Here is a 72,089-nt window from a genome sequence, read left to right as displayed (position 1 = left end):
CCTTTCATGTCACGCTATTTTGACCATTTTTTAATTGAAGACCTTTGAAATACTTCAAATATTTATTGGCGTGCACGGTAAATGTTCATATAATTACGATATATTAATGAGAAAATGTCCTCTTATCACGAATATTTCGAAGCAAAAGAAAAATCGTCATAGTGATTACCGTGCGACATTCCTCGTGGTGCTTTGAAGAGTTGGACTTATAAATCTCATTGTAAAAATATAAACTTGCCATTTACCAGGATTATTAAAGTTGATGTGAAGTACCCCTCACCCGCTTACAAAGTACCTATACAATGACTTTATATACAAACAGTAATCCCCCATATGCAGTAGCTATAGATAAGAAAATCTGCACTCGCAGTTTCAATTCTTGAGAGGGAATGGCTTAATTTTGTAACACAGCCAGCGACTTGGGGAAAACAGAATGATAGATAAAGAGGTACTTGGGCATGATAAAGCGATGAATGTCGTTCGTTCTGTTTACGTTTTGGGTGCATTGGTCGTGCTGAGGGATAGCACGACAGGGTGAGACGAAACATAGTCATTTCGAGCAGTAGTGAAAAAACAAACATGTGACGCATTTTATAAACGAAATAACGTAGCCATTAGAAATTGCAGTGAATAAATTAATAATCTACAGTGACATGCCGCACTTGCACAGATTTACATAGCAACGATTTCTTCATACAGTCTGATGAGAAATGTATTTATCATCTGGATTGATACTTTTAAATGTCTTGGTGAGAAATTATTGACTGATTGAATCCGAAATGTTGAGAGAGGGAGAGAGAGAGAGAGAGACGTGAGCTATTAAAGGACTACATGTATTAACAAACTGATTTTAGTTCTTAACGACTTTATGCATTGTTTATTAGTCCTTTTAAATAATTAGTGACCAACCATTAAATTAGCGTAAACAAGTTTGAAGGAGGTAATGGGTTCGTTTGGGTGTATCCAATTAAGAAACCTTTTATTCTATTACCACTTTTATTGATTTCATATTAGTCTCAGAAAACTACCAGGCCGGGATTTATGAAGCAAACGTAACTACACACGTCAAGAAACACGTGCTCTCACACAATTGTTTATTAATCAATTAGTACTTGTCAATTACCGCTCTTAATACCATATTTTCTTTTAAAGTAATTTAGTGCAGTTTAAATATTGCAAGAGGGATAGACGAGTCATGCGCACTTGAAGACGTCCGTCTCAAAGAAATACGTAATATTTCACTGATAAGAAAATTAAATCTTACTTAGCTAGTCACTTTCTCATATTTTAAATCCTTTTTTTATTTTGTATTGAGAGATATACATGCGTAAGCAATGATACTATAGTTCCCGAGCGACGCGTTTTGAAATCGTTGGTCGTGTATTTAAAATCAGTTCTCGAATCTGATAAAGACTTTAAAAACCTCTGAAGTGTACGGGGTTTTAAATCAACAATTAAGAATATTTGATCGTTTACCCTCTAAATATTAATTTATAATTAGTATTGCAGGGATTATTAAGACTTTTTGTCATTTGTAATTCACAATTTCAGTTCCCTTGTATTTGATCAAATTTTTTTTTTACCTTTCAATTCAATTAATGGAGAAAACATATTCAAGGCTCTGAATATTGCAATCAGATAGATTATACATGAAATCAAGGTTCCCTTTTCATTATATTTTTTCTGCAAAATGTTTTTCGGAAAAAAAAGAGAAACGTATTGTTCTTCTGGGCGTGTCTCATTTAACATTCTAGTTACATTTGTAGCAATTTTATGTTTTTTGAAATGTTTCCTGATAAAAATTACATTGCTGAATTAAAATAAAAATGAAATAAAATATTTCATCCCCATAAAGTAAATAGGTATCAAGAAATGATGATGTACATTTTATTTAAAGAAAAATTGATTAAGATAGCACACGATTTTATACTTATCCAAAATACTTTACAAGGTGTACTTTATACTGACGAAATACATTAATACTTGGTTTGAGTCAGATATTCAATTTACTAAAAAGACAAAGTGGCTTTTTTATGCTGTCCTTAATTTAACATAACATACGTTTATCTAAGTGTTAACAATGCTTGTAAAAATTGTTTTGTAGATTTTATTAAAGACAATTAAAATGAATGTTACAATTTACATAGATTTGCACTAGAATTGCACTATGATATATATACTTGATAGACTTACCATGCCAGTATATCTCTCTAAACAAAAATAGTAAAAAATGCAGAGGTGCAGTAATTAAACATTGCTCTATGACAATGACCCTAGACTATTTCCAGGTGAATACACAGCCACTCTCCTCGCCCAAGGAACCACAATTGTGTATTTATTTTTCTTTTGTTCTTTTACATACACCTTTGAACGCATATAAAGAGATTTAAGGATTTGATTTTCTGTTAAGTCAGGTAAATGTCAAACCAGTGGGGGTTTTCTTCACATCTTAGACGTAATAATTTCCAAGGAAAAGGATACAGCCCCTTATATATCCTTTGAGGTGTAAAACTATACATGTAATTGCATAATGGATAACGCATCTCGTGTTAGTAACATTTGCAAATGCTCCCAAGTGCTGATTTATCATCTAAGACTGGACAGCTATATTAGAGTCAACAATCCGATAGGAATTCTTAAAACAAATGATCCTAAAATCGTATTAGGATATATTTGTACACTTTCTAACATGTGACTTATACGTACATGTATGATACATTGTAGGTACATCACGTTTCATTCATGAGACCACAACTTTGGTAGGTCGTTGAATTTGAAATTTGATTTCGCTGAAGTGTACCAGATATTTAGACAATAAAAATGGTTCAAATGCTACAGTTTACTAAGATCCACGTTTTTACTTTTTATAAAACGGTACACCAAGAAGTTGAGGAATCTCTTTTCAACCAACCAACCTATTTCGGAAATTCTATAAGAACCCTTCATATACAGAGAAGAGATGAAAAAATGGAAAATATACTTTTCAAAAATGTCAGACCTTAAATGGTCAGGAATCTTAATGAACTCTGATTGGTCCAAAAGATTTTTCCTGGAATGCACCTCAGAGTATCATCTTAGGAAAGTTTACTAGTACAGTGCATTTGGGATTTCCCGCTAGACTAACCATAGATTTGCAGACTATATTTATTGATTAATAATAGAATTGGCTACAAGGCCATGATCTGGCCTGATGCATGTTATAATTAACTGGAAAACTAATTTGACTGATGTAAGCCGTGGAGATTTTCCTGCTGAAGTGAAGTTAACTTGTTCCGCGTTAGGCTTGTGGTTAGATAGTTCGAACGAGGTTGTTTCTTATACTGTAATAATTCGGATGGCCAATCTTAATTAATTGTGGACTATTTGATATACATCAAATAATCTTGACTAATCAAATTATGCGTTGCAAAGAATGTATGCAAAGAAAGTCAGACTCAATCCGTTAATGGCTTTACCAAGCATTACTAATTATAGTCAAATAACTATCAACTAAAATGTAAATATCTAGAACATATTTTAGTACTGTTAGAGTTTTTAGGTTTTGTGAAAACTGATGTAACATTCCTGATTAAAATAAAATAGTTATTGACTTTTGATGAAGTCTACTCGTGACTACATGGACCTGGTCAGGTATTGGTTGAGCTCTACGGTCAACCAATACTTCATAGTCAAGAGGAGACAGAACCAAAAGTTAATAACTGTATAGAATTAACACCAATTAAAAGCGATCAGTAAATGTCAAAGTGCAATTACCTTGAAGAAAGAGACCATGTGATCGATGAGGTGGTAGATCTTTTAACAGGTATTTCCATCCATAACTACTAGTTCCATCCATAAGTCTTACGATGATGTCCAGGGGCTGCTCCGATCAACTGGATCCAGTTAGATGTTTACTGTCCTTCCTTCATCTCTAATTGCAATACATGTGTCTTCTGTCCGACACTTCACATTCCTCACCAGGCGCCTTCCTGTAGCCCCTACACATCTAACGGCTCCCATGATTTTTCAACAAAACTCTAGCATCACACCTCAATGGGAAAAAACCAATCCCTTCAACTAGTGTGCCCAATGTTATCTATCTATCGGTGATAGTAGTATTTCTCTCATGAAACTTCTAACTGTCAACTTTCCAAGGGGCGGTCAGATCTATAAAGGACTAAGGTACCTTGCCTTGATTTCTTTGAAAAACAACCACCATGCGCCATTTGGTGACTACTAACTTACTTGTATTTTGGAGTAAATGCTTCCTTTGTTTTGTGGATGATTTTCTGGAATTATACGCTTGTGTTCTCGGGAATTCAAGCACGCTAGACATTCCACCATTTTGCATCGGCGTATCAATATACTGATTTGTGTGTTAGTAAGGCAGTTATTCCCCATAACATTCAACAAATGATCGTGGCATTATTTGGAGTCTCTCTGATTAGGTATCATTAACCTCTCTGTTTGGAACCATGCTTTAATCTATCCTTTCCTCCAAATCCCCAACTTATTTGTCAGGGTGGGATAATTCTCGGATACTTTTTTCTTTCTTATATTTATTTTTTTTAAACATACACACAGTATATATATACATACATTCTACAAAGAAACTTCTACAAAATGTTTATAAGAAGCTATCAAAGGTATATGTATATATTCTTTTCTGAGAGAGAGAGAGAGAGAGAGAGAGAGAGAGATGCATTCAGTCATTATCTAATGTATTAAAGGTACATGTAATTCATTCCAGCGGTTCCAGCAGGTGTCAAACAAATCTTTTTCACCATTTTTATATGCAATATGTCTTTATATGCAATTGTTTTGGATGAGACAACTCCTTTTTTCAGATAGGGGTTTGCATAATTCCATACCAAATTTAGATCTTAATAAAGTTACTACATGTAGAATAGAATACATACAAAAACATAAAGACATCGCTGAAAAACAAATTTTGGGTTGATGTATTTGATACTTGGATTGAGCTACAGCATAAACAAAATCCATTTACAGTAACAGCAGATACTCCAATATTTTACAATTCTAACTTTCTTGTGGGTGGGAAAGCATTTCTTAATAAATCCATGTTTCACAATCAAATACCTTAATGACCTTATTGATGAAGAGGGTTTGTTCTTGACTTATGAATCTTTCTGTAACATTTATCCAAAAGTGAAAATTAATTTTTTAGAATATATGAGTGTCATTAATGCTATTAAAGCATGGATGAAAAAAGTCAAGTTTGATATAAAAAAAAAATTAATTAAATTAACAAACCCTCTGATTATGTCGAGTATATACACTCTTCTACGATACAAAAAATCAAGACAATTTTATACTCTTCTCAATCAAAACTGCACAGAATTCTCGGATACTTTATATTGATTGAATTTGGCCCGTCTGTCGACATTGCTCTTGTTGTCATTATTCCCTAATGTAGTTTTAGTTTTCACTCACCAAATTATACAGTTGGCTCTTTTGGATGTCACCAAACAATGTTGACAATAGTGAAATATGTAATATCTCATGCTCTTCTTATACATGTACTTTTGTGCTCTTTCATCGGAAAATTTTTACCCTCTCTCTCTCTCTAGTCATTCTGAGATATTCGGAATTTTATTTCTCTTCATTCCATGACTTTCGGTGCTGCTTTTATATGCACAGGAATCTCCGCGTTTGGTCAATTTGACAGACTCTACTAACGTCCCTCTAGCTACCACTATTGTCCCTCCTATGTTTCCAAATTTATCATTCTTAAACAGAAGAAAATCCTGTTTACAATCTGCAGTTACCTGTCTACAATTCCTATCAATGCTGCGATCCACACTTTTAGTACTTCAAAGTCACTCGTGTATTTTCCCCCCAGTTGAATCCGTTGATATGCTTGCAACTTGAAATTTGTTATTTTGATGCTTTCTATCTCCGATTGTCTGTCTGCTTAGGTCATCGTCTGTGTCCGCATCTATCAACTTGGTATTTCCATATCCATCCTGCACCAGGTAGGTGTCTGTCTTAAACTACCTCATCATTGACCTTCTTCATCATAAAAGATCTCTCACTTTTGTCAAATTATCCATTCAGAAATCTGAATATTTTATCAAAATCTCGCACTGATTCAACTCTTTAGCTCACCTGATCTGAAAGCTCAAATGAGTTTTTCTGATGACCTTTTGTCCGGCGTCCATCCGTCTGTCTGTCCGTAAACTTTTTACATTTTCAACTTCTTCTCCGGAACCACTGGGCCAATTTCAACCAAACTTAACATGGAATACCGTTGGGTAAAGGGATTTTAAGTTTGTTTAAATGAAGGATCAGGCCCCCTTCAAAAGGCAGATAACCACGGAAATGCAAAAATAGGGTGAGGTCTTTCAAAAATCTTTTTCTCAAAAAACCACTGGACCAGACAAGTGGAAATTTACATGAGAGCTTCCTGACATAGTGTACATGCAAGTTCGTGAAAATCATGGCTCCCAGGAGTAGATGGGGCAACAATAGGGGATCAAAGTTTTACACGCGCCTATTTAGGAAAATCAAGAACCACTGAGCCAGAAAAGTGGAAATTTACAAAACAGCTTCCTGGTATAGACTACATTCAAGTTTCATCAAATCATGGTTCCGGGGGTAGGATGGGACCACAATAAGGGATCAAAGTTTTACATTCAGATTTATTGGGAAATTCTTAAACATTCTTCTTTTTAAGAACCACTGGGTCAAAATAGTTGAAATTTACATGAAAGCTTCCTGACATAGAGTAGATTCAAGAAATTTCAAATCATGATTACCGGGGGTATGATGGGGCCACAATAGGAGATCAAGGTTTTATATGCTGACGTATATAAGAAAAAATTCTAAAACTATCTTTTGAACTATTCAAGCTAGGGACTTCATATTTTGTATATACATTTTTACGGCAAGACCTTTCATGTGATCTAATCGTGTGATTTTGTGACCTGACCCGGACGTTTTGCCTACTTTTAGTAAACATCTGACCTATTCAATATGTCCTGAACTATTTAAGATAGATCTTTTATATTGTATGTATATAAATTTGTTATGACAAGACCGTTCATTTCATGTCATGTCCTTCGACATTGTGACCTTAAACTTTGTGACTTACTTTTAAGAAAATATAACTTGTAAGTATCCGGAACTATTCTAGGCAGGGATTTCATATTTTGCATACAGAAGCTTTATGGCAAGACGTTGTGATACAATGGCGTTTGATCTTTTGACCTTGGAGTTTGACCTGACTTTTAAAAAGGAACCTGACCTATTTATCTCCTGAGCTATTTAAGGTAGGGCTTTCATATTTTGTATATATAGATTCTCATAGCATGACCTTATTATACTTTGGCGTTCGACCTTGTGATCTTGAACAACGGCATGGTCAAGGTGGTTCAGGTGAGCGATGGGCCCATGGGCCTCTTGTTTGGTTTACGCACCAATTATGTTTATCCACACAAATAGTGATTTGATTGGAACATATAACGTCACATTTCGAGGCGGTGAAGACGTGATGTCTGGAAAATAATCTGAGGTCAAAACCAATTACCGGAAACAAAATGACGCCACAGTGTGGGCTTCTTTCTAATAGAGCGGTGTTGGTGTGTTTTCGCGTTTCCTTTAAAAAGGACTTTTTTTTAAAGAGAAAGGAAACTATTTTGACAGATATATGTAAAATACTTTTCTGGATTTGTTTAACATTATCTTATTCACATTGCAATTCAAAATTTTTAGATTTCCCTCCACATGGTTAACTCTACATTCGCAACTTTGACGAGTACATCCATTTCTGTGTATTAATAATGGAATGGATGAATCGAGGTCACAATCTAGTTATTATATACGTTAAGGAAAGAAAAGACTGCTATAACTCAATAAGACTTCTTCCTGCAACTGATTTACTTTGTCGTTACATGACGCCTTCTAGTAATTGGCTTACCTTGACGGTCAACCTTTTTTTTTTTAAATTTCAATTTACATTCAACTTAACATGGGTTTCTTAAATATTACTATACTGAATTAAACAATGTATTACATTTAAATGAATCATGCTTTCCATGCCATACTCAACTCGACAACGATGTTCAAACAGATTAATTTAAATTTACATGAAACAAGTTCTTTTACATAGAATTTCATCGAAATACAAATGTTTGTTTAAATGACTTTTCCTGTGAAATTTATTGCCAGGAAACGTTTTAAACAGACTTCGTGTCCCAGAATATTGTAGCAGTACTCTCAATCAATGATCCAGGAAATTCGATATATTTTAAAGATATCATAGTAAGTGAACTTTTTGTAAGATTTTAAAATTAACAACAACAACCACCTAGTTCTGGTATTATTGAATACGTATTTCTGTTGAAAAATATACCGATTCGTGTTATAATACTTGTGTCTCTAAGTCTTTTATTAACTCATTACGGAGTAGAATTATTTGCAGACTAGAATTATTGAACGTATTACATGTATTTAAACGTGCAACTTTTGAAATAACTAAGCAAAGCAAGGGAGACAACATTAATTAGAATTTTTTTTAAAAATGTCTATGAATTCCCATCTTTGCAAGTCAAGTGTCCAATTCGCTTACCCTCATCTCCCTCTTGGCGGATTTAGTTAAGACTAAACTGCCATCTAACGTATCGAGCGAGTTATCGTTCTTGACGGAAAAAATCCAACCAATTAGGTATCTGTTATATGCATGTGTATGTTTACAAAATGGAGTTGACAGATGAATACAATATTTTTTTCTCTATTTATGAGTACATACTTGCTGTACGCCTATATCACCTTTATGTTTAAGGCATACATCGCGTATTAAAGCATGCCTTTCAGATTTCAACGCTTCTACTTTTGTTTTGACATCGTACTAAATTTTGCGGAGTTTGTTTATTTTATTCCAGCACATACCGTCATTTGGGTGAGGTACATGATCTATTATCTCTAGAAGTTAATCGTAAACACCAAAACTTTCTCCAAAAATCGTCCGTCTTTGGTTTTTAGACAAAATGCCATGGCAAAGGCGACAACACGGGCTAGACATGGGGGCCGCCACTCTTCAAACCAAACTGTACATGTATGAATGGCGCGATTTTATTGTATGCCTTGGAAAGTCAAAGCGCGATATTTTGAAGGCTTATAAATGCGACTAAATCCGCCAAGGGGGAGATGAGAGTAAGCGAATCGGACACTTGGCTTGCGAAGAGGATTGTCATCCCTGACGTTCATCACCCTCACCCCCTGTAACGTAATGCTCATTAATGATTGGATATTGAGTCAACGAGGGAAGGAGAAACTTGTAAGTTGATGGCGAAAACATTATTTCAACTACACAGTGATAGGTCTGAATATAAGAATGGTTCTTCCTTGAAAAAGTTTTTGTGAATCAATTTTTCCCCAGTTGTAATGGTCAATTTTTCACACTAAAATCTCCAATATAAATGACTGTTTTAAACATAAAAGTAGGATTTCCAAGTATTTATTAATTCATGTACGTAAGAGTATTTCTACTGATTAAAATCGATATAACACATCCCAGTCATCATTTGTATTTTATGAAATCAAACGTTCACAGACACAAACGTTATTGATTCAGTGAAATAATGTGGGCATTTAAGTCCTCTGCGAATTTCAAGACAGAAAGAAAACAAATCATAAAACTAAATAAATATTTACATGTAAAGATTTTTTTTCAAAGTTATATACATGTAGCTTACCAACTAGTTTTCCATGTTAATCCTTTGGAATTGCATCAGAAGTAAAATATATTGAAATACCCAGGGTATTTGCTGGTGTGTTGAAAATGAACACCATATAGCAATGTATTTCCGTAATCCAATGTGGATGTAACTAACGCGTTTACTAGAGCTTTACATGCTTCATCATTGGTAAATGGACGGATACGGCCAATTCTGCGAATGTTCACATATAGAAAAACAGTGTTTTTCCATGGTAATGGATTTGTCAAAGAATACTTTGAAAGAAAAATCACTCACAACACAGTCACCAAAATCAAGATCAAAACTGCTCATATCTTTAAGTCTGTGTTTTGATGTGTGATGTGAAACTGTTTGAATGATTCTGGCCATTCAGTCGCAACCAAGGTGTCCCTAAAATGGCAGCAAAACCCTGTGTAGTTGCAGCATCGGTGTGAAGATGGTCAGACGAGGACCAGTTGTCATTGGAGAAAACAGACTTGCCATTGAAATGTGAGATGAACTGAAACCAACATTGAATGTCCGCTCTAGCTTCGCAAGTGAGACGAATATAATGACTGGGGTTGGACATTTTGTAGGTGAGGTCAATCAACCTGAACGCAAAAATGCCCGACCAGGTGAAATAACTGAGCAGGCAAAATTCAGCAGCCCAATGAGGGATTACAGGTCTCGGAAGGTAACCTTTATCCGAAAGGAAAAGTTGGACAGTTGAGATTTGATTTTTAGAACTTTATCCTCAGGTAAAGGACATTCCATAGCAATGGAATCGACTTCAATACCATAAATGATAATATTTGTACTTGGTAGGCAAGTTTTATTGGGGTTCAAAAGAATTCCTACATTGTCACAAAGGTTTATAAAGTTGTTCAAATCTGTAAGGCAGATGCAGGTGGATCAATTAAGAAAAAATCATCGGTCAGTTATTGCATTTGTTTTTTGTAACAATATTGTGGCTAAGAGAACACTGTTGTGTATTACTTTTATATATTGCATTTCTAGTCAAGATACGGGGATGTCTCCCAGCCAATTTCGTTCTGTATTTTAGGACTCGCATTTTTCGTCATTTTAGATAAATGACAACCTTTTAAAACTAACATGTTTTTTCTGGTATGATTTACATGGACACAAACAGAGTTGCAATGTTGCCTTAAAGTACGAGCAAAATTTTAACATAAATGTATTTTTGTTTTCTTGATCATTGAAAAAAATGTCAATTATATCATCTTCGACGATCGATACAAAACATTATCAGATTGTTTTCACTTTTTCAAGACGATAACTAGGCTAGAAAATGGATATGATAGACCTGTTCCCTCGATCTTAACTTCATAAAAAAATTCATCGTTTTCAGCGTATGGAGAATTTACAACACTTTTGCCGCACATTTCCATCATTCTTTACATTTAGAATTCCAAACCGCCGCGGTGGTGTAGAGTCTAGAGGTTAGAGTGTTCGCCCCGCATGCGGAAAACCGGGGTTCGAATCCCGTCCGCGACAGACCTAAGTCGTTAAAACCGGAAGTGACCGTTCCATCGCAAAACGCTCGGCATCAGGTGTGAATGTCACAGGTCCTCGGAGATGACCTTTAAAATGGATGTCCCGTGTCACAGTAGGTGTGACACGCTAAAGAACCCTCACTGTTCAATGGCAAAGGCCTAAATTTGAAGCCCTTCACCGGTATTGGTCACGTCTCCTTAATCATGAGTGAAAAATTCTCGAGAGGGACGTTAAGACAAGATACAAGATATGTAACTGATATTGCAATAATGAGGTTTAAAATTTAAAATTTGATTTTGGACATTGCATGTTTTATGTATTTTTAATCTAACGTCTTTAATTCGAGTGTACACCAGGTAAAGTTTATCATACCGGTATCATACATGTATAAAATAAAATAGACATATCTGGTTCGCTAAATAATTATCTGCGGTTTTTTTCCATGCTGACTTCTCAAAATGGGAACCATGATAAGGACATTATCCTCATTCTTCTTTGGTATTGGACTCGTAAACTACATTGTCTTAACAGTAAAAATCATGGATTACACATTGTTAAATGTTCATCGTTAAATGTACCTTGGATTTATACAGCTTCTGGTTCATAAACTAGGTTTTTCAAATGCAAAACTGATCGCTTTACTTTTTGTGTGAGACAAAATGTTGTGAAATTGCAATGCACAGAATTCAAGTAAAAGAGAAGTAATTCATGTATCGTTATATTGAGAACACACTGGATTCATTGGCTTGTTGTTAATTTAAAATTATTATTACGAATTCTGGTTCATACATTTTAGAATGTATTAGCGTTTATGATTTACAGATCCTATTCATTATGTTGTAGTATTGAAAGTCAATAAATGTTAATAGATAATCATCTATTAACATTTCCTGACCGTTGATTGTAGACAAATGCTTTAGTCAATCTAAAAGACAGATTTTTATGAATTTTGAGCATGAACTATTTAAAATCATTACTTTCAAGCTTTTCTCTAAAAACCTACCTTTTTCTAAAACATTAATACATTTCTTTACCAATCACATTTACCTGGTATGTGCACTATCAATGTGGAATTAATATGACCTAAAGCTCTATTCAACAAACTCAACGTTTTTTATATAGGTGCCCTCAATTCAACAAACCACATATATTGGTCTGTTTCGGTTTAATGATACGTAATGTACATGTAGTGGTTAGTGTCGTATCATTGTTGTGAAGATAAACTGAGGTTCACCTGAATATGATTGTTGGAAATACTGAGCTTAGAATTTTGCGGTTGTATACGATGAGAATACTGAGAAGAAAAATGTAATGAAAGCAAGTTGTATTAACAAATGATAACTAAGATTTTTCAATGTTCTCTGACATTTTTTGTTGTTGTAATTTCTCAGCATCACACTAGAGGCAGAGTAGTGTTAAAGTCTAATGGCCATTTTCACAAAAATCTTACCACAATTTAAGAATTTTGTGCCTTCCTTATACTCAACTGAGTGCAACTATACCGGTTTTTATCACTTATGTATATATTTGATTTTGCTCATTCGGAAATGTATGAGTGAGAATTATAAAAGAATGATAGTGTTTTAAAATTTTCATCTGATTTGTAACGTTTTTTGTGTAAAGGGACACAGTCTTTGAGAGCATATTGTAGTCATGACCAGCAAACGTGGAACAAGGATCGCCCTAGAGTTTTGATATCTTTCCAGAAAGCTATATCTTCCTGTTGTACTGTGTATTCTCTCTTCTACATGATGTTCGGACAGGAGATGAGACTACTCTTTCACATAGTGCTACATCTGCAATCGAAAAATGATTAGGTCATGACTCAGGATGCAAAGGATTTTCTACACAAAGTTGTGTCCAGGCTGAAAATGCCACCTGAGATAGCCACAAAAACGTCATGAATGCACTTCTAAGGTTCCACGATGACTTACTACCTGCCAATTGTCATCATATTTGTCGGCAAACTTGCAACTCAACTTTGATTTCGGCTTCTTCGTCGTTATGTGGCGGTGTTCCATTTCCGTTTGAGTATGGTGTATCTCTAGGCTGGTTTGGTGCATGAGGGCTTGTTGTACGTGTGATAAGTTTTTAAATCGAGCCAGGCTAATGACAAAAGGGTTGATGTTCCAAGTGTTTCAACGGTCTCCTTTGGCAAGTTCTATGGTCATTATAACGATCTAGTTTGCCAGTGCAGCCTATCATTGGGTCAGGTGCTGTCTCACGTGTTTCATACCGATTGTTAGGCCGTTATTTGCACTTTGATTTTGACTATGAATTACTCCGTTTACTTGATCAAGAAAAAGGGCTCACGGCGGTTGTGACCGATTGACAGGGAATGATTACTCCTCCTAGGTACATCATCCCACCTTTGATATATCCAGGTGTCCGTATTTACCAAACTCTCTATTTTGTATTGCTTATAAGAGTTAAGAGATTTATCACTGTTCGTTATCTTCACCTTTCATTTCTAAGGGTCAGTCAGCAAAGCTAACAAACAAGTACTAAGTATGTAGGACCACATCTATTTATCAACCTCGATTCAAATTATACTTACCGTTTGAAGAGACTTTCTTACAATGAAACCCATCCTTTATTGGTACGCGCCTGGTCATCTGAAATATTCTTATCCATATTCACAATTTTGCCCAAAGAATATAAGAAAAACCATTCTGGTATTTTTTAGCTTGTTTTTGCTGTACATTACAAATGAAAAGATAAGAAAGAATACATTGTGTGAATTTGTCATTTATTGAAATAACAAATGACTACAAAGAAAAATTGCATATTACATTTTAATATATAACAATGAATTGACTAATAACTTCAAATTCACTAGATATTGTTTACAATAAGCTGACTAGTCACATGACACTAGTAGCCCAGCCAATAAAACATGTACAGATGCTAAAAAGTACTAACTATAGCAAAAAAGGTAGTGCACAAAAAGGACCGGTGCACAGAAAGGGCCCTCATAAAATTAATCCCATAATGGCTTAATGAAGCATAGTAAAAAGAGGGAAGAAGGGGAAGTGCAGGTTGTTGAAATTTCCATGCTTGAAAATAAAGGAAAAATTGGCCAGAATGAATTGAAATGTTGTGCACAAAAAGGGCCATAAAGCAAGGAAATATGCTGTATACAGTATGTGATGCTGTACATAGCATGTAAGTTGCTGCGCCACCCAAGCATTACCAGAATTGAATATAAAGGAACAACATTTCGCATAACGTTGACTTTTTTTGGGACGTGTTTTTAGAGACAAAAATATGCGCAGCATTCAATTACTGACCAGCGCAATATTAGTGACAAAATGAAACGTACAAAATTGCAAAAGAAAACATGCTAATATGGTGATCTGAGGGATGTGTGATAATCACCTAGTAAGTATTGTACAATTCCTACACAAAACTGTCTGGCAGAGATATATTGACCTACACAGTACCAAAAAGTGAAATAAGAACAGCAGTCAAATACTGTTCTAGCAGGAAATAACATTACATATCTAAATGTTCTTCACATCCTAGACAGATTTAAACCAGATACAAAACTCCCAGAAAATACCAGGGGGGAAAACAGCAGTCAAATACTGGCCCTTTTTCTACAAACAATCAAGTAGACCCAGAGATGAATTGTGAGATGATAGTACAAACAGTTAGGGAAGAAGCATGATATTGCATTTTTACAGCGTAAAATTGATTTGTATGTAACACTGAATTGCATTTGAATGCCACCTCCCTGGTTGTTGGGTATAGTTTTCAGAAAGCATATGCGGGCAGTCCTATATCTTGACCAGGTAAACGGAGTTATCCGTAGTGAAAATGAGTGTGCCACGAAATGTCTAACAATCGGCATGAAACAAATCAGACAGCATTTGACCGTATGATAGGTTGTATTGGCAAACTAGATCGTTATGACGACCAAAGAATTTGCGAAATGCTGATTTTAAACGAGACTGTTGGAACCCCTGCACTATCAACTTACTTGTCAGTAGTTTGCTTCGATTTAAAAACTGATCATACGCAGAACAAGCTCTTGCGTATCGAATCAGTTGAGAGATGTAAACACCATACGAAGGTGATAATGGAACATTGCTACATAAATATGGGAAGTTGACGATGGAGAGGTTGAAATCATCCCGTTTGTCATAAAGTTGAGTTGTTAGTTTGCCATTAAAGGGACTGATTCACGATTTCCCCTCAAATTTTGTTTTTCACTTTAAATGATCAAAATCTATAGTCTAATATGTTTAGAAGGTTTCACAAAAAAATTAAGGTTATTCATCAAGACAGAAGCTCATTATAGAGAGTTTATTATTTGTTTTGAAAACAAAGATTGAAGTGTGTTATTGTTTACGAAGTTTTCAAAATAAAGGGATATTGATCCAAGTTTATTAGATATATCATATTTCAAGTATACTTTAAGTAAAACGTATCATTTAAAAGTTAAAATTTGTGATTGTACAAAATGAAGATGCTTTAAATTACAAAAATTAACGTTTCACTGGTTTGTTTGTTTACATAAAAAGACTCGAGTCTTTGTTTACATAACACAGAATCAAAGCTAAAATACTGCTCTTATCCTTGCATTCAGACGGTCCAAATTTTGGTTGTCAACATTAAATGAGTTATATTTTTAATTTTCAACATCAAAAATGATAAATATTTCTTTCAAAAAACGTGAACCAGTCCCTTTAATATCTACTTTCAATAAAATATCTAAGTATGAAGCAGATATTGACGACTCTGTGGTGTCTTTTATTTCTATTTCACTGGGATATATTGAATCGACATATGAATGAAAATTATCATTGTTGATAGATAATACATCGTCGATATATCTAAATGTCGAATTGAAGGCCACAGCAAGATATTTTTTCTTCTTACGTAGAAGTTTTTTTTTTAATAAATTCTGCTTTACATGTTATACAAACAGGTCAGCTAACAAAGGAGCATAATTCGTGTCCATGGGGATTCCAACAGACTATTGGAAGACCTGATCACCAAAGACCACGATGATATTGTCAATGAGGAACTCCAGCATATTTTTATTTCAACTTCAGAGTACTTGTGTGTGGAATCATAGTGGCGTTTAAACAAATAAATTTTTGGATGACTGATCACTAGACTGAAATATTTGCGTTTTCCATTTTTGTTTAAGAAGCAACTGTGTATGATGTCAAAAAATCTAGTCTTTAATTTATCGTTAAGAATGGTTGTGTGAAGAGTTGAAAAGTCATACGTTTTGATGTTGTTGATTTGAGAAATGTTTTGTGATTTCTAAAAGTTCTTTAGAATTTTTTTAGAATCCACATTTGATTTACACCACTTCTGGCATATGTAGTCGCTCAGTACGTTCAAAGTTTCTCCTTCACAGCTGTTAATATTTTCGTGAGGAGAAAAGATAGGGGCTTGGAAGAACATTTACTGGATCTAGCAATGTATCTTTGTTTGAAAGGGTTTTATGAAGTTTAGGAATCCAATATAGGTACAGTAAGTTATATTCATTCGACCCATTGACTGGGATATTAAATGTGTCTAAAACTGAAACATGGTTTTGAAGAATTTCGTCTTTTGAAAGGGCAGTTGGAGTATTGATAATGAATAATGAATAAAATATACATATATATATGTAATTGTTGAGCTGAAGGTCACATCAATGATTTGATTCATCGTATACCCCACAAGATTTGTAAATTATCACAAATCTCACCATTGTATTTGCATTGAGCATTGCATTTTTGCAAGAAATCTTTTACAAAAACAAATCAACAAACGTAATTTTGCGGTCTCATCCAAACGACCGCCCCATTAATTTTCTAACGACAAGCAAGGAGTACATGTACTGCGGACTAATCCGGATCACCACAGAAAGGTTCACTGCGATATTTCGAATCAACGACATATGGAGAAACATGAACATTGATAATAGATAAAACGTCGTCGATATATCTAAATGTTTAGGTGAAGGTTACAGCAATAATTTCATTCATCGAACCACGCACAAAATTTGTAGGTTCTTACAAATTTTCCATTGTATATGCATTAAACCTTACATTGTTGCAAGAAATTATTTATAAAAACAAAGAAATATCTTTTTTGAACCGATCACACCCACAGCAAGCGTCTATCTTAATCAGGGAAACGGAGTAATCCGTAGCCAAATTCAGTATATAAAGAAAGGCCTAACAGTTGGTAATGCCGTATGAAACACGTTAGACAGCATTTGACCAAATGACAGGTTGTATTTATAAATAAAACTGGCCCAAGTATATTATACGGTAAAGTAGTTCCAAGTATTGCGCACTGATTTTTTTTTATATGTGATTTATACGATTTTTTATATATTTATTTAGTATGTGCAACAATGAATTGATTTTGATGTTTCAATATTGCATTAAATTTAGAACATGATAATGGGAATCATTTTATTTTGATTCTAGATATTGGTAAAAATAATTCAATTTTTCTTGTAACATTCATTATCAAATGGCAAAGTGAATAGATGGACATGGAACAAGTTGACAGGTATGCTGGTCAACAGGTACATGTATACTGGTCAGCAGGTCGACTAGTAAGCATGTCGACGGGTATACTTGTCAGCAGGTCGACAGCTATGCTAGTTAGCAGGTCGACAAATCAGCAGTTTAACAGGTATGCTATTCAGCAGGTAGACAGGTAAGCAAGTTAACAGGTATTCTATTCGGAAGGTCGACGGTGTGCTAGTCAGCAGGTCGACAAGTAAGCAGATCAGCAGGTCGACAGGTATGCTTACCAGCAGGTCGACAGGTATGCTAGTCAGCAGCAGGTCGACAAATCGGCAGTTTAACAGGTATGCTATTCAGCAGGTAGGTAGGTCGACAGGTATGCTTATGAGCAGGTCGACAGATCAGCAGGTCGACAGGTATGCTAGTCAGCAGGTCAACAGGCTAATTCCTTAACGGTATTTGTTATTTGGATTAAAAGTAGACATGATGTATTCCATATATAGATTATATTACATTGTACACACACCTGCCTTCTGGGTTTTCACCATTTTATTTATTGATCTGCCGACCTGTCGACTTGCTGACCTGTCGACCTGCTTATTTGCTTCTATTTGTATATTGAATGACATGTAATTATGACTATGAATGGTTTTGATTTTCTCAATAAATTGAATATTTATGATATTCAGTAAAGATAAATGAGATTGTTTGCTCATTTTTATAACTCAGCAATCCACAGGAATTACAATAGCGACCATAGAATTTGCAAAATCCTGACTTCCAATGAGACCCTCTGTAACATCAACATGTTTGTCAGATGCTTGCATCAGTTAAAAGTTGACTAAACGCAAAAACATGCTCTCGCGTATCGAATCACTTGAGAAACATAAACAGAAATCTCATGGATTCATGCAGTATTCTGTGTTGGTCTCTGTGTTTTATCACTTTCTGTCTTTGGCGCTCGAAACCAAAAAGAATTAGAAATCACATCTGAGAGTGAATGTAATTGTGTCTCGTTTGACCTTGTTGTGTCTATGTTGTTGCAAATGTCACAGTCCTCTTATTCGAAATTTGACATTTTTGGATTTGATCAATTCCAAACTTTCGGCTGATTGGGATAGATTTGAAGCCATTTAAAAACAATTTTCTAAACCCATCGAAATTCCAAAAGCATTAAATTCAAACTAGAAAAACTGCATGACGTTCTACTTTAAAATATACATGTATAGCAAAAAGGTGATGCACAAAAAGACCCATAACTCTTGTTGGAAATTTCTGTGGCTTGAAAACAAATATAAAATTGACCAGAACGAATTGAATACGGCATAAGTAATCAACTAATTTGATGGATCAGTGACATCGTATAGCGTTCAGTTTTAAGAGGCGCCACAGGGGAAAATTAGTGAAAATTGCAAACTATCTTAAGCTACATTACATCAATGCAAAGCTTACAAAATTTGAATATGAAACAATCAATTGTACCAATAAATATTTATTTTTTCACGATTGTAGACCTTATGTTTGGACCAAACTTTTTGTTGTCAGTGGAGTAATTTATCATGTACTCATATTTAACTTTAGATTGAAAATTAGTTAAAGACAGTATTATGAATGGAAATATAGCTGAAATTAAAAGAAAAGTATTCCAAATATGTTCTCCTTTCCTGCTCCAGTATTAATGTCATAGCAGTGTATTGACAGTTAACTCTAGACCATTAAAGTAACTGCAATAACTATATATGGGGTTCCAGGGAATATATACTGTATTGTCAATCCAAGTGTCATTCGTTATTTTAATCAATGCACTGTTCTGAACTATCAGGTGAAAATACCACGTTTTGTTATTCTACATGCATGTTTTTGGCAGACATTGATAAAAACGTCAGTAATGTATTCGCTACGTTTACAGAACTCTATCATTTACACATATTTGATCATGATAACACAGTACATACAGTATAATAGCAATGACTATAAATCAATCATTAACAAAACAGTCTATTTATGAGTCTCGGATCTGAGAGAGCCATTGGGAGTGGGTTGTACATAGTAACTTCGATTAACGCTTGATCTACCACTTCTATTTGCATCTGTCAATATTGAATTCATTTTTCTCTCTAATTCGTCAATTCGCTTACTTTGTTTATCTATTTCTCTATTTTTCTCTTGAATTTTCCTCTCATTTTCTTTTACACTCTCCTTTAGGTTTGTATTTTTTGTTGTTAATTTTTTATTGCGGCTTTTCAACTCATTAGTTTCTCTTTCAAGAATTGCAATATCATCTACATCCTTTTGCGCTTTAGATTTGAGTTGACGCAAGAGTTCCTCTTTTTCCTCTAACAATTTCCTGTTGTTAATCTCGGCTTCTTGCAAGTCCTGATGCATTCTCTCGTTTTCGGAAATAACTTTCATATGATCTATATTTATATTCTTGAAATGCTCTCGTATTTCTTTGATACTGTTCTCTAGTTCTCTTCTGTCTACAGTCTCCATTTTCCCCATGGTATCTAAGATTCCGTTGAAAACATCGATCTCCTTGGATACACCAAGTATTGCTGTTCCTGTTAAGAAGTAAAATTGAATAATCAAATATCTATAGAAAAATTATAAAGGAATATAACAGACAATTTGTGCAAGAAGTCTAATTGAAGTTTTGGCTGATTTGGGGGTACCACAGTTATTTTTAGATATCAATTCTATTTCTTCTATCCGCCATTGAGTCTTTTTATTGTTGTGTACTACTTGCACTCAATAGACACCTGTGACCTAAATTGTTCTAGAGCCTCATGTTTATTTTTTTTGTGTGTGTAATACTTGCTCTTCATTGACAACTGTGACCTAGGTTGTTCTAGAGCTCATGTGTACTTTCTTTAGTAGAAAGATGACGTAGTGGTTGCATTATTGTCTTTCAAGATTGTACTAGAAAAAAAATCATTCTTATTATAAAGACGTTGGAATTCTTATGATAAGAAAGCTCTGGTTGGAAAAAGCTCTGGTTAGACACTTTCAATGCATTTTAGATTTTTATTATACAGGGAATTAGGATTTTGGATTTAGGCCTGCTATTTGTGTGTGTAGATTCTGTTCGGATATATTGTTCAACTACCGTAAGTTAGTATTTTGCTATTGTTACAATTTTCTGTCAATTATTAATTATAAATAGATATTATCAATTTCATGAAGAAGACGACGACCTATATCCAGCCTATGCTGTTACTAGATCAATGACCAGAAGAAACGATTTCGAGGCTGACCATCCTTAACCCCTCAACACGGCTGGTTCATCTCATGAAATTGACCTCAGTGACACTTCCCTGTTTGACCTTGATAGCAGTTCAAATGAAAACAGACAGCAATATAATAGTGAGTCTCCACTGAAAACCAGTGACGACGATGTCCCCAATATACAGTTAATTCAGGGCAAGGACACCGTCAGTAGAGAGCAGCTACTGTCCGAGGAAAATAAGGACCCTTATATTATCCAACTGAGCAAGAGGGCACTCCAACGAGAAGAGGCCGTCAAATTTAGAGAGTTTCTATACCAACGACGAAATGGCGATCAACAGATGAAGTATGGCGGGTCATTCATCAGATAGTGGTCCCAGTGATATATCGTAGGAACATCTTGAGTTTGGCTCACGATACACCCATGACAGGCCTTTTAGGAGTCAATAAGACTTGCAACAGAATTTTGAGTCATCTTTATTGGCCTAAGTTAAGAAAATATGTGTTATGGTTAACCAAATCAGAAAATTTCATCTGCCCCTCTACAACCCATTCCAGCATATAGAATCGAAGACCATAGTCAAGGCCCTTACCAAGTTTTTTTCTCTCAGTTTTGTAGGAGTGCCTAAGGATATTCAGTCAGACCAATGTTCAAATCTTGTGTCAGGGTTGTTTCAACAGGTCATGCATGAGTTAAGTGTTAGACAATATAAGTCTACTGCTTATCATCTCGAGTCTAATGGTGGCACTTGAACGTTTTCATCAAACCCTTAAGGTGGCTCACTACACCCTGAAAGAGTTTCTCAAAACAGTACGATTGATATGATTATCATAATCATAAAAGATATGATGATATATGATAAGTATATATGTTGGCTCCACTTTTTTGGCACGCTGTTTTTGGCTATATTTAGCTCTAAAACTTCATAGTTATTTCGGATTTCAAATATTTCGGTTGAGCATCACCGAAGAGACATTATTTGTCGAAATGCGCATCTGGTGTATCAAAATTGGCACCGTATAAGTTTTACATGTCAAAAAGGCAGAAAATATACAAATTTGAATAAAAACATGATTTTCAAAAATTTATTTCAACACATATGAACAGATACTCTGTCAGATTTGAACTCGAGATCTGTGGTTCGCCAGCCCAATGCTTTAACCAATGAGCTACGATGATAGACAAACAAATCGATCGATACAAGTAATTTCTCAAAACATTTAAATTGCCATCTTGTGACGTAGTATCATAAAAAGTATTAGCTTTAATGTAGTGAGCTACCTTAAAACTATGATGAATACAATTCATATTGTTATCAGTGTGATAAAGACAGGGATGAAGGGGTTCACCTTGTTTTATTTGCTGCACGAGAGGCAGTTCATGAGTATCTAGGATTCAGTCCCTTTGAATTACTTTTTTGGCATACAGTTAGAGGTCCTTTGAAATTGTGGCTAACTGAAACTAGTGCTCTTAATCTTTTAGATTATGTATCTAATTTGAAGGAGAGACTTCATATTGCTTGTAAATTGGCACAAGAAAATCCCAAGCGTTCTCAAGCCAAAATGGAAGTTTGGAATGAGAAAGATGCTAGGAACAGATTTTAAACCAGGTGATAAGGTTCTTGTACTTTTGCCTGTTCCTGGCCATCTTTTGCAGGCCAGGTATTATGGTCCTTATGAAATTGAAAGCAAGCTTGGTGATGTAAACTATGTAGTTAAGACACCTAGCCGGCGTAAAGAAAAACGAGTTTGTCACAATCTCGCATTGGGTCAAATGCTGTCTGACGTGTTTCATACCGATTGTTAAGCCGTTCTTGGCACACTGATTTTGACTGCGGATAACTCCGTTTACCTGATCAGGATATGGGGCTCACGGCGGGTGTGACCGGTCAACAGGGGATGCTTACTCCTCCTAGGCACCTGATCCCACCTCTGGTGTGTCCAGGGGTCCGTGTTTGCCCAACTATCTATTTTGTATTGCTTGTAGGAGTTATGAGATTGATCACTGTTCGTTATCTTCACCTTGCATTTACATGTTGAAAGAGTATTTTGAAAGATGTGACCGAAATTCTGTAAAATTGTGATAATGTATTATTTTGAAGTGTTTTTAAACTTAAAATAATCTAAAATTAAGTATTGATATACCATGCAATTAAATACTTGTAAATAATAATACAAATTTAATACTTAAATAAAAGTATTTTACAGTCTTAGATGCTAAATCAGGGTATCATCAGGTCGAAACTAAGGAAGAACATAAAGAGAGGACTGCTTTTACAGTCGGTGCATTAGGTTTTTACGAATCTAATAAAATGCCTTTCGGATTATCAAATTCACCAGCAACTTACCAAAGGTTAATGGAGGAATACTTGGGTGAGTTACATTTAAACATCTGTTTTATTTTCTTAGATGACCTTATTATTTTCTCAAAAACACCAGAAGAGCATTTAAAAAGATTGCAGTTAGTCTTCAACAAACTTAAACAGGCAGGACTAAAGTTGTCACCAAAGAAGTGCTCATTCTGTAAAGAGAGAGTTAAATATGTAGGCCACAGTGTCAGAGAGAGGAATAGAAACCGACCCTGAGAAAACAGAGAAAGTTCTAAATTGGTCAAAACCTAAGACACCAGAAGAAGTCAGAAAGTTGATAGGTTTCATTGAATATTATAGGAGATTCATCCCAAATTTCAGCAAAATTTCTAGACTACTCACTGCCTTATTTCCAAATCCAAGCAAGAAGAAATCAAACAAAACCCAGCGGAAGTGGAAGTGGGAACAAGAGGAAGATAAAGCCTTTGACGAACTTAAGCAACATTTAGCACAACCCCCAATTTTAGGCTTTCCAAATTATCAAGAACCGTTTGAATTACATGTCGATGCGAGTCACTTAGGATTAGGAGCTGTCCTCTACCAACAACAAGGTAAGTACAAAAGAGTAATTAGCTATGCAAGTAGGAGCCTTAGCAGATCAGAAAAGAATTACCGGGCACACAAGTTAGAATTTTTGGCATTAAAATGGGCTGTGACAGAGAAATATGATGATTATCTTTATGGCCGTAAAACAATAGTTTATACAGACAACAACCCTTTAACGTATGTATTGACATCAGCCAAGTTAGACTCCACAGGGCATAGCTGGCTAGCAGCATTATCAAATTTTGAATTAGAAATTTGTTATAGACCAGGTAGGAACAATTCAGACGCTGACGGACTGTCCCGACTCTCGGACACGAAAGAGGCAAACTCATCAGGTACGAGTATAATAATACCTAATTCTGTCAAAGCCATATGCCAAACTCTGCAACAACAACCATACATAGAAAGTTTAGAACTGGGTGAAAACATTGAAAACCTGGAAGATGCAGGTAATAGTGTACCAGTAGATACTTTCAAAACTCACATCAATTGGGTAAAACAACAAGATAAAGATGAAATCCTACAATTCTGGAAAGAAAAGTCAAAGGTGGAAGGAAACCTAGACCAGAGGAAATTTATCCAAAATTTTTACCACATGTACTGAACAGAAATTTTGATCAGTTTTTCATTGAAAGAGAGATTTTGTTTAAAGAAACCAAAATTGATGATGAAATTAGAAGACAATTAGTAGTACCAACAAATCAAATTAAATTTATTTTGACACAAATCCACAACAAATTTGGACACCCAGGTAGAGATAGGACTTTATCCTTACTGAAAGAAAGGTTCTTTTGACCAGGTATGACACAAGATACCGAAAAATGGATAAAATCATGTTCATAGGAAATCACAGATCAACCAGATAGCACCACTTGTTAACATCACTACCACTTACCCATTAGAGTTGATTTGTATGGATTTTGTCACTTTAGAACAATCAGCAGGAGGATATCAACACATACTGATTATAACGGATCATTTCACTAGAAATGTCCAAGCAGTTCCTACCAGAAACATGACAGCAAAGACAACAGCAGAAGCTCTGTTAAGAAACTTCATTTTCCACTATGGCTATCCAACTCGACTCCATTCTGATCAAGGTGCAAATTTTACAGGTAAGATTATTCAGGAAATTTGTAAAATTAAAGGTATCTTCAAAAGTAGAACAACGCCGTACCATCCTATGGGAAATGGAATGTCTGAACGGTTTAATAGAACTCTATTTGACATGTTAGGAACTTTGAATCCAGACCAGAAAGCGAAATGGAAAGAGTGTGTTTCACCTCTAGTTTCAGCATACAACTACACTAGACATGAAAGTACAGGTCAAACACCTTACTTTCTTATGTTTGGCCGTCATCCTAGAATTCCATTAGACTTAACTTTGAATATCGCAGGAACAGAGTTTAGGTTTAAACAATTATGTTGAGAATCTCAAGAATAGGATGAAGGATGCTTTTAGAATAGCAAAGGATATTGCTGACAGATCTAGGAGAAAACAGAAAGAAGGGTATGATGCTAGAATAGATATAGGAGACATAGTTTTGGTTAAAATGTTAGTTTTTGATGGGAAACATAAAATAACGGACAGGTGGGAGGAACAACCGTACATAGTAAGAGATCAACCAAATACTGACATACCAGTTTATGTAGTTGAAAGGGAGAATGGAGACGGGAAGAAAAGAACTTTGCATAGAAATCTATTATTACCTATTGGCTACCTAGATACAGATGTTTACACGAATAATGCTTCTCAGATTGAAACAAGCAGATCAAAACCTAAACCAAGACCTCGACTCAGAAATCGAGCAGTTATAGAGAAGGAAACAGTAGATACTGACTCAGACGAGTCTGACGACTCAGAATACCAGCTGGTAGAATTATCCAGAAATGTTCCAATGAACATTGGGGAGGATAATGAGAGAGATGGGATATTCAGGCCATTGAAACTGGGGACTCCGGAGCCCAGGAGGAGACAGAAGCTGCCCCACAAGAGGAACCTGAAGAAGATGTTCGTGTTCAAAAACATGAAAGTAATGAGACAAATGAGGAAGAGTCTGATAGGTCGGTGAGGAGAAGTACAAGGGTAAGCAAACCGCCAAGTCACTTATCCGATTATCAGTGTTACAAAGTAACTGATGATTGGAAAGACAAAGTTCTCATTTTACAACAGCTACTGGCATCTACGAATAAGAAATGTGAGAATGTTTTTATTCAGTTGATTGCGAACATTATGAACAGATAATTTCGTGTTTCAGCTCTATAGTCAATTTTTAGACATTGTTTTAAATGCATATTCCCAAATGTCGAGGACGTCATTTTTTCAACAGGGGGGAGTATGTGATAATGTATTATTTTGAAGTGTTTTTAAACTTAAAATAATCTAAAATTAAGTATTGATATACCAATTAAATACTTGTAAATAATAATACAAATTAAATACTTAAATAAAATACATGTACATATTACTAACCAGCACTGCACGTTTCTATTACTGAAGTATAACCAGAGTTATCTTTCTTTAGAATAAGAGTTGTCTTTAGTGTTTTATTCATTCAAGACAAGTATAGGCAGAGGACTAGTTTAGAGGTCAGTAATCTTTGATTGGTCACTGTAAGTATTCCTGGAATTTTATTGGAAGGTCTTGAAGGTCAAAATTCTGGAGAGTTTTATTCTTTGAAGTTAGCAGTCAGAGAGATTGCCAATGCTATATATTTTTGCCATTATCTAAGAATTGAAGGAAATTGGACAAGCTATTGAAGACCTTGAAAGTAAGTTCTTTCTTTGATAATTTCCATTAACAATTCTAGAGTATGAATTTAAGTATGAAAATGATGAGTTATAGTTATACATGCATGTAAGAGAAAGAGAGTAATTAATGATCAAATACAAATGTATCAATAGTTCTAAAAGTAAATTACACTGATATAGAATGAATGCTATGTATCGGTAGATATGATATCAGCCTTGATGTAAGGCATTGTTATATATGTTTACATAAAATGTGAATGTGTGTATTACTATACACAGGTCTGATGTGTTGTAAATACACCATGGACATAGTTCCAATTCTTTCTTTTGCCTGAATCCACAATTCGGTAACTATTGTAATTATTGCTTATGATATTGTATATTAGCATTGTATATATACTCATAATTGAGATTTATTATATTCAATCTATTTTGCTTGAGTAAAATAGAAGTTATGTTCTATTACACAGTACAGATTAATTCAGTGTAATGCAATTATTTTATTACCGATGATAAATGTAAGATATCTAGATTTTATCATAACAATGTGATAATTTATTTATGTTGATACTGTAATTGATATGTTGTTATATGTTTTGTAGGGTGTGTATATATATTATATTCATCTTCAAGAATCACAAATATAGAACCTAACGAAAAAATCAACTGTGTTGTGTCTACATTAATACCACACGGTTACAAAATCAGTTTCCACTTTAGCCAATGTTAAGACATTACAAAATTGTACTGAGAATGAAATTAGTGAAGAAACTTGTTAAAAAGATTTCAATCAGAGTGTCCGTTTAAAGGGAAAGGCAACCCTAACCAAATTTTTGCTTTTATGAATAAAGTATTACTAACTGATATCGTAAATGACAGTCTTTAACAACAAAAATCCTTGCTTAACAATTAAATCAATATTAATCTATCATATATTCTAGATTACCCGCCGCTAAGAGAGCGGCCATTTAAGTTTAATTCATGACGTCACACCGTCGATTCCGGTTTATTTCATCAGTAGCACTGTAAACATGACAAGTCACGAACAGTTAAGTTTGGAGCCGTATATATTTGAGCCCATTCTTTCGCAAGAAGATATTAAGAAAAGAAGACGTTCAGTCGAGTCGCAGACCAGGCAGATAGTACACGTTTCTTCATACAAATGTCTCGAACCTCAACTTGCCATTACGCAAATGATGGATCCACAGTTTACATAGTCTTTTCTTTTCATATGACTTGGTTTGGGTCAGGGATTTCGAAAAAAACTTTTTTCACATCTCCCTTTTGCATTAGTGTTATTAACTGCTTGGCAGGAGGGCATCGTTCTATTTACAATGTATTCGTAAAATATACCACATGCACATCTTTGATGATCTTAGAATGCAAGGTGAAGATAACGAACAGTGATCAATCTCATAACTCCTACAAGCAATACAAAATAGATAGTTGGGCAAACACGGACCCCTGGACACACCAGAGGTGGGATCAGGTGCCTAGGAGGAGTAAGCATCCCCTGTTGACCGGTCACACCCGCCGTGAGCCCCATATCTGATCAGGTAAACGGAGTTATCCTCAGTCAAAATCAGTGTGCCAAGAACGGCTTAACAATCGGTATGAAACACGTCAGACAGCATTTGACCCAATGCGAGGTTGTATTGACGAACTAGATCGTTATAACGACCATAGAATTTGCGAAATGCTGACTTCAATCGAGACTGTTGAAATCCCTGTACCATCAACTTGTTTGTCAGTAGCTTACCTCGATTTAAAAACTGACTATACCCAGAACAAGCTCTTGCATATCGAATCAGTTGAGATATATAAACACCATATGCAGGTGATAATGGAATATTGCTACATAAATGTGGGAAGTTGACGATGGAGAAGCTGAAATCATCCTGTTTGTCATACAGTTGAGTTGTTAGTTTGCCGTTAATGTCTACTTTCAATAAAATATCTAAGTATGAAGCAGAAGTGGACGACTCTGTGGTGTCCTTTATTTCGAGCTCACAGGGATATATCAAATCGACATATGAATGAAAGCTGTCATTGTTAATAGACAAAACGTCATCGATATATCTAAAAGTCGAATTGAAGGTCACAGCGAGAGATTGTTTCTTCTCATGTAGAAGTTTTTGAATAAATTCTGCTTTATATGAATATAAAAACAGGTCAGCTAACAAAGGAGCACAATTCGTGCCCATGGGAATTCCAACAGACTGTTGGAAGACCTGATCACCAAAGACCACGAAGATATTGTCAATGAGGAACTCTAGCATATTTTTTATTTCAACTTCAGAGTATTTGTGCGTGGAATCAGAGTGGTGTTTAACAAAGTAAGTTTTTGAATGACTGATCACTAGATATGAATATTTCCGTTTTTGTTGAAGAAGCAACTGTCTATGATGTCAAAAAGTATAGTCTTTAATTTATCGTGAGGAATGGTCGTGTATAGTATTGAAAAGTCATAGGTTTTAATGCTATTGATTTGGGAAAAATTCTGTGATTTCAAGTTTACTAAAAGTTCTTTAGAATTTTTTAGAATCCACATTTGATTAACACCACTTCTGGCATATGTAGTCGCACAGTAAGTTTGAAGTTTCTCCTTCACAGCTATTAACATTTTCGTGAGGAGCAAAGATAGGGGCTTGGTAGAGCACTTACTGGATCCAGCAATGTATCTTTGTTTGTAAGGGTTTTTATGTAGTTTAGGAATCCAGTATAGGTACGGTAACTCGTATTCATTCGACCCATTGACTGGAATCTCATCAAAACCGGAACAGACAGTGTGACGTTAAAATTATTGATTTTTGTTGTATTTAATACAAAAGAGTTCCACATCATGGCAGCCTCTATAGATAGCGGGAATTTCAATTTTTGACGTTTTCAAATTAGTACTGAAGCTTATCTAAACCGTATATCAACAGAACAGCATGACAAATCATTATCATATAATTAATCCTATCACTTATCATGTAAATATTTTTAGGTTGCCTTTCCCTTTAAAGAACTCCGAGATTCTTGCAAATCTGGATACCAAACTTGAACATTTGAATATTCACCAAAGAGAACACGTTAAACGTCTCATGGCTAATTATCCTTCAATCTTCTCTTATGTTCCACAAAATATAATGCCGTTTGTCATGATGTTATTGTTGGTGACGCTTTGCCCATCAAGCAGCATCCCTATTATTCAAATCCATTAAAATTGCAGTACTTAAGAACAGAAGTGCAGTACATGCTGAACAATGACATTATCGAACCAAGTAAAAGTGTTTGGAGCTCACCTTGCATCCTAGTACCAAAACCTGATGGTACCTACCGATTATGTACTGACTTTAGAAAAGTGAATTATGTCACGAAAACATACTCTTATCTTATTCTTAGAATTTATTACTGTACTGACAAAATCGGAAATGCCAAATTTGTCTGTAAAGATTACCTGTTGAAGGGTTACTGTCAAGTGCCATTGACTGAAAGAGACAAAGAAATCTCCGTATTTGTTACTTCCGATGGACTGTTTCAATACAAAGTGATGTCGTTTTGTATAAAAATGCTCCAGCGACCTTTCAGAGGATGATTGATTCCCTTCTACATGACCTACCAGAAGGTAAAGCCTACATGGATGAAGCTATCATCTACAGCGACACATGGGAGGAACATCGACATTCTGACAAGAGCAAATCTAACGTGGAACCTTGCAAAGAGTGACTTTCGTTATGCTAATGTAGAATATTTAGGTTATAAAGTAGGTCAAAGTAGGTCAGAGTTATCATAACAGTTATGTTACACCTATTATGGTTTAAGTGGAGGCTACTACAAAGTTCCCGATTCCTACAAACAAGAAAGAGCTAATGAGATTTTTTGAGATGACAGATTGTTACAAAAAATTTTGTCCAAATCTTTCTTCAACAGTTAGTTCACTTACCAACTTATTGCAAAAGAGGGTTGAATGTAATTGGACAAAGGACTGTGACGAATCATTTTGTAAAATTAAATCTGTTCTCATGAGTTCTTTCAGTACCGGATTTTTTCTAAGCAATTTAAGCTTACTGTAGATGCAAGTGATGTAGGAATCGGTGCTGCTTTGTTTCAAGAACATAATGACAATGTAGATAGAGTTGCTTCATATTTTTCAAAGAAACTTACAAAATGTCAACAAAATTATTCATCCATTGAAAAAGTGTGTCTTGCTTTGTTGTTAGCTTCACAACATTTTGATGTTCATTTGAATGTTACTGTGCATCCACTTCTTGTTTTTACGGATCACTATCCTTTCACTTTTATTGCATAAAATGTCAAAGACTCTCAAGATGGAGTTTATTATTGCAAGAGTATGATATTGATATCAAAGGCAAAGACAATGTTTTAGCAGATGCCTTATCAAGATTGCCATGAGTATGTTTTGTTATTTTGATCGATGTGTATGAGGGAATTTAAGTTTTCATTGTCATTCAAACTTTTTAAGGGGTAGGTGTTGTGTACAACTTGCACTCAATTGACACATTTGACCTAGATTGTTCTAGAGCCTCATGTTTATTTTTTGTTGTGTAATACATGCACTTCATTGACACCTGTGACCTAGATTGTTCTAGAGCCCATGTGTGTTTTCTTCAATAGAAAGATGACGTAATGGTTGCAGCAATGTCTTTCAAAATTGTACTAGAAAATTCATTCTTATTATAAAAACACTGGAATTCTTAAGATAAAAAAGCTCCGGTCCAAAAGCTCTGGTTTGAAACTTTCTATGCATTTTGGATTTTTGGGAGTTGATTTTATCAACTCCTCTATGCAGTCACTCGGCTCAAAGTGGTGTGGACCTTAGCACTTCTTTACAAACATATGTAATGTTCAGCGCTAGCAGCAAACAGTTCGTAAACCGTTTATGTATTACACGTTTAAATGCATAATTTCTGTAAAATCAACTTTTCTACCGTCGGTCGGCTGAGTATGTCAATTGAAAAACGACCAAACTATCACTAGAAATACAATATATTGTCAACCGATAGTTTACACTATTAAAAAATTCCTACACGCAGTCAGAATATCACCGATCATAAATATACAGTACAGGTCAAAACCACGGGTCCCGCGGACTAAAAGTCCACGCTTTAGCGTGGGTCTAGAAAAAAGTCGGTGTCTTTGAAATTGCGGTTTCTGGGTATTCTATAGCAGTTACATGGACATTTCAAATTCAAAGATACATAAACATGTACAAAAGTGTCCCCAATCGGGAAATCAAACGATCGGCAATGATAGTAGCGTCAAGTTATTTGTGTTTAAGTCAAATTAAAGCGAACCAAATATATTGTGAATCGCCACATTTAATGTTAGAGTGGCTACATTCATTGCCCACTTTAATGATAAAACTTCTGAGCTCGACAGTAAATTCATTTTAGTATGGAAACAAGCATGTAGTTTAAACGTTTTCAAACTTTCAGTTGTAAATTAAATCAAATATCAATGACAAAAAAAGAACCAAATATTTTGTTGTTTTCAAGACAATTTGTCATCAGTTTGAAAATCAAATCACACGCTATAGAATTTCAAGGTTTTTTTTTAAAATATCCATTCTAATACACATTTTCCCGCGGGTCGCGACCAAGGCGCCAGCTGATTGACAGACCACGTGTATACTCCGTGTGAAACAATTGAAAATCGATACATGTAGTGAATAAAATGTAAAAGTTTTCCTTTGCTAAATAGATAGATTAAATGATTTCATTGCTTTTTAGATTCATACTGGTGAAATAATTTTTCATAATATCTGACAAATTAATATTCAATTAGACTTTTATATTACTAATTGTGTAGAATCAATCACACTACTGTCTTACATTCTATATTCACGTAATCTTCATGATCTATACACATTGTTGAACCCATTATTGTTTTTAATTAGTTAAATTGCCCAATATTGTTAAAAAACGGAATTAAAAAATGAATTTCAGGACATTTTGAGACGTCACCATTGTCTGGGAAAGGGCTGCAGAATTTAGACCTATATTCGGCACTTATGCCCATTGAGCAGGAAAGGATCTTTATCGTGCGACATCTGCTACGACACGGGACCTCGATTTCTAACGATCTCATCCGTAAGTGGTGAGGTTAAAACGATGTAATTGAACGGCGTGAAGAAATTATTGCGCACCAATTAGCAATGCATTTAATCCCAAAATCATCAGTATAATTAGAACGACCGTTCTATTAAGTTGATAGTTTCTCTTTCGGTAGGATTTCTCTGCGAAGTGCAGACCCCCCCCCCCCCCCCCCCCCCCCCCCCACACACACACAAATATCGCCGGTTGAATTGCACACCTTATTCATCATTATGATCGGTGATATGACATTTAAAAAAAAAAAACGGTTCATATGCGAGATTTCTTTATTCCATTTAAATAAAAACACTGAAGTTTAATATTTTATCAAAAATACAATGAGGGGAATGTACACAAGCACCTATGCGTTTCATTGATCAAAATATAAGGCTCACGACAGGTATGACTGATCAACAGGGGATGCTTATTCCTCCTAGGCGCCTGATCCAACCTATGATATCTTACAGAACAGGACTCCGTTTTTGCCCAAATCTTAATATTGTATGAAATTGATCAATGTTCGTTATCTTCACCTTTTCTCATGTGCAAAATTAAGACCACATCGCTATTTTTGTAGATTGAATAAATTATAGCTTTTTTTACTGTTATTTGTTGATGCTTACGAAGCGTAAAATGTTCGTCAAGATTTTCCTTGAAGATTTGCATAGAGCTATAGGAATTGAATTTCAAGTAAGATTATACACAATTTTAAAGATAAGGGATAAGTAAATGTCTGAGATTTAAGTACAATTTCTTACACTTTAAGCAATGGGGAATTGTTTAGTTGTGTAATTCATGTCAATCTTTAAAGAGGTTTGCACCTGACATTTGGAGTAATGTCCATTTTTTGGAAGTGTATTTTTTATTTCTACATTGAAGGAGAATTAGGAAATTAAAAAGAAAAAATGGAGTCGCAACGCTTGTTATTGAGCTGTAGTGTTCTAAGCATGACCTTTTTACACTTAAAATTTATTCAATTAAGGACGTACTCTACATCGTCATAATGGCTGACTTCCTTTTAAAACATGGGTGAAAATATACATACCAGCAATATTTGTCTATTCATTTAAAAATTTCTCGCCTAGCTGAGTAGCTCAGTAGGTTTGCACGTCGACCGCTGAATTATAGATCGCGTGTTCGTGTCCAGTAAGGGTTTTAAATTTTTATCAGATTACTTTCAACTAAAACTGCATTTTTTGACTAAATAAAGTAAATTTGAAAGTTTTCAATTTCAAATTATTATTGTACATACAAATGTATCCTCCACTTTTCATCCATATCAAATGTCTCAGGTGTAGCATACCTCCTTAAACTTGATTTTTCTGTTAGTGTCAACACAAGCAACACAACTCAATCATTACATTAAATAGATACATAATCTTGTCCTCTAACACTACAGATGAAAAAAATTAATACTAGTAAATGAAATAAATAATGACCTTTTTGCACTTGATATACGAAAAACTTCATGATATCAAAATTGAGAGTTTAAAAGGACATATTAGGAGTAATGTCAATTTCTAAAATTTTACATAATTTTCAAGGTCTGGTCTTCCAGTTTAAAATGCAACTTAAAAAAGTGGGGTTGGAGATAACATTTTTGAATTATTGGCGAAAATATTGAATTTTTAAACAAAATTTCGAGTAAATTAAAACTTGTTTAAGAATCGGTGTTCTGTTTGGAAAAATATATTAACCAAGTTAATAAATTACAACATTTGAACTAGTTCCAAGTCTCAACTACCTATATTATAAATTATAAAACTGAAATACACGTATAGGGGTAAAAAATAGATGATAAATTGGATGAAACAGAAACTGTAATACCATGCAGAATTAGAACTTTTTAATTAGTGAATCCTTCCGCAACAAAATATAGTCCCTGTCAAACCCTTTCAAAATTTGAATTGACACAAAAAAATTCAACTGGATAGGGTTCAGCACTAGATGTGTAATATATTTGCACCAATGGGATCAGTATTGAACTAGTGAATACTTAGTTGTAGCATCCTGCGCAGTTGTACTCAAAAGCTCATGAGCTAACTTCCTTAAGAGGAGTTGTAGAAAAAACTTAAAAGATTAGCATAAACCCAAGAATTATCAAATTATGTGTGGAGTTGTTCAAACATGTTCTTGTGTTAGAATATCAATGAAGTGACATAATTTGACAGAAATTGGCAATTTTAAGAGTATATATTAATATGTTGGAATAGTAAAATACAACCCGACAAGGTGTTAACTTACCAGTGTCTATATGTATGTCAACATAAACAATTGCGCGTTGATTATTATAAAGACACAACATATATTATACGTGAATTTATGACTTTTGAGTGTACTTTTCTATTGTTCTATATGGAATAATTCTCAATCCCAGAAGCAGCTGGTGCAAAATCAACGCCCATCAGTACTTTCATTATTATACTGGGAACTAGGATTTTGGAATTAGGCTGTGTGTGTGTGTGTGTGTGTGTGTGTGTGTGGATTCTGTTATAGTTCAACTACCGTAAGTTTACTATTGTTACAATTTTCTTTCAAGTATTAATTGTAAATCATCAATTGTTTGATGGCCTTTGTCTTTGTTAGTAAATTCTGCTGCTGTGTTATCAAGGGTAATTCTGACCCATAACATTATCTATATATGTTGACAACTTAACATAATGTTGATCATGTATAGTCCATATAAATCGATCTTTCATACATGAATTTACACAATACAGTAAAACATTCCTTAAAGGACACAACGCATGTTTCTAAACTTTTTAATTTTTTCAGCAAAATTAACTCTTTTTATGCCTAAAACTACTTTAAATGTGTTTTAAATGAAATATTTTGCGTAGTTTTCGAGTTTGAAAGCGATGAAATTCAAATCTTGCGATATGCATATTTTCTTTCGCTAGTTTACGCGCCATTGTGTGACGTCATATGCACCCTCGGGTTTGAAAACATCTATCAGCCATTTTATAAACAGATTTGATTTAAAGTAGACCTATACTCGGCCTACGTCACAATCAAATGTAAATGCGGAACCACGCGTCCGTTTTCCGAAATATGGTATCTTAAAGATATCGGTTTGATTTTTACATGGCAATATGAATGTCCGATTTTAATTCCTTCCAAGGCGTTGTTATAAGCTGCGATCAAAGTTTGTATTTTAAAAAAAAAAAAGGGGGGGGGGTAAAGATGATTCAAGCTTTAGAAAAAAAATCGGTTGGAGAACAGACATTTTGGCGGATGAGGGCGTCCGTGAGGTACTTTGACTATTCATGTATGTAAAAGTTTTACAATGATCCATGTTCAACATATGGAATTACGCGGGCATCAGAAAGTTGGAGAGACGGATGGGAAAAGGGGACCAATTCATATTTCCACCAGCATCATGATAATATTATTTCTTTTGTGAGGATCCGGGTTAAAATAGGTCCTCAGTACCCCATGCTTGTCGTAAGAGGTGACTAAATGGGACTGTCCTTCGGATGAGACCGCAAAAACCGAGACCCCGTGTCACAGCAGGTGTGGCACGCTAAAAAGCCCTACTCGAAGACTGTCGGCGTCGAGCATAGGCCTAAGTTTTGCAGCCCTTCACCGGCAATGGTAACGTCTCCATTATGAGTAAAAAAAATTCTCGAGCGTAATAATTGCTAATTCAAAACTACTAGTCCAGTCATTCTACTGTTTTACCTTAAACTAATTGCAACAGAAATGGTTTTTGCGAAACTTGTAGTGGAATATACTTATAATGATCATATAAAAAATCGAGAAAAATCGAGAGAGGGGAAAGTCGTCGATTTGCTAATTTAAATTAGCACATTTTCATAGCATAAACTTTGTTACGGCATGGCTTCCATAAACGCTGAAGAGTTTACAAGGGAGATAATTGAAGTTATGTAGACGCTCTTTGTAGTACTGCATATATATTGGTAAGACAATTTTATCCTCTAAAATGCTAGTTTGTTTCAGGCATGTGCTAATTTTTGACCACTAATTACATTTTCATACGAAAAAAATTGACTTTGTATAAAAGCTAATTAATGAAGTTCAACGTTATACGATATTCTATGTATAGATCTACTATCCATATTATGTCTGATTCTTACAGACATCAGTTCCAAAACATCTAAAACCAAGTGATCATATAATCAAAAAAACAAAATTTGAAAAATATAAAATATTGGAGTCTAACTTCTCTCCAAAACAAAAATATCATATCAATATGTAAGCCTTCGCTAACAACAAACAAAAAAGTATGGAAAGCAGTTTTTGCACAAGAACAACAAAACCGTATCTCTTATCAATTAATATTTCTTCAAACGTTTATGTAATGTTTGGTTGTTTGTTTGTTTGTAGTTGTAGGTGAAATACCACTTGTAATGATTCTTTAACGTGCCAACGTCTGTCACGACACGGGATATCCGTTTTTAAGGTCATATTCGAAAAACCCGTGATTTTCACTTCGAAATGTCGAGCGTTTGGTGAAAGAGTAATCGCATCTTAGGTTTGATGCGGCCATGACACGAGCGGCCTTGAACTTAGCTTCTAATTGTACATACATGAACATAATTTCCAGCTGATTTAGTAAAATCAAATGTTTTTCAAGCATTGGACATTTGTCCCTCACAAGTGAATTGCATCGACTTTTTAATTTTCAGGTAGTGATAGAACACTTGAATTTGCAATACATCTCTTGGTGATAGTCAATATATTGTGCAACTAAGAGAAAAAGGGAGCATAAGTGTGAACAGGATGAGTGCCGTCAGAAATGACTCCACTGTCTCGAAAATTCGTTTTTACAAAGACCTCGGAATTTCAACTTTCGAAAAACTTTTCTTAATTTGAACTATTGTAGTGTAGTATGGGGTCTCCGAAACTACCACAACATTGAGATGGTTCAGGATCGCGAACTTCGTCATTATCACATATTCGTTCCTTTACCTGCAATACTTGTATGGCGAATTCGGATGGAAGATTCCTTACCACTGACACTGTATAAACTATACGATACTAGAATCGTCTACTATCAATGGACAACATTATTAAACATGTGTGAATAAATATAATAAGTCTAACTGAACATCACAAATGAAGTCATTATCTGAATCTTTAAATTCTAAAGAAAATATATAATAGGTTACTATTGTGTGACACTGGTGATTTCAGAACAAGTTGCTTCATAACTATAAGTAGTGGCTAGTACATGTAAAAGTAAATCAACTATTAAGTTATGTTTAAATAAAGATATTAAAACAAATTTTAGAACCGAAAATTAATTTTCCACGATCATTTCAAAATATCTAAGATCTTTACTTGCACTATGAAGATGTACGTGGTATACTTCCAATTATAAAATAGAAACGGGGCGATACAAAGGAGAAGAATTAGAAGACAGAATATTTACACTGTGTTCTTTAGATTGTGTTCCCGTGGGGGAATGAATAAATGGGGCGGCCCTTCGGATGAGACCGAAAAAATTGAGGCCCCGTGTCACAACAGGTGTGGCATGATAAAGATCCCTCCATGCTCAAAGGCCATAAGCGCCGAGTATATAGGCCTAAATTTTGCAGCCCTTCACCGGCAATGGTGATGTATCCATATGAGTGAAATATTCTCGATACAATCAATCACTTTTAATAGCTTATGTAGAAGATGAGATTCACGTTTCACTACCTTGTACTGCATACTTAAATCTCAGAACAGATTTTTTACTACTTGTACCCCACATTGTGTTTGTCAACTTAGATTGTATTATTTTTTATTAACAAATTCTCCTCGACAAACCACCCAGTTTGTACATTCCTCTTATATTTACAAACATTCTTTGATTTACAGAAAACACTATGCATAATTATTGTCTTTGTATTGTTATTATTTCTTTATCACAGTGACATATAGATCCGATGGATTGGGTGTTTTTGAAGATATGATGTATGTCATAATTACTGACTTGCTGTAACAATGCGTGGCAAAAGAGTGCATCAAAAATGTCTCCGTGACTACACTAATCCCAACACAATAATTTTTTTTAAAAAAGGTCAAAATCTACAAGTCTTAATCATGAATGATCAAGTCGCGGTCTTCGCTCAACAACACCTACTTTTTACTTCGACAAGATCTGTATATTTTGTGCAAATTTTCTGATAGGAAACGTGGCGTTAATGGCTTTTCTATCCGAACTGTAGATTTCTCAAGGAAACTTATAGATATTTGTAGAGAAAGAAATTAGGAATGGTAAAAAACAATACCCTCGTTCCGGCTAATTTGTATGCACCCGATTCAATTTGTCACTAAACATGTAGCGTGAATTTTCTAACTCATAAGCAAATCCCAACACCCTAAGCAAGTTCTTTTTCCAAGGTCACGAAAAGTAGGTCAATCATCAAGGTCACAATGTCAAAATGTTTGGTACCATCTAAAGGTTTTGTCACGAAGAATACACGTATATTAAATATGAAAATACTGTCCTTTATCATTCAAATGTTATGGCCAAAGTTAAACATTTTGTGGACTGACAAACAAACGAACAGAGCAAACACGATTACGGGATCATACACAGGGGCGGATCCAGTAATTGCTGTTAGGCGGGGAGGGGGGGGGCGCAAGTTTATGAGACAGGGGGTCTGGGGGCCGCCTTGAACTCCTGCATGGATTTTACAGATTGTATAGGGCTTGAAATATGTCTCCTACGTAGTTATTTTTACTATTTTCTGTCATATTAGGATAAAAGTGAAATTAATAAAATGACGCAAATTTTAAGGTTTTTTTTTTTTGGGGGGGGGGGGGTGCAAGTTCTCCCAATAAAAGTAATTAAATAAATCAAAACATTGTCATTTATTTCTCCGAGAGTGGAAGAAATTATTGCTTCTTTTATCGTTTACACTTTTTAAACAAAAGACCATGATTTACCTTAATTTTGAAAATTTTAGGGGAGGGGGGGGGGGGGCGGCTGCGCCCCTTAAATCCGCCCCTGATACACTCATGATTGTAAAATCTCAAACTGTTAATTTTTATGAATTAATTATCACTTCTTTAACTGTATCATATAAATAGTATCTCATTTTTGAGCCAGAATCAATGTTTACGAGTTTCATATTAACTCTTCTCATTTTCATCGATTTTTCTTCCAAAATAAGGCTCTACGCCTCATAAAAAATCATTCATTTGAAATTTTGGAATGAATAAAGTAGTTTGTGAATGTTAACACCGTTCCCGATGATTATAGCAATTATGTTTCTTTTATTTCTTTCATGTGTGAAAATAAATGGTAAATCCTGATTTTCGGTGATTTTTTATCAAAATGTACGATTTTGCCCCCAAAATACACGTTTCCCCTTTGTTTTGTGCTCTCGATTTTTTATATATGCTAGAGCATCCCTTGACTCACCGTTTGAAAACAAAAACATTTCTGTTGCAATTAGTTTGAGGTTACGCTATATTTTTGGCTAGAATGACTGGACTATACGCAGCTGTTGAATCCAAATTATCATGAACAAATACATGGTAAGCTTGTGTAAAAATAAAAGTTCACACTTCGCTGGTCCAGTGACCACAGATATCATACTTCCTAAAGACGTTCAGATCACAATTCAAAAATAGTAATAAGATTGCTTTATCAAAATAAAATAATGTGATTACCACTTTAAATTTGAATATTTTTATTGATATGTGTGTGTGTGTTGTCTTTTTCTTTCTTTCCGAAATGCACTCGTGACAATAGCTTGGCATAGGGCTTAGTTGTCAACAATTTACCGTATCATAATTTGTCTAATCCAAAAATAAATAATGATTTCACTGTTTATTTTAGAAAGACAGCGCCAATTACAGATGTATAAAGGAATAACATCACCCAATCTAATTAAAATTAGATGTTAGATCCGCTTGCATACTCGCTACACACTCGCTGTGTAGCGAGTATGCGAGCGGATCCAACATCTTATTTTAATTAGATTGAACATCACCAAGCAGTTTGTAGACAGCGACCCATATAAATATTATTTACTCACAATATTGCCGATTTCATACACGCTTTACTCGCTATATTTGGGTATTTATATCGTTATATGTGTACACTGGTGGCGAACACATAAAAAACTCGGACAATTTGTCAAGATCGATTTAAATTTTGCCCATGGTAGATAAATTAGGCCCCTAAAAGTTGAGTTTTTAATAATATATCATAGTACTTTCAGAATCCGAAGGGCGCATGTAACGTCACTGTATCACGTGACTACCTACCTAATTAACTAGACTTTTTGAAATCGGGGCTTAGATTTAAGTCTGTATTGTGGTTAATTATCGCAAAATTTCGGCGAAGGAACTATTAGAATTAATTACTATAAGCATAAAGAAGACGAAATGCCTGTAATGTTGTATACTTTGAAAACATGAGATGTGTCCTTTAAAGTGTCATTGAAATTTTATTTTCATTACCGTGCTTTCTTTTAAGTAGTAAATGCGTTTTAGAACTGATTCGATCAGCGTCCAAATGCACTCTCAAACCCATATCACCTCTAATTCCTCAGCGAATTGCTGACGTTACAGGACTCTTTACATAGTTTTACCTTGTACTGCACCTACGTATGTTTCAAACTTCTTTCGTATGAATGTTGTTGCAGAAATACGTTTAGCTGCTCGATAGTTCGTCTGCGGATATATTCGGCACTCACACATGACCGGAACATCCCTGTTCGTAGGTAATGCCATATAAGCAATAATTTGTATCACGGTGTCAAATTTGGTGGCACATACATCAAACAGAAGTGGATTCCAGGTGATAGCCTCGGGGCTGTCAATAGCTGCAGATATCCATTCTTTTTGTTGAAATTTATCAAATTCTTTTCCCCTCTACAATATCAATTCACTTTCATTACACGATATATACGTACATGTACAAAATATGGTTGAAATACATGTTTCACCCACACAGCATTTCTTCCCATAAATAACGTTCACTTGTGATGCAATATTAATTCATGAAATAGGCTTCAGATTCAATATAACCAAAATTACTGAAAGTGCCAAAAGAGTTAAGTTTTAATTCTTTGTATCTTTAGTAAATGAGCTGTCTATAGATAAAAATAGGATTCGTACTTGCCTGCTTCAGTTCATCTTTTATATATTTCGTCACAGATTCCTTGATATCTGATTTTCCTAATGCCTTGCAAATATTGTCCAAGACATCGGAGCTGTCCTCGGTTTTAAAATTGTTGTCTACACACCATTGTTCTGATACACGGTGAGCTGTCCTTACGTCACAGAGTCTCTCAAGTATATATTCAGTCTCTCTCTGAAGAAACTCCTTGTGATCTAGGTTATTTTTGGTAAAAACGAGTTAGATTTCATCACCACATTCTGTCATTTCTTAACTTAGATACATTTATACAATAAGCTTTACACAGAAAATGTGTAATGTCTCCCAGTATAATAGATTTTGTTTCTGTATGTAATATATTAGAGCACTTCAAATTGAAGATTTGAATTATAAAATTAGTGAAAGAAGTATTCCATAATCATGGGCAACAGTTTAAAATTATTGTGAACTAGTTCTAATTGTAACGGGGACCGTTACATATATGTTCCCCAAACCTCCCCCAATTAAAAAGTGATGTCCTTGTGAATCTATAGCAAAAAATCATTTTATGTTAGCCTTTAATTACATGTAGTACGTTCAATATGGTCATTTCAGTACCAAGAAATGAAAGAAAGCGTTGCACGTGCATACACGCGCACGCGTGTATGATTCCGAATTTTTCTTAATGTCGTTCAACAGGCATTTATATCATATACCCACAGTATGGATTTCATAACGTTTCCCCAAATATAAGGAAGTTATAGCGATTTTAAAATCGTCCAATTAGAATTCAGCACACGTGCATGCACGTGCTGAGCAGTAATTCTAACCACAGCAATTTGTAAGGAGTAAGGAGTACCACGACACATCTAAACCCCTAATATCAATAGAATTTGATGAAAAACAAAAACGTTATCGTCCTTTAAAAATTGAACATTTGAAAAACGTTGCACGCGCATGCGCGTTGGCATTTTTGTTACACCAATATATAGATACACATATTGTCTACGTATGCTGTAAATATCATCTCATTCGCTTCATAAATAAGATACTTACAAACGTTTTAGTATTATCCAATCAAAATGAAGCGCACGTGCATGCGCGTGCAAGTTGGTAATTTCGACCATGCAAATCAGTTAAGGGTCTCAATATCTACCTATGATCTGAATATCAAGCCATTTCAATGAACAACAAAAAAGTTAGACTGATTCCAAAGTTAGTGTACAAATTTTGTAATGCACGTGCACGCGCATGCGTGCGCGTGCAGACAAAATAACTATTATTTTTCATATCTACAAATGATATACTATCATCCTATTTAGGTTTCATATCGATCCCTTTAATATTCTGATTTTCCATTTTTTGTACCAAAATTGCAGTGCACGTGCGCGCGCGTGCATGCACATGCAGACAAAATGACTATCACTATGCACATCTACAAACCCTATACTATCATCCTGGAAAGTTTCATATCGATCCCTTTTGTAGTTTTTGAGAACACTACCGGACAAAAAAGTACCGGAGAAAAAGAATAATAAAAATAACTAGATGCGATCTCATTGCGAGCAACGAGTTGGTCTTCCGTCCAATTTTAGATGTGATGAGATAAGAATTTGACCGAGATTTTCGTTCATAAATAATGATACAAATATATTGTCTAGACGTAGAATTTAGCTTCGGTAATGTTTTACAAATATTGATCATTTAAGTGCTATAAATTAAAGAATCTCTGCCGCTCTCGGCCACTAATTAAAGGGGTCAGCCTTTTTTTCGACAAAAAAGTTAATAATGTTATTTACTGCGATACAAATTCGAGACTGATCAGGCGAGTCATGTCACCCGGAGGCCTATTTTTTTTTAATATCATTCTAGATATATCTCGCAAAACTGAACAAATTTTTGTTCTACATGTCCTATTAAAATGTTCTTGAGAAAAAAGTTATTGATTGCGACATTTATCAGACTGTTAAGGCGAGTCATAAGGCCCGTGGGCCTTTTTCTTGATATCGTTTGAAAAATCTTGCAAAACTGAGCAACTGTTGTTCTACATGTCTTATCAAAAGTTTTTCGAGAAAAAAGTTATTGATTGTGACACTAATCAAAATGTTCAGGCGAGCCATGAGGCCCATTCGCCTTTTTCATGATGTTGTTCGAAAGATCTTGCAAAACTGAACAACTTTTGTTCTAGATTCTTATTAAAAGTTTCTTGACAACAATGTTATAGCTTGCAACAATAACCCAACTGTTCAGGTGAGCCATGAAACCTGCAGGCCTATTTATTAACATCGGTAGTTAACGCTTGCGAAACTGAACAACTTTTGTTCTACATGTCTTGTAAAAGGTTTCTTGAGAAAAAAGTTATTAATGTTATTAATTTTGATACAAATTCGACTGTTCAGGCGAGCCATGACGCCCTGAGGCCTATTTTTTGATATCATTAGATAGATCTTGCAAAACTGAACAACTTTTATTCTACATGTCTTATCAAAAGTTTCGTGAGAAAAAAGTTAATCATTGTAACAGAAATTCAATGGTTCAGGCGAGCCATGAGGCCTAGGGCCCATTTCTTGATATGACACGAAAGATCTCAATAAACTGTACAACTTTTGTTATATATGTCTAAGCAAAATATTTACCAGTAAAAAGTTATAATTTAAAACGTGGAAAAAAATGGGACACTTTTTTAAACTACATTTTCGACCCCTGCCGAGCTTCCATACTAGGCACTTCCGGAAATTTTTAAAACCCATGTGCACAACTACAACATGTCGTCTAACATCACTGAAAATTTCAGCACTCTGGCTTTTATCGTTTTTGAGATTTTGGCCGGACAAAATGGCCATCTGAAAATCGATAAAAGGGGGATAACTTCCAACCGGAAGTGAATTTTCAAAAATCCAAACAAAACATATAAATTTCAGATAGCAATGCATGAACCCTAAAAATTTGAAGTTAATCTATCGAGCCATCTCTGAGAAATCCTCTGCACAAAATCAGTAAGGGAAAAAAAGAATAAAACTAGACACTCATTACTAGTAATGAGTAGGTCTTCCGTTAGACCACTTCCGGTAAAGAGCTTTCTGTTCCTACAAAAACCATTTAAATGTATCAGAAAATGTGCCTTAACAATGAATGAGAAATATATTATCGAATTTTTTACTCCTTTCTCGTAACTTCCGGTGACGACCGGAAATACTATTCAGATTCGTTTTCCTATAAATGACAGCGACTCTTTACTGTCTATATTCCCTGAAAATTTCACGTCTCTATCTGAAAGAGTTCTCAAAAAAAGAAGTAAACCTAAGAAAGAAAAAGTAGTAGGTTACTACCGACCGGAAGTCAATTTTGAAAAACAAAATTATCAAAACTTTAGAAGTTGATACTTTTATTAAGACATGTGAAAATCATATGAAAGACTTCAAATATAAGCGAGATTTATGGGGACAAAGAGACGAAAATTAAAAAGGTATTTTATCAAGAAACCGGAAGTAGTCGTTTTGACTACCGACAGAGTCAATATTCTTTTGACACTTTGAAAGAGACTTAATAAACTAGTATAGGTTTCAATTTAAAGGAAAAAGTTTGAAATTTGCGATTCTTTCCATCACTTCCGGTGACGACAGGAAGTGACGGTCGACATGTTCAACCCACTACTGCACACCTACAAACGGAGATTGATCATCCCTGAATGTTTGACGAACCTATATTTTACCTTTTCCAAGAAAAATGCTGGACAAAATTCCTTTTGAGAAACAAAAAATCGGCCATATTATCCGACCGGAAGTGAATTTTGTAAAAACAAAAATAATTATAGCAAGGTCATTTCATAAGATATTATTCTTGAAAATTTTAAGAAAATATGTCCATCCATCTCTGAGAAATCACTCGAAGAAATCGGAAAATCGACAATTTTTCAAATGCTTCCGGTATAGACCGGAAGTGACGGACAAAAAAAATTGAATGTATGTGTACAATGGACTAATGTTAGTTGATCAACTCTACAAGTTTCAAGCGTCTATCTATCTTCATTATTGAGAAACTGAAAAAACAAGGTTTGAATATGTCCACCCCGTATCTCACGACCGGAAGTGAGATTTACAAAAATATTTAAATTTACTCTAGACATTTATAGTGTCTATAACATATGTAAAATTCATATCAGTAACTTCTTTTACATGTATGACCGAGATTTATGGCACTGAAAAATGAGAGAATGAATAGTCTTTCTTTGATATAACCGGAAGTTGGAGATTCAACTTCCGGTGGGGTTAACATTTTTTTTGAATTAGAACGAGACCTAGTAAACCGATATAGGTTTCAATTTGAAAGAAAAAAGTTTGAAATTTATGATTCTTTAATCACTTCCGGTGACGACCGGAAGTGACGGCCGACATTCTTAACCCCCTACTGCACGCCTACAAAGTGAGATCTATTCACCCTGAAAATTTGGTGCCTCTATCTTTTACTGTTTCTGAGAAAAACGCTAGACAACGAAAACAACTAATAAGCCGTATTTGCCGACCGGAAGTGAATTTTACAAAAATATTTGACGATACTCTAGACATTTATAGTGACTATAATATATGTAAAACTCAACTCATTAACTAGTTTCATGACTGAGATTTATGGCACTGAAAAATGAGAGAATGAATAGCCTTTCTTTGATATAACCGGAAGTTGGAGATTCAACTTCCGGTGGGGTCAACATTTTTTGAGAATTAGTTCGAGATATAGTAAACCGAAATAGGTTTCAATTTGAAAGAAAAAAGTTTGAAATTTATCATTCATTTAATCACTTCCGGTGGCGACCGGAAGTGACGGCGACAAAAAATATTACGTGCATGCACCATAGAGAATATAGATCTATCATCCCTGAAAGTTTCATTCGATTATCTTTAGTGGTTTTCAAGTTTACCCCCGGACAAAGTTTCTTTCAAAAACCGGAAAATCGGACGTATCTGACGAACGGAAGTGAATTTTGAAAAAATGAAAAAAATTCCTCGAGGTACCATCGTTGTCTATAATCTGTGAAAGTTTCAGGAAAATCCATCCAACGGTCTCGGAGACGAAAGGGAAATAATAATAATAATAACTAGACACTCATTACTAGTAATGAGTAGGTCTTCCGTTAGACCACTTCCGGTAAAGAGCTTTCTATTCCTACGAAAACCATTTAAATGTATCAGAAAATGTGCCTTCACAATGTATGAGAAATATATTATCGAATTTTTTACTCCTTTCTCGTAACTTCCGGAGACGACCGGAAGTACTATTCAGATGCGTTTTCCTATAAATGACAGCGACTCTTTACTGTCTATATTCCCTGAAAATTTCACGTCTCTATCTGAAAGAGTTCTCAACAAAAAGAAGTAGACTAAAGAAAGAAAAAGTAGTAGGTTACTACCGACCGGAAGTCAATTTTGAAAAACAAAATTATCAAAACTTTAGAAGTTGATACTTTTATTAAGACATGTGAAAATCATATGAAAGACTTCAAATATAAGCGAGATTTATGGGGACAAAGAGACGAAAAGTAAAAAGGTATTTTATCAAGAAACCGGAAGTAGTCGTTTTGACTACCGACAGAGTTAATATTCTTTTGACACTTTGAAAGAGAGTTAATAAACTAGTATAGGTTTCAATTTAAAGGAAAAAGTTTGAAATTTGTGATTCTTTCCCTCACTTCCGGTGACGACAGGAAGTGAGGGTCGACATGTTCAACCCCCTACTGCACTCTTACAAACGGAGATTGATCATCCCTGAATATTTGATGAACCTATATTTTATCTTTTCGACGTAAAATGCTGGACAAAATTCCTTTTGAGAAACAGAAAATCGCCCATATTTTCCGACCGGAAGTGAATTTTGTAAAAACAAAAATAATTATAGCAAGGTCATTTCATCAGACATTATTCCTGAAAATATCAAGAAAATATATCCAGACTCGAAGAAATCGGAAAATCGACATTTTTTCAAATACTTCCGGTAGAGACCGGAAGTGACGGATGAAAAAATTGAATGTATGTGTACATTGGACTAATGTTAGTTGATCAACTCTAGAAGTTTCAAGCGTCTATCTATATTCATTATTGAGAAAGTGAAAAGACAAGGTTTGAATATGTCCACCCCATATCTCACGACCGGAAATGAATTTTACAAAAATATTTAAATATACTTTAGACATTTATAGTATCTATAACATATATAAAATTCAAATCATTAACTTGTTTCATGACCGAGATTTATGGCACTGAAAAATGAGAGAATGAATAGTCTTTCTTTGATATAACCGGAAGTTGGAAATTCAACTTCCGGTGGGGTCAACATTTTTTGAGAATTAGAACGAGACCTAGAAAACCGATATAGGTTTCAATTTGAAAGAAAAAAGTTTGAAATTTATGATTCATTAATCACTTCCGGTGACGACCGGAAGTGACGGCCGACATTCTTAACCCCCTCCTGCACGCCTATAAAGTGAGATCTATTAACTCTGAAAATTTGGTGCCTCTATCTTTTACTGTTTCTGAGAAAAACGCTAGACAACGAAAGCAGCTCATAAGCCGTATTTGCCGACCGGAAGTGAATTCTACAAAAATATTTGACGTTACTCTAGACATTTATAGTGACTATAATATATGTAAAACTCAACTCATTAACTAGTTTCATGACCGAGATTTATGGCACTGAAAAATGAGAGAATCAGTGGGCTTTCTTTGATATAACCGGAAGTTGAAGATTCAACTTCCGTTGGGGTCAACATTTTTTGAGAATTAGAACGAGATATAATAAACCAAAGTAGGTTTCAATTTGAAAGAAAAAAGTTTGAAATTGATGATTTATTTAATCACTTCCGGTGATGACCGGAAGGGACGGCGACAAAAAATAATACGTGCATGCACCATAGAGAAAATAGATCTATCATCCCTGAAAGTTTCATTCGATTATCTTTAGTGGTTTTCAAGTTTACCCCCGGACAAAGTTTCTTTCAAAAACCGGAAAATCGGACGTATCTGACGAACGGAAGTGAATTTTGAAAAAATGAAAAAAATTCCTCGAGGTACCATCGTTGTCTATAACCTGTGAAAGTTTCAGGAAAATCCATCAAGCGGTCTCGGAGACGAAAGGGAAAAAAGAATAATAATAATAATAATAATAATAATAACTAGAAACTCATTACTAGTAATGAGTAGGTCTTCCGTTAGACCACTTCCGGTAAAGAGCTTTCTGTTCCTACGAAAACCATTTAAATATATCAGAAAATAAGCCTTAACAATGAATGAGAAATGTATTATCGAACCTTTTACTCATTTCTCGTAACTTCCGGTGATGACCGGAAGTACTTTTATTATGCGTTTTCCCATAAATGACAGCGACTCTTTACTGTCTATATTCCCTGAAAATTTCACGTCTCTATCTCAAAGAATTCTCAACAAAAACAAGTAGACTAAAGAAAGAAAAAGTAGTAGGTTACTACCTACCGGAAGTCAATTTTGAAAAACAAAATTATCAAAACTTTAGAAGTTGATACTTTTATTATGACATGTGAAAATCATATGAAAGACTTCAAATATAAGCGAGATTTATGGGGACAAAGAGATAAAAAGTAAAAAGGTATTTTATCAAGAAACCGGAAGTAGTTGTTTTGACTACCAACGGAGTCAATATTCTTTTGACACTTTGAAAGAGACTTAATAAACTAGTATAGGTTTCAATTTAAAAGAAAAAAATTGAAATTTGCGATTCTTTCAATCACTTCCGGTGACGACAGGAAGTGACGGTCGACATGTTCAACCCCCTACTGCACGACTGCAAACGGAGATTTATAATTTCTGAATAATTGATGAAGGTATATTTTACCTTTTCCAAGAAAATTGCTGGACAAAATTCCTTTTGAGAAACAGAAAATCGCCCATATTTTCCGACCGGAAGTGAATTTTGTAAAAAGAAAAATAGTTATAGCAAGGTCCTTTCATAAGACATTATTCCTGAAAATTTCAAGAAAATTTATCCACCATCTCTCAGAAATCACTGGAAGAAATCGGATAATCGACATTTTTCAAATACTTCCGGTATAGACCGGAAGTGACGGACAAAAAAATTGAATGTATGTGTAGAATGGACTAATGTTAGTTGATCAACTCTACAAGTTTCAAACGTGTATCTATATTCATTATTGAGAAACTGAAAAAACAAGGTTTGAATATGTCCACCCCATATCTCACGACCGCAAGTGAATTTTACAAAAATATTTAAATTTACTCTACACATTTATAGTGTCTATAACATATGTAAAATTCAAATCATTAACTTGTTTTATGACCGAGATTTATGGCACTGAAAAATGAGAGAATGAACAGACTTTCTTTGATATAACCGGAAGTTGGAGTTTCAACTTCCGGTGGGGTCAATAGTTTTTGAGAATTAGAAGGAGACCTAATAAACCGATATAGGTTTCATTTTCAAAGAAAAAAGTTTTAAATTTATGATTTATTAATCACTTCCGGTGACGACCGGAAGTGACGGCCGACATTCTTACCCCCCTACTACACGCCTACAAAGTGAGGTCTATTAAATCTGAAAATTTGGTGACTCTATCTTTTACCGTTTCTGAGAAAAACGATTGACAACGAAAACAGCTCATAAGCCGTATTTGCCGACCGGAAGTAAATTTTACAAAAATATTTGACGTTACTCTAGACATTTATAGTGACTATAATATATGTAAAACTCAACTCATTAACTAGTTTCATAACCGAGATTTATGGCACTGAAAAATGAGAGAATGAATAGTCTTTCTTTGATATAACCGGAAGTTGGAGATTCAACTTCCGGTGGGGTCAACATTTTTTGAGATTTAGAACGAGATATAGTAAACCAAAGTAGGTTTCAATTTAAAAGAAAAAAGTTTGAAATTAATGATTTATTTAATCACTTCCGGTGACGACCGGAAGTGACGGCGACAAAAAATATTACGTGCATGCACCATAGAGAATATAGATCTATCATCCCTGAAAGTTTCATTCGATTATCTTTAGTGGTTTTCAAGTTTACCCCCGGACAAAGTTTCTTTCAAAAACCGGAAAATCGGACGTATCTAACGAACGGAAGTGAATTTTGGAAAAATGAAAAAAATGCCTCGAGGTACCATCGTTCCCTATAACTTGTGAAAGTTTCAGGAAAATCCATCCAACGGTCTCGGAGACGAAAGGGAAAAAAAAAAATAATAATAATAAACAGTAGAATCACTAGAAGGTCTTCCGTTGGAAACGGAAGACCTTAATTCCAACGGAAGACCTTAATAAACAGTAGAATCACTAGAAGGTCTTCCGTTGGAAACGGAAGACCTTAACTAGACACGATCTCGTTGCGAGCAACGAGTAGGTCTTCCGTCCGATTTGTTGATGCACTCGGAGTTAAAAAAAAAAAAAAAAAAAGAAGACAAATGAGTCCCAATTTAGTTTCCGACTTGAAGACACTTTAGATATAATCAATTTTTCATATCATAAGCTTCTGAAGCAAAGTTGCGGTGAAATTCGTTTGAAATTCGACTCTCCAGGCGAGCCATAAGGCCCGCGGGCCTATTTCTTGATGTCATTTGTTAGCCCTCTATAGACTCAACAACTTTAGTTCTATATGTCTTTACAAAATATTTACCTGTAAAAAGTTATTGAGATCGACCGATATCGACAAAAAATCGACTCTACAGGCGAGCCATTAGGACCATAGGCCTATTTCTTGATATCAATCGATAGATCTCGATAAACTGAACAACTTTTGTTCAATATGTCCTTACAAAATATTTACCAGTTACAAGTTTTTGAAATCGACTGATATCGACAAAAATCCACTCTACAGGCGAGCCATGAGGCCCACAGACCCATTTTTTGATATTGATCGATAGGTTATGACACATTGAACAACTTTTGTTCAATAATGCTTTTCAAAAAATATGTCGTTTTAAAGATATGAGGCGTCAAATATTTACGATTTTGGCCCTTAAAATCTCTAATTACGTAACATATGACCTACTTTTTGATTTGATAAGATCAAGCTCGTTGAGATGAACATTTCCGCTTCTACAACTTATTATAAAAGATTAATAGTTTTTGAGATATTCTCAAAAACATTTGGACCCTTCTGAACCCCTAATTTAAAGGGTCAGCCCGTTTTGCTTGATATCGTAAGAAAGGCCTTGTCATTTTAAACATTTTTTGCTCAACAAGTATTTAGAAATTCTTTACCGTTCTCGAGTTATCTCTACAAGAAATATTTAGGGGCCAAACTGTAGCTCCCTAACGGGGCCACATAGGGAAAAAACGAAATGTACATATTGTTTAGATTATCATTCTGAACAACTTTTGTTCAATAATGCTTTTCAAAATATTTGTCGTTTTCAAGATATGAGGCGTCAATTATTTATGATTTTGGCCCTTAAAATCCCTTATTATGTAACATATGACCTACTTTTTGATTTGATAAGAACAAGCTCGTTTAGATGAACATTTCCGCTTCAATGACTTATTACAAAATATTACTAGTTTCTGAGATATTCTCATAAACCTTTGGACCCTTCTGGGCCCCTAATTTAAAGGGTCAGCCCCTTTTGCTTGATATCGTAAGAAAGGTCATGACATTTCAAACATTTTTTGTTCAACAAGTATTTAGAAATTCTTTACCGTTCTCGAGTTATTTCTAGAAGTAATTTTTAGGGGCCAAACTGTAGCTCCCTAACGGGGCCACATAGGGTAAAAACGAAATATGCATATTGTTCAGATCATCATTCTGAACAACTTTTGTTCTTTATTGCTTTTCAAAATATTTGTCGTTTTCGAGATACAAGGGGTAAAAATTTTATGGTTTTGGCCCTTAAAATCCCTTATTACGTAACATATGACCTAAATTTTTATATGAATAGATTTGGATTGTTGAGATGAACATTTTTTGTTCTTTGACTTATACCAAAATATTAACAATTGTTGAGATATTTGATCTAGACTTTGAGCCCTTCTAGATCCCTAATTTAAGGGGCTAGCCCCTAAATCTTAATATTTTCCAAAAGATCTCGTAAATGTGCACAACTTTTGTTCTACATGTCTTAACAAAATATTTGCAAGAAAAAAGATATTGGAGATCAAAGGTCAAAAATCGCCGAAATCGGCGAAGAATTTTGGCATCCATTTTTTCAGGTCCAGGCGAGCGTTTAGGCAAATCGCCTCCGGTAAAATCGAATCCCCCACAAATCTTCTAAAATGTTTACTCTATCTTGTGTAGAAATTTCAAGACTCTAGCTTCAAAACTAACGGAGGAGATGCGAGGACAACAAGGCCCTTCAAAAAGTCACTAAAAGAGAGATAACTCCTGACCGGAAGTGACGTCAAGCACGAAATTTTGCAAGCAAAGTCTCGTCACCAAAAGACATCTTTCCTGAAAATTTCGTGAAAATCGATCGAGAAATGGCTGAGAAAAACGCGTGTACTACCAAGGAAAATAATAATAATAATAATAATGAAGAAGAAGAACGCGAACAATAATAGTAAGGTCTTCCGCAGGAGACGGAAGACCTTAATGAAGAAGAAGAACGCGAACAATAATAGTAAGGTCTTCCGCAGGAGACGGAAGACCTTAATAAGAAACAGAGTAAAACCAATATGTTCCCAAACTTCGTTTGGGGAACATAATAACTAGTACTTATTGTAACGGGGACCGTTACACATGTTCCCCAAACATTCCCCCATTTAGCAAGCGGTACCATTTATTTCAGTACAAGTGGTTTTGACCATGGCAAACTGTCTAACATGTGAATATATAACTATTTCATAACGTACAGTCCATTTCATGCTAGTACATATCAGTTATAAAGATCTGAGAATTTTGTGCACGTGCACGTACGTGCATGCACGTGCTGATAAGTAATTTGACCATCTCGATACATTAGAAGTCTTACCATATGAGTACAAGAGAAGTTTCACAACAGTTCAATGAAAATCGAGAAATTAACAACAACTCAAAACTACAAAGACCGAGTTCAATGCACGTGCATACACGTGCGCGTGAGTACCACACAACAATTTTGTTGATGCTATTCAATAGACATTTGAACAATATACTTACTATATGAATTTGGTATCGATCGCTTCACTCTTAAGAAAGTTATTGGGATTTCAAAATCGTCCAATCAGAATTAAGCACGCGAGCATGCGCGTGCAGGGAAGTGATTTTGAGACTATTAATAAATTGAAAGGCCCAAAACATACCTGGAACCTAATTTTCAAACCTATTCATTGCAATCTCAAAATGTTATAGACCAATACTCAAATTTAGATGTCAAAAATTACAATGCACGCGCATTCACGCGCACGCGATTTTGATAATGGAAAATTTGTTGACATCATTTCATAAACATTCATATCATAGATCCTCAGGGTAAATTTGAATTCATTTCAGTTTTTAATTCAATAGTTATGACCATTTTAGTACCCGAAAAATGAAAGAAAAGATATGCACGTGCATACACGCGCACGTGAGTATGACTCAGCATCAATGTTGATGTCATTCAATAGACATTTGATAGATATACCTACAGTATAAATTTCATATTGTTTCCATCATTTATAAGAAAGTTATGGCGATTTGAAAATCGTCCAATCACAATTTAGCACACGTGCATGCACGTGCCGGATGGTAATTATGACTGTACACTTTTGTTAACAATATCAAGATACATATACAAGACAAGTTTGAAAAGATTTTGACAACAAACAAAAAAGTTATGGTCATTGAAAGAATTGAACGTTCAAATGTCAATGCGCGTGCGTGAGCATGCGCGTTTTCAATTTTTTTAACATAGATTTGTAGATATTTATAATCTTTACCTATCCTGTAAATATCATCAAATTGTCTTAATTTACATGAAAGTTATAAATGGTTTTGTATTATCCAATCAAATTGAAGCACACGTGCATGCGTGTGCAGGGAAGTGATTTTGAGACTATTAATAAATTGACAGGCCCAAAACATACCTGCAACCTAATTTTCAAACCTATTCATTGCAATCTCAAAATGTTATAGACCAATACTCAAATTTAGACGTCAAAAATTACAATGCACGCGCATTCACGCGCACGCGATTTTGATAATGGAAAATTTGTTGACACCATTTCACAGACATTCATATCATAGATCCTCAGGGTAAATTTGGATTCATTTCAGTTTTTAATTCAATAGTTATGACCATTTTAGTATCTGAAAAATGAAAGAAAGGATATGCACGTGCATACACGGGCACGTGAGTATGACTCAGCATCAATGTTGATGTCATTCAATAGACATTTGATAGATATACTTACAGTATAAATTTCATATTGTTTCCATCATTTATAAGAAAGTTATGGCGATTTCAAAATCTTCCAATCACAATTTAGCACACGTGCATGCACGTGCCGGATGGTAATTATGACTGTAAATTTTTGTTAAGAATATCAAGATACATATACAATACAAGTTTGAAAAGATTTTGACAAAAAACAAAAAAGTTATGGTCATTGAAAGAATTGAACGTTCAAATGTCAATGCGCGTGCGTGAGCATGCGCGTTTTCAATTTTTTTAACATAGATTTGTAGATATTTATAGTCTTTACCTATCCTGTAAATATCATCAAATTGTCTTAATTTAGATGAAAGTTATAAATGGTTTTGTATTATCCAATCAAATTGAAGCACACGTGCATGCGCGTGCAGAATTGAAATTTTGACGATGTGAAACGGTTAAGGGTCTCAAGTTATACCTGCAATATAAATATCAAACGATTTCATTGAAAAATAAAAAAGTTAGACGCATTTAAAAGTTTGTAAACAAAAAATCTAATGCACGTGCATGCACATGCATGCATTTTCAGACAAAATGACGTTCGTTCCGCACATCTACAAAGAGTATTCTATCATCCTAAAAAGGTTTCGTCTTGATCCCTTCAGTAGTTTCTGAGAACACTCGTGGACAAAAAAGTGTGACAAGAATAAAGAAAGAATAATAATAATAATAATAATAAGAAACAGAGTAAAACCAATATGTTCCCAAACTTTGTTTGGGGAACATAATAAGAAACAGAGTAAAACCAATATGTTCCCAAACTTCGTTTGGGGAACATAATAATAATAATAAGAAACAGAGTAAAACCAATATGTTCCCAAACTTCGTTTGGGGAACATAATAAGAAACAGAGTAAAACCAATATGTTCCCAAACTTTGTTTGGGGAACATAATAACTAGTACTTATTGTAACGGGGACCGTTACACATGTTCCCCAAACATTCCACCATTTAGTAAGTGGTGACATTTATTTCAGTACAAGTTATTTTGATCATTGCAAACTGTGTAGCATGTGAATATAAAACTATCTTATAACGTTCAGTCCATTTCATACTAGTTCAAATCAGTTATAAAGATCTGAGAGTTTTGTGCACGTACGTGCATGCACGTGCATATAAATAATTCGACCATTTCGATACATTAGAAGTCTGACTATATGAGTACAAGAGAAGTTTCACAACTGTTCAATGAAAAACGAGAAATTAACGGCAACTCAAAACTATAAAGACCGAAATCAATGCACGTGCATACACGTGCGCGTGAGTACCACACAACAATTTTGTTGATGCTATTCAATAGACATTTGAACAATATACTTACTATATGAATTTGGTATCGATCGCTTCACTCTTAAGAAAGTTATTGGGATTTCAAAATCGTCCAATCAGAATTAAGCGCACGTGCATTCGCGTGCAGGGAAGTGATTTTGAGACTATTAATAAATTGAGAGACCCAAAACATACCTGGAACCTAATTTTCAAACCTATTCATTGCAATCTCAAAATGTTATAGACCAATACTTAAATTTAGATGTCAAAAATTACAATGCACGCGCATTCACGCGCACGCGATTTTGATAATGGAAAATCTGTTGACACCATTTCATAGACATTCATATCATAGATCCTCAGGGTAAATTTGAATTCATTTCAGTTTTTAATTCAATAGTTATGACCATTTTAGTACCCGAAAAATGAAAGAAAAGCTATGCACGTGCATACACGCGCACGTGAGTACGACCCAGCATCAATGTTGATGTCATTCAATAGACATTTGATAGATATACTTACAGTATAAATTTCATATTGTTTCCATCATTTATAAGAAAGTTATGGCGATTTGAAAATCGTCCAATCAGAATTTAGCACACGTGCATGCACGTGCCGGATGGTAATTATGACTATACACTTTTGTTAAGAATATCAAGATACATATACAATACAAGTATGAAAAAATTTTGACAAAAAACAAAAAAGTTATGGTCATTGAAAGAATTGAACCTTCAAAAGACAATGCACGTGCGTGCGCATGCGCGTTTGCAATTTTTATTACATCGATCTGTAGACATTTGACATGTTTACCTATCCTGTAAATCTCATTAAATTTCCGTGATTGGCATTAATGTTATAAACGCTTTTGTATTATCCAATCAAATTGAAGCACACGTGCATGCGCGTGCAGAATTGAAATTTTGACGATGCCAAACAGTTAAGGGTCCCATGTTATACCTACGATATAAATATCAAACGATTTCATTGAAAAATAAAAAAGTTAGACTAATTCCAAAGTTTGTAAACAAAAAATCTAATGCACGTGCATGCACATGCATGCATTTTCAGACAAAATGACATTCGTTCCGCACATCTACATATGCTATACTATCATCCTAAAAAGATTTCATATTGATCCCTTGAGTAGTTTCTGAGAACACTCGTGGACAAAAAAGTCCCAAGAAGAAAGAAAGAATAATAATAATAATAAGAAGAAGAAGAAACAGAGTAAAACCAATATGTTCCCAAACTTCGTTTGGGGAACATAATAACTAGACACGATCTCGTTGCGAGCAACGAGTAGGTCTTCCGTCCGATTTGTTGATGCACTCGGAGTTAAAAAAAGAAAAAGAAAAGACAAATGAGTCCCAATTTAGTTTCCGACTTGAAGACACTTTAGATATAATCAATTTTTCATATCATAAGCTTCTGAAGCAAAGTTGCGGTGAAATTCGTTTGAAATTCGACTCTCCAGGCGAGCCATAAGGCCCACGGGCCTATTTCTTGATGTCATTTGTTAGCCCTCTATAGACTCAACAACTTTAGTTCTATATGTCTTTACAAAATATTTACCTGTAAAAAGTTATTGAGATCGACCGATATCGACAAAAAATCGACTCTACAGGCGAGCCATTAGGACCATAGGCCTATTTCTTGATATCAATCGATAGATCTCGATAAACTGAACAACTTTTGTTCAATATGTCCTTACAAAATATTTACCAGTTACAAGTTTTTGAAATCGACTGATATCGACAAAAATCCACTCTACAGGCGAGCCATAAGGCCCACAGACCCATTTCTTGATACCGTTCAATAGATCTCGATAAACTGAACAACTTTTGTTCAATATGTCCTAACAAAATATTTACCAGTAAAAAGTTATGGAGTTCGATTGATATCGACAAAAAATCGATTCTCTAGGCGAGCCATAAGGCCCACGGGCCCATTATTGGATACTAGTCGATAGACTTGATAAAGTGAACAATTTTTGTTTTATATATCTTTAAAAAATATTTTCCAGTAAAAAGTTATTGAAATCGACTGATATCGACAAAAATCGACTCTCAAGGCGAGCTGTTAGGCTCGCGGGCCTATTTCTTGATATGAAGCGATAAATCTTGATAAACTGAACAACTTTTGTTCAATATGTCTTAACAAAATATTTACCAGTAAAAAGTGACGGAGATTGACTAATATCGACAGAAATTCGACTCTACAGGTGAGCTAAAATGTCCGCGGGCCTATTTCTTGATATCAGTCCACATATCTCGATGAACTGAACAACTTTTGTTCTACATGTTTTAACAAAATATTTACCAGTAAAACGTTATTGATATCGACAGTATCGACGGAAATTCGACTTACCAGGTGAGCCAAGAGGCTCGCAGGCCTATTTTTTGATATTGTTCAATAGAACTCGATAAACTGAACAACTTTTGTTCTACATGTCTTTACAAAATATTTATTGGTAAAAAGTTACCGATATCGACTGATATCGACAAAAAACCAACGCTTCAGGCGAGCCATGAAGACCTTATTACGTAACATACATGACCTACTTTTTGATTTAATGAGATCAAGCTCGTTGAGATGAACATTTCCGCTTCAATGACTTATTACAAAATATTAATAGTTTCTGAGATATTCTCATAAACCTTTGGACCCTTCTGGGCCCCTAATTTAAAGGGTCAGCCCCTTTTGCTTGATATTGTAAGAAAGGTCATGACATTTCAAACATTTTTTGTTCAACAAGTATTTAGAAATTCTTTACCGTTCTCGAGTTATTTCTAGAAGTAATTTTTAGGGGCCAAACTGTAGCTCCCTAACGGAGCCACATAGGGTAAAAACGAAATATGCATATTGTTCAGATCATCATTCTGAACAACTTTTGTTCTTTATTGCTTTTCAAAATATTTGTCGTTTTCGAGATACAAGGGGTAAAAAATTTATGGTTTTGGCCCTTAAAATCCCTTATTACGTAACATATGACCTAAATTTTTATATGAATAGATTTAGATTGTTGAGATGAACATTTTTTGTTCTTTGACTTATACCAAAATATTAACGATTTTTGAGATATTTGATCTAGACTTTGAGCCCTTCTAGATCCCTAATTTAAGGGGCTAGCCCCTAAATCTTGATATTTTCGAAAAGATCTCGTAAATGTGCACAACTTTTGTTCTACATGTCTTAACAAAATATTTGCAAGAAAAAAGATATTGGAGATCAAAGATCAAAAATCGCCGAAATCGGCGAAAAATTTTGGCATCCATTTTTTCAGGTCCAGGCGAGCGTTTAGGCAAATCGCCTCCGGTAAAATCGAATCCCCCACAAATCTTCTAAAATGTTTACTCTATCTTGTGTAGAAATTTCAAGACTCTAGCTTCAAAACTAACGGAGGAGATGTGTGGACAACAAGGCCCTTCAAAAAGTCACTAAAAGAGAGATAACTCCTGACCGGAAGTGACGTCAAGCACGAAATTTTGCAAGCAAAGTCTCGTCACCAAAAGACATCTTTCCTGAAAATTTCGTGAAAATCGATCGAGAAATGGCTGAGAAAAACGCGTGTACTACCAAGGAAAATAATAATAATAATAATGAAGAAGAAGAACGCGAACAATAATAGTAAGGTCTTCCGCAGGAGACGGAAGACCTTAATAAACAGTAGAATCACTATAAGGTCTTCCGTCTGGAACGGAAGACCTTAATAAACAGTACAATCACTAGAAGGTCTTCCGTTGGAAACGGAAGACCTTAATAAACAGTAGAATCACTATAAGGTCTTCCGTTGGAAACGGAAGACCTTAATAAACAGTAGAATCACTAGAAGGTCTTCCGTTGGTAACGGAAGACCTTAATAAACAATAGAATCACTATAAGGTCTTCCGTGAAGAACGGAAGACCTTAATAATAGAGGAAAAGAAACATAAGAATCACTATAAGGTCTTCCGTTGAGACGGAAGACCTTAATAAACAGTAGAATCATTATAAGGTCTTCCGTCTGGAACGGAAGACCTTAATAATAAGAAGAAGAAGAAACAGTAGAATCACTATAGGGTCTTCCGTGAAGAACGGAAGACCTTAATAATAAGAAAAGTGAAAAAGAAACAATAGAATGATAGAAGGGTCTTCCGCTGAAGACGGAAGACCCTAATAATAAACAGTACAATCACTAGAAGGTCTTCCGTTGGTAACGGAAGACCTTAATAATAATAAGAAGAAGAAGAAACAGAGTAAAAACAATATGTTCCCAAACTTTGTTTGGGGAACATAATTAATGTCTTGATAATTAACTATAGATTATTTGATAGCTGTTATAGTCTCTCATACAAAACAATGTCACCTTTGATAAATTAATACACTTACGAGAACGACTTAAATCATAAACCCATTTCATACAAATATCTCGGGTCGTAAAGGTTTCCCGAAGGTTACGTGGAACGTTGAATATTTGAGAGAGAATATCTAATTTATCCTTCTTTTTTAACGATTCCCAATCTGATCGTTCTATAGTGAGAACACCACGTTCCAATAAATCGTTGCCCAGTTTGATGATGTCTCTTTTCTTGATATGTTTGTCTTTGTACTCAGAAAATATCGCTCCTAGAACAAACCGCACTTGGAAGTTGATTCTTGTAGACACTTCCTCTGGAATCGCTTCCTGGGCACCCGTGGGGAAGCATTCTTCTGAAATAATTTTTCTTGGTTACAATTTTTCAAAATAGTAAACTCCTTTGTGCTCTGTGTATGCATGCCCCATCGATCAAAATGCAGACCCGTATCCGTGTATCAATCATATTTGCGTTAAAAAAATAATTCTAGTATGCTTATCTGGCAAATAACTTGTAAAGATCATTTATTACAAGCCGTGTTTACATAATTTTCGATTAAAAGTTTCCAAAAATAAATATGACTTTATGTTCATGAAAAAGAAATATCATAATATCTCATGAATATATTTAATTTATATATATAATTTATCAGAATCATAATTATGGTTTTTAAAAAATAAATTAAGCGATCTTAAAATAATTTGTATTGATTGTGCAATGTTTATTACAGTCGTACATGTAGATTGTTCATAGCAAGATAGCACAAGCGCGTATCCAACAATGTTCCTGTGCAGTTGCAAAAGTTGTTCTTTCAGTGAGTGTCGTATTGTTAGGTGCACGTTTGGGCCAATAAATTTATTTCGCTGGAAATATATCTTTGTTTATTGTGAGTATCGCGTCGCTTTCTTCACTTTCTTTCAGGACGCCACAAAATAAGCATTATCGTACGAAAGCCAAGAAGGCTCATTCGAGATTCGAAATTCAAAATACGAGATTCGAAATTCAAAATACGAGATTCGAAATTCAAAATACGAGATTCGAATATCAAAATTCAAAATCCAAAACCAATCAAAATGTAGGTCACAATAGATTAAAGGTTAGAGGGTATATGCATTCATTTTCATGAATATTCTCTAATTTTTTGTAGCAATCTTGAATCTATTGTAGCGATGATGGAATGTGCAAACATTGAATGACAATACAGTATACTGTTTCACGCTCCTGTCACTGGATGTACACGTAACTCTCTAGACAAACAAAATCAGGGTTCTAGGATTTTGACTTCAAGTCCAGGAACTCTTAAATCTGTCTGTACTGTCATTTCAGCTATTTTCTTGAAGTTTCGTGTTTTCGAGAAACCCAATATAATTGTGATCAGGTGGATATTGTATCCCTAAAAACACATTCATGTCATTTTAGTGTTAACCTATCATAATACAGTACTAGCACTACAGTGTAACATTGCATTGAATGATAAATGATCCTCACCATGTTCATGTCTATTCCCTAACCTTGCTAATATAATTATTGACCCCCACCCCCCTAGTTAGAATGATCTAACTGTGTCTCGGGACAACCCCTCGCCGCGTCCCTAGGACATTATCATTTTTACGATAGAATATTCTATCTACCCCCTCCCCTCCCAGCACCACCACCACTAAATGTATTTCGCAATGTTCCACTATGTCCAGTGTAATTGTTTATAATTTGCTTGACAAGCTTTTAACATTTTTCAGAATGTAGGCTATATGAGAATAAATGGTAAACAGTCATTGCAAATAAAATATAAATTACAAACCTGTTCATGCGACTGTGAGATGCAGGCCCGTAGGAAGCAATTTCACTTGGGAAGGGGGGGGGGGGGCACCACACCAAAGTAATTTACGACAAAAAAGTGATATCGACAAAACCATTAGTAAAAAGATAACTGCATAAATATGTGCAAGCATTGAGGTGTACGTCATGTACATAAATCTAATTATGTACATAGAATCTAATTAGTTTCCCAGAAAACCCCTCAACTTTCATTTTAAGTTTTGTTTGTTTTGGGGGTTTTTTGGAGGGGGGGGTGTTAAGGATTTTTTAAAATCTTTTTTTTTTTTTTTTTTTTTTTATATCTTTATCATTTTGTTATCAATCATTTCTGAGTCATAAGGTATATAGTACTCGGTAAACTTTCCAAAAATCGCCAGTCTGTGTTCACTTTCACTTACGAACTCCTCAACTATTTTTTCTGGATTCAGTTCATCAGTCTCATTTTTATGAACATGCAATAAAAGCAAATTGTTTGTTCGTATTTGGCTCATTGTTGATCTCAGTGATGTTTTCAATATTTTCAAGGCGCTGAATGAGCGCTCACTGGTAGCGTTAGTTGCAGGAAGTACCAGAATTAGTTTGAGAATTTTGAGGATCTCGGCAAACAGACTTTTTTCATTTGAATGTCTGAAAAGTTTAACCACACTTGGTATATCTGGCGTAAAGTCTTTTGGCAAAACAGTCTTTAACATTATAAGCTGGCATTGAAGATCCTTTGGCTTCAAATCTGTATCATATAGGGTCGTGACAAAATTGAATTCTTCTTCAAACGTTTGACCTGTGCAAGCCTTAATTACGAGGTTTTCAAGATTAACATAATCTTTGTAACCTGGTTGGTCAAATCTATATTTTATGCCAGCTAAAAGCAGATCTAATGCCTCGTAGAAATCTTTCCTATACATATCTGCACACGATGAAAAAGTATGTGCTGCTGTTCCATCATCAAGTTTACGAAGAATTTTGCGTTTTCTAGGAAGAACAGGATCATCGATGTTCATCTGTTTTGCTTTTTCAACAACTTCCTCGTAAAACTGAGTGAAGATTGTCTCATCTCGGAGACTTTGCAAAGCACTCATTGTCGTTGATGCCATTTTTTGACCATTACTCGCCGAGAGATTTGGAGCCTGCAGAGCCCTTGCCAAATTATCACTATAACGTAAAAGTTTTTCACTCAGTAAACACCCAAAGAAGAAATCAAACCTGCACATATAAGCAGCCACTCCCCTAATTCTGTTTCTCATTTCTACCTCACGCACGTATTGGAGGCTTTCATTCCAAACAGTTCTTAGAATTTCATAGTTTGACAAAATGCTTAAAAATGTGTCGGCTTTTATTGTCCATCTTGTGGGACACAAAACCCTTATTCCCACTGACGTTTTCTCTAGATTTTGGGCATTTTTTAATGTATTGAAAATCATCTCCCTTCTTGGAGATTCTTTAATCAACTTTGTTATATCCTTTGCAATGTCCAGGGTGTCTCTAAGCAACTTACACCCCTTAATAGAATCACTGCAAGCTAGGTTAAGAGCATGACCATAACAGTGTATGTAAAGGCTTCTGGGTTCAAGTGCATGAATTTGTTTTGCAACACCTGTCTTTGAACCAGCCATGTCATAACACTGGCCTCGTACTTTGTTGATAGGCAGATCGAACCTCAAAAGGGCATCTTTAATTGCTAGGGTTATTGAATTAGCCCCAATGTCAGAAAGACAGTACATCCCTAATAAATCTTCATGAGCGGTAAAATTTTGATCAACCCATCGAATGCATAAAACAAGTCGCTCTTTGTTGGAAATATCTCGTGTTTCGTCTGCCATTATTGAAAAGAATTCAGACGATTTGATGAAAGCAACAATTTGTCGCAAAACCTGCAACCCCATCACCTGCAAAATTTCATTTTGTATATCTGGAGCAACATACTTATTTGTCTTGCGTTGTAGCCATTCCTGAAGCTGGGGATCGCGTTTATCCTCTAGCATGAAAAGTTGATTAAAGTTTTCTCGTCTTTGTCACCCCGAAGAGCAATTCCTTGTCGAGCGAGAAACTTCAAAATGTTTGTGATTTTAAGCAAATTCTCTTTGTTAGACTTCTTCTCGACTTCGTGCGTCTTTGAAAGACATTCTCCAACATCTTTAACCTTCTCCTGTATCGTAAACTCCCTTTCCATTGCCTCTTTATGGCAATCACTTTTCTCGTGTGCGGCGAATTTTGTGGTTGCTTTTTTCCAGTTTTTAAAACCAACTGATATGAAAGCTTTTTCTTTCTTGTGACAACTGAGAGTCTTCTTCTGAAATGATTTTATGCAAGGAAAACAGAATACAACATCTTTGATTTCTACATAATGTAACCAAGACCACCGATCAAACCAGGAGGCATTGAAAGATCTCATCTTTTTACCAAACTTTTTTGCTGGAAAGAAAATATTCCGTGGCTGATTTGGGGTACTACCGATCTCTGGTGTATGCCATTTTTCATGTACAACCTGGACCTTTTGAACTGGTATTTCTGAGATATCATCTTCTGAAGAAGAATCAATAAAGGAAGCAACCTTAACATGTTTGTCTGTTTCTTTGTTTGCAGTTTCCCCCAATTTACCTGTTTCAATAGACTCCTCATTTGTGTTAGACTCCAAGAGTGGGGAAGGACTATCTTGTGATTGTTTTGGTTCAAATGAGCGATGGGGTTCAGAATTCTCAAAAGATAACATCGAACGCTTTGAAAGAGGTTTCTCATGCTTGTGAATACAGGCAACAAAATGATTAGGTGTCCAACCATCTATTTTTGTAGCAAATGTTTGAGTCCACATGATGTGGATAGCATCCCGATATTCTTTAGCATCAGCACGGTCAAGAGGAACAATAAGCTGATTATGATCTTGTCTGTTTACACCAGGGTTTTGCACCTCCGGGAAAATCGACATGATTGGTTTCTGCAAAACGTTAGAAGCTACGAACATATGTAAAAGGCTTGAATAGTAACCGTTCTGGGTTGTTTTTATTGTTTCCTTTTGTAACGAAGCAATCAAATCACCAGTAATTAAACACTCTTCTGACAGGGAACTTTCAAAGATATATTGAAGTGAACTTTTGTTTGTGGACATGGTCACAAAAGTGTTTTCATTCGTGTAGCGCTTCAGGTTTGAAACAAGTTCACACACAATTCGTACCCTCATTTCCTTAAAATTGTCCTCATGTCCAAACACAAAAAAGAGAGAGTTCTGAATAAATAATTCCCATCACCATATATCTGAATCGGGATAAGCTCAGAAGGAGCATCATTTGGATAAAGCTATGAGGAAACAGCATCTTTTCGAATATTCGAAGTTGGGATATTAGGTATGCTTGTTGGAAGAGGATATTTCTTAAAAATTTGCCCTTTGAGTCTAACAAGAAAACTTAGTGCTCCCCATCCCTTTTTTCCTGCATTCCTTGCTTCTTCGTGCACTTTTTCTAAAAATGCCTTTCTTTCGTTCGTCTGGGCATACATTGTGAAATATAATCAAAGTTAAAACTGTGCGGAAGGTTGATCTTACACTGATACGATAGTGTCTACTCTTGGACCAAGAATGAAACAGGTCTTGACAGCCTGAGACTTTACAAGCTTTGAAAAAGTTGTTACACGTCATGACCTACGTCACATTGGGGGTGTTACGTCACTGATAAATAGTACTTCACACATTGTCGGGTTTACCTTTACCATAAAAACTGTGATGATAAAAAAGTCAACAATTCATCATATTAGCTTTACAAAAAGATTTTAAATATATACAAACGTTGAATTGGTATTAGGGCAGTTGGGCATAGACATTTTTGTATCAAGACGAAGTTTCTATGAACAAGTTATCTAATGAATTATTAGACCTTGAAAGTTAGTCAAGGTCACATATATTAGATACCTTTTGATCAGTCGTCCCTTGCGAGATTTTTTCACTCGTATGAGTCGTCAACAAATACCGGTAAAGGACTTTAAACGACACTAGTGCCGGACACTTGGCAAAGGAACAGTCACTACATATCATAGGTTTGACGCCAGATGCGGAGCTGGGAACGAGAACCGAACCATTACCTCATGATTACGACCTTTTGGATGATGCCCTAAGAAATGTTAAGGCATTAAGTGCTTTTCATAATATTTTTTTTATTTAAGCTAAAGGACAGTCACACTGACTGATTCTGAGTCTCATTGAATTAAATGAACTTTCTGCTTAAAAATAATTATACATTACACTATATGTGAATTTTACTATATGAATTTTTTTTGACGCACTACGGAGTAAGTATTTGACTTAACATTGTATGAAGCATTAGTTATCTGCAGATTGTCAATTTGTACCCATGCAATTTATTGTCACATGTTCTTAAGTCAGTTTATTTCTAATAGTTTTGTCGAGCATAACAGTTGGCATAATGTAAAACATTGAATACCTAGGAAAGTTGTTAATTACATTATATTGGTTGTATGTTACCATTTTATATCACTATATTCTGTAGAGATCAAACTGTAATTATGAAATAGTAGAGTTTATACCAGTTGTTGATTGTGCAAGCCTATAATCACTCCTTGTCAAAATTTTCTTTAATTGGCATAGTATGAAAAGTGGATTGGACTTGATACCTAAAGTTATCTATGATGTTTCTCTTTAGTAACTTTGTGTTATTATACTTTTACAGTTTTCACCCTCACTGGAGGAGCAAATAAACATTATCTAGAAGAATACTTAGTTGTTTATCAGCACAGTGAAAATCCGTATACAGTCAACGTTGGATTAGTCACCAAGATGAGTTCACGTTCAGACCCCGTAAGAAGAAGTACACGTAATAGGACCCTAACTGTACCAGCTCAGGAGGAGTACGAAGTACGGGTCAACACATTTCAACTCAAGCTTAGTAACATTAAGAACGAGTGGAGAGAATGTTTTGAGGAGATTGAAAGATCCAGCAGGGATGCTAAAACTCTTAAGTCAATTTATGAGCTCCTCAAGAAAGGTTTTGAGGCATATAAGAAAGAGTCAAACCTTTTCAGTGATTTCTTAAGAACTACCCGTTCAGAAGAAAGTGCAAATGAACTTGCATCACATTTGTTAATCAAAGAGACTTTACTAGCAAAAGTGAATGTTGCAAGAAGCAGGATTGAGCGGCTGATAAATCAATCAGAGACTCCTAAGGAAGAGGACCGCATGTCACAAAGATCATTTAGAGCACTGACACAACGGACGCTTTCTTCGAGTAAGGCTTCGAACCGCTCAATAGAGTCTATTCTTCGACAAAAGGAGGCAAAACTTGAAGCTCATCGCACCATGATGAAACACCTAGATGAGGAATTAGCACTTGAAGCTCAACTGAAACGCTTTAAAGCGCAACGAGAAATGAAGATGGTGTAAAGTGAACTCAGTGTTCTTAAAGATAAGCCACGCTTACAGGAGCTTGCGCCAAGTCTGTCTAGCAAGTCGAAGACTGAAGAATATTTAGAACTTCTCCCAAGGTATGAAGAGGAACGCAAGAAGCATGAAGATGCAGGACAGGCCTCTGAGGCAAACGGTCCAAGAATTCATAATAGACAGAAAGAGGATGTAGTAGTGTCAACACCAACACAGTCCTATTCTTCCCCTCATACCGGTAATGTCACAGAAGAGACACCAATGTTACACACATTGAGACCTTTAGACATCACACCCAAGACTCAGCTGAACCCTGAGGTGCAACCCTTCATACCAAGAGAGAATGGAATATCTCAGCATTTTCAAATGATTGACGTGTTTACTAAACACCTAGTAAACAGGGACCTTATATTGTCAAGACTGTCAAAATTTGATGATGATCCAATGATGTACATTTCATGGAAAACAGGATTCCAAGGCATTATGGAAGAACTTGGGGCTACAGACACAGAAAGGCTGGAGCTATTGTGTGAAAAACTTGGACCGGAATCTTCTAAGCAAGCAAAGACGATTAGAGCCTGCAACGCTAACAATCCAAGCATAGCAATCAAGAAGATCTGGGAAAGACTGGAAAGATGCTTCGGAGCAGCAGAACAGATTGAAAACTACATTCTTAAGAAAATAAAGGAATTTCCGGAGATTTCATCAGATCGCTTTGGAATCTCAGACAAATATGTCATTTTGAGCCTGCTTGATAATAAAAATTTCAGTATCTTCTTTTAGAGCCACTGGATTTGGTCTCTCAGAACGAGTTTTAATCAAATTGCCAGTTAGTCACAAATTTCATACACGTAGCTATATATCTTAAATATATCTTAATATACGGTAATTATAGGACGATGTTGAAGTAATGATACATTTATTACAAAGCTTTATAAATTTTGATTGACGTTCATCCCATTTTTTTTTCCAAATACATAGTTTATCGGGAGGTTGGGGGCTTTGAGATGGACAAAATTTACCATGTATGATTCATTAATTGTCAGGTTTCGATATATCCACGGGTTATAATGAGAATTGTATTGTATATTCTGTATCTACATTAATTACATGTAATCAAGACGATATCAAATGTATGCACAGAAATCTGGTCCAGGTATTTTTCCAAGAATTACGTTCATAACGAATAGTTTCATGTACATGTATGAGCAAATGAAGGTAATTTAAATGCATATATTTCAATTAACTAAATTTATTATTTTCATTTCTAAAAATGCAGTTTATTGCAGAATTTAATTAAATATGCTGTCTTGCATTTCAATAGAAATCAAAATATTTTCCTATATCTAATATTACCTGCTCTAAGGCAGAGTTACGGGGTATTAATGTGCAGCAATTGAAAGGCAAGATCATTTTAAACTACATACTTATTTATTTTTATTTTTTTTACTTATTTTCAAATAAATACAAACAAATAAACAAACAAACAAAAGTGTCGTATTGTACATGTAATTAAGTAGTTTTACAATATTTATTAAATTTCCTACTCGTTTCCTTGAATTCTTTTATCTATAGTATTATTATATTTTTGGGTAGATTTCCACAGCTTTTCTCTAGATTTTTTCCGTTAATCAACATGTTTTAGCAAGTTCAATTTCCCCGAGAGTTAATTTAGTACAAGAGTTATTAAATATTTATGCGTAAACGTTTACAAGGATCAACCTTTTCAATATTTTAAAAGCAATTGTATAGTGTCCCCATTTGGATAGAATGATTTACCAAAAATGTGTGAATATTAATGAGTTTAAAGGTATGTCCCCGTTTGCGTTGTAAAATGTGCATTACTTAAATTAAGAAAATTAACATATTCTATTCAAATTGATGATAAAGAACCGTTTGGAAAGGCATTGTTGGACTCTGCTATAGCATAGATTAAAAAATAAAGAAATCCCCGGTTTGTTCATATAAAACACCTGTTCCCGTTTGACACCGTACACATGAATGTGTGTGAGTGTGTGTGTGGGGGGGGGGGGGGGGGGGTACGTGCGTAACATTCATTTTTATTTTTTGATAAATAATATCATATGTTGTCATGTAAACTTAAAACTAAATAGTGTTACAGTAATGTGTAAGTAGTACATCTTAAATTTATTTGTGCCAATTTTTCACCTTTTTCTCCATTGGAAATGAGCCTTCGGGCTTTAATGAGTTATCGAGGTATCATGTTCTTTATTTATTTATTCATATTAGCACATTACAAAATGTCTTAAAACCATGTCTGTCAAGCTATATGAAGTGTAATATTGTAATAAATGTATGATGATACCAAACAAATATAATGATTATATATATCTGATTCTCACCAATAATCAGCGGCGGATCCATATAATTTTCAAATGGGAGGAGTTGCGATTCAAGTTTCTAACACCCCCAACACCCCCCAGGGGTGGTTAAAGACATCAAATGGCAAAAGGATTGCCATTTCTGTTTCAAACACTTAACAAGGTAACCCCACCCACGCCCTTGACCCGCCACTGATAATACTTCAAAACATGCCTGATGCTATGAAACATGTTCGGTCATGAATTCAGATTATTTATGATTATCTTACCCTCGGCGCTCATTGTTCCTGGTCAGTTTGTTTTGTCATGAAGATATTCCAAAATGCCTTTTTTATTTCCAGAAACTTTCGACAGTTGTGGTGGTCAGTGGGCAGTTTCTTGATTTTCTGTGATATCCCATGTCTTGTGATCAGAGCGGTAAAATGCCATGGTTTATTCTTCCTTGTCCTCTCACTGTGACGAAACTAGCGTAATTCAAATGTATATAAAGAAATTCTTCATTTGATTGACATCATAATATAATATGTTTTACGGCGTGACCGTGTTTGAGGGCGAAGCAAAAAAGTTTTGACATTAGTATCTATATCCAAAACAGGACAAAAACAACCCGAAGTTAGCACGCGGACGGAGCTGTATCAAAGCATCCTAATTTTTGGACATTTGATCCACCTATATATTAAACGCGGGAAATATAACGCAATTGATGTAAACAGTATATTGTGACGTCATATGCAGCGTCGTTATTTAGCAAATTACAAACAAAGCGTTTGAACCACAACAAAAAACATGGCGTTAATGGTGGAGTGATTATATATGATTAAGAAAATAAGATTTACATGCTTTTACGGATTTTATGTATAACATCTCAGAACGACGTGAACTAGGGTAGACGAGATTCAAAATGGAGGAATACATGTCCACGCGCTAATATTCGAATCGACGCCATTGGTACCAAACTTTTCAAGTTCCATAGGTATGGTTTAATTTTTCATTATTTTCCTATATTTTCCTTTTAAACATGTATATACGTGTTACCTATAGGGAGAGCTCCGCTCTCACGGCCCTTCGGGCCGTGAGAGGGCTTCGCCCTCTATAATTATAGATATTACATTTAATAGCAGTGAAACGACACTGCACTGTTGCATAAAATCACTAGCAATAAAGATTGAGACGATAAGAAAATCAAAACTGGAACATTTCGATATAAACCAATGAACGACGCCATTACATTCTGTCGATTTCCAACATGTAAATACCATCTACGTTGGATTAAAATACCAAGAAAGGATAAAATTTATGCTGATATCATTTGTAGTTTTAAAAAAAAAACTTGAGATGAATTTCATTATACACTTAACGGTATATGTGCCGTATTTTAAAACAGTAGCTTGTTTGATATTAAAACAATACAAGTTGTAACTGACGGTAATTTTTTTTCAACTATCCAATTATGCCCCAAATAACACCTATCGGTATAGCTAATACATTTGTATTATCCCCAAGATCTGAAGAAAAAATCAGCAAAATAAACAAGGGGATATTGTTTGAGAGCATACCTAAAACTGGATGCTGTCATGAGACAGTAATACCCGCACGTAAGTGTTTGCCTTTAAATGTACTCTCTGTCCAAATGGCGGATCCAGAGGGGAATCCGGGGATTGGCACCCCCCCCCCCCCCTTTCTGTGGGACATCTTTGTAGTGTTTTTTTTTGGTTTTGTTTTTTTAAATATGATACTGCTAATATTTGTAGGCAATTATTTTTAATGTACAAGTTGAATAAAATATTAACTAGCACTGGGTGATACACGTATATTTATTTTTATCGATTCATTTTTTTCCTTCTTTTTTTGGAT

General features: G+C 34.9%; 2 protein-coding genes and 1 pseudogene across 5 annotated transcripts in view; 1 reads left to right on the top strand and 2 right to left on the bottom strand.

Annotated features, from left to right (window-relative positions):
* LOC125679393 (uncharacterized) overlaps window positions 1-2,231 on the bottom strand; it is a 7,007-nt gene extending 4,776 nt beyond the window's left edge. Inside the window, exon 1 of one of the 2 annotated variants that reach the window (XM_056153972.1) lies at window positions 2,194-2,231. The gene's annotated coding sequence lies outside the window, so the exon portion shown is untranslated. Of the gene's footprint in view, window positions 1-245; window positions 280-2,193 lie in introns of those variants that run through there. The other variant, XM_048918593.2, reaches the window with a different exon arrangement.
* Window positions 2,232-19,152: 16,921 nt separating this feature from the next.
* Window positions 19,153-70,693, bottom strand: LOC125679402 (intraflagellar transport protein 74 homolog). 3 transcript variants are annotated; one of them, XM_056153969.1, is made up of 5 exons: window positions 70,505-70,693; window positions 60,736-61,056; window positions 41,755-41,966; window positions 41,222-41,504; window positions 19,153-20,238 (listed from the first exon to the last, which is right to left on the bottom strand). In XM_056153969.1, exons 1-5 carry the CDS (start codon window positions 70,515-70,517, stop codon window positions 19,676-19,678), a joined length of 1,392 nt encoding a protein of 463 aa, XP_056009944.1. In that variant the 5' UTR covers window positions 70,518-70,693; the 3' UTR covers window positions 19,153-19,675. The 3 variants fall into 3 exon arrangements, with proteins under 3 accessions (XP_056009944.1, XP_056009945.1, XP_056009946.1); XM_056153970.1 differs by having other exon boundaries at window positions 60,736-61,053; window positions 70,505-70,692; XM_056153971.1 differs by lacking the exon at window positions 60,736-61,056 and having other exon boundaries at window positions 70,505-70,692.
* On the top strand, window positions 67,294-68,676 carry LOC130051661 (uncharacterized; annotated as a pseudogene).
* Window positions 70,694-72,089: the final 1,396 nt, after the last annotated feature.

The sequence above is a fragment of the Ostrea edulis genome, chromosome 2 (assembly GCF_947568905.1).
Source record: "Ostrea edulis chromosome 2, xbOstEdul1.1, whole genome shotgun sequence".
Lineage (NCBI taxonomy): Eukaryota > Metazoa > Mollusca > Bivalvia > Ostreida > Ostreidae > Ostrea > Ostrea edulis.
This window is presented reverse-complemented; position numbering and strand designations above follow the sequence as displayed.

Coding starts and splice junctions, on each gene's coding strand:
- LOC125679402 (XM_056153969.1), bottom strand. Junction 41,967..60,735: donor TTATGATTTAAGTCGTTCTC/GTAAGTGTATTA, acceptor AAAATAACCTAG/ATCACAAGGAGTTTCTTCAG. Junction 20,239..41,221: donor ATACGTAGGTGCAGTACAAG/GTAAAACTATGT, acceptor ACTTCTTAACAG/GAACAGCAATACTTGGTGTA.